Raw genomic sequence first — 60,948 nt, forward strand, 5'->3', positions numbered from 1 at the left:
GATAGAAACCAAGCCAAAGTAGTCAAAGCTATTCTATTCTATCAACAAAAATCTATTTCGACATCTGGAAGATGTCTGGAGACTATTGTGTATTACAAAAAAATCTAGATTTTACTATAGACCGAACGCCGGAGGCTTAACTTGTGCTTAGGAGTGTATTTAGTCGTTTATTTTGTTATGTGGAACATAAGCTCTAGTGCACAGAGGCACGAAGAACTTCTATGATGTAAATAAATATTTTTATGGCATTTAGGATTTAATGTATCTTTTATGCATTATTTAAAAAAAAAATTAGCATTGTGCACTTCTTCTCTATATTCTCTATAAGTGTGGAAATTTTCATACTCCTCCGTCCGCGCAATTTTCGTAAAAAGGAATACAAAGTTTTTGCTTCACGTATTAATATATAAATACAACGGATATAAGAACGACATAGATGTGGACTACTATAGAAACTTAGTCAATTTCTTATAAACCAATTAAATAAAGTCAAAAACGTTTGAAACATCTGCAAAATCATCTCAATATAACACTTAATCACCAGCACAGCGGCAATAATAAATCCTCAGAGTGTAGTGCACGTTGTGAAGGCAACTTTATACGCGACTGTACTACAATGAGTTGTGTCGGCGAGGGTCCGAGGGGGCTGCTGCAGCCCGTTGCCATGACAACCGCCCCCGCCTAATCAATTGCAGAAATATGTACGCGCGCACACCAAGAACAGATGACCTACCTCATCCCCTTTCATCAATTGTGTTACACAAAACGACGGTAGAGGAAACGCGAGGGCAGAGCTCTCAACTATTTGGTACTTGCGAAGGAGAGTTTCGCGACACGGGTGGAGAGATACGCGGACCATTGATAGATGTACTTATTTCTTTCTTTAAAGTGTTTTGGTATGTGACATCTTATAGCCAACATTATTTTATTTGATTACAAATGTTTGAGTCGCGTCACAGTAATTGTCATAAATATTTCTGCCGATAAGTAATCACATGTTCACAGTGTTCATAGTTCAGAGAGTAACATAAGAGACGTTGGTCCGATCAAATTGGCACCTAGACCTAACATTTACTTACACCAATTAGGCCGGGGCCTCATCTAAAAATATTTATGAAATCAATAATTTCATTTTAATTATTTCATAGACTTCACTGATAAATTAAACGAGTCTAAACAAAAACCTATTTATAAATAAATATTTAATCAATTTTATTATTTACCTTTAAATGTAGCAAGAAAAGGATCCACGTTAGACCTGCTGACACAGCACATCGGCAGACTTGTTCTTCGCGAGACCTGAAATCATTGCACATAAGACTCATGAGTTCAGTACTGTAAAGTCATTCTGATTTCAAAGCGATGTTAATTGTTGTTGAATATATTCAATACTTGTGTATGGACGAGCCATCGAAGTGAAATCTAATCCTGTGCTCTCAAAATATGCTTTATCATCAGTAAGTAAAATACTGCCGAGAGGCAGTCATGCGACCTAACACCAGTTCACTCTATTTCGTGACAAAAGTCGTTTAAGCTTCAATATTGCATACAATAACACTCGCCGTTATGAACATGGAATGCATATGACATGGGGAGAATGGGGTTTGTATAATTACAGACTCCCGACCACCCCCTCCCCATCCCTAAGGCCTACATCTATAATGCCGATGTTAGGAAATTTTCGCCACCAAATATCTGACTACACAATTACACAAGCAATATTTATTGATTGAATCTTTTTAGTGATGATTCGAAGAAACGAAGATCTAAATATGAATGCCACCACTTACATTGAGATATGAGGTCGATGGTAGAACGGTTGCCCCACCCTTGAAACCGGAGCACTTGATAGTCCTGCAGTACCGGTGCGGGTTACCGATTAAAATACTGGATACACAAAACATTCAAAAGTCTGAAATTTTAAAGTTAAATATTATTTTTTATGGCTTAGATAGGTGGACGAGTTCGCAGCCCACCTGGTGCTAAATGGTTACCGGAGCCCATAGACATCTACAACGTAAATGCGCCACCCACCTTGAGATATAAGTTCTAAGTTCTCAAGTATAATTACAACGGCTGCCCTATCCTTCAAACTGAAACGCATTACTGCTTCACGGCAGAAATAGGCAGAGTGGTGGTACCTACCCGCACGGACTCACAAGAAGTCCTACCACCAGTAATTACGTTAATTATAATTTTGCGGGTTTGATTTTTATTACATGATGTTATTCCTACGCCGTGGAAGTCAATCGTGAACATTTGTTGAGTACGTATTTCATTACAAAAACTGGTACCTGCCTGCGGGATTCGAACACCGGTGCATCGCTCAACACCAATGCACCGGACGTCTTATCCTTTAGGTGACGACGACTTCTATTAAAATAAAAGATAGTTAGCACATGTACAATATCTTAACCATTTACACATCGGTTCTCGGGTAAGTAGGTCCGGGTAGGTACAATCAGTCTGACGCGACCGCACGTTCTGATACGAAACGTGATCTATTATCCAATAGAACTAAAATTTAAACCTTTTGTCTCCTGTCATATCCAGCTCCAATCTATATCTATACTAATATTATAAAGAGGAAAGATTTGTTTGTTTGTTTGTTTCGAATAGGCTCCGAAACTACTGGACCGATTTGAAAAATTCTTTCACTGTTTGGAAGCTACACTATTCCCGAGTGACATAGGCAAAAACCTTTTTTGAAAAAAGTAGGGATCCTTATTAAAACTCCAATAATGTAACCCAAGGTGTAAAAAAATTACCTAAAATATTCTTTACATCGCGTGCCCTGCGAAAACTATTTATGATAGAATAAAATAATGTACTACGACTTTGTAGAACACATTATTATTTACAAAAAGTGTCGCGACAGCATCTGTCTAACTACTATAGCTATGCCGCAATCAGTGTTCTTTAACTTAAAATAAGAAAACAACGTCAAATATCGTTGAAATTTTTGTTAAAAACCCGAGCGGAGCCGGAGCGGGTCGCTTGTAAGCAATAATTATAAACATATTTAAATAGTAAAATTCTCCGAAACCTTCGAGAATGCTCTAAAAGAAAGTATGTAATAACCTTATCAAATAGTTGTTAATCATATAGAAGCAACCTGAATCTGAAAGGACAGATTAACATCCCAAACTATTAATCGTTAGTTTAATCCGTGACCAGCGGACCGCGCAAGTTAATTACTGAGCCGAGACCGCTTGTTATTTATGCTCGTACAAATCAACACCAGATGCTTCAACTGAAAACTAAACGGAAAATTGTAGGTTTTTACATCCCTCAGACAAATAAGCAAATCGTTACTTCAGCAAGTAACAATTTCACTCTGTTAATTTTTCTATAAAACTATCTTTCTCTTTGTATTATAGACAATTTATTTTCAGTGAATCTGAAAACAAAGCACCCTTTGTATAAATCTGTTTGAATTCATTCATTGAAACAATGAATTTATGTTACTTTTTCGCATGCCTGTGTATCAATAACACCACCCCAATCCTACTAAAAAATATTCAAAATAACAAAACGATGTTATTTAAACACGAAAAGCACTCAACATTTCAACGCGAGCTTTCCATTCAAAAGCCCGAGGGGGAACTTAAACTGACTGTAAAAAAGCTACGTACACTCTATTACATTCAAAAATCATATTCAAAATCCGTAATAAAGGGCGAAACGGGATTCAGCGCCACGACCCTCGGGGTAAATTCCATCAGAGCGCAATAATAATAAAAAAATGTAGGAAAGTTGTCGCGTGGAAAAGACGTGCGGTCACCCCACAGCCGCCCATCGACCCTCGAATATAATATGCATTATGCGAAATCGGTTAGTTTGCTACGGGGAGCTGCCAACAAGCTACTATCGCTTTTATTGACCGATAATAAGGCTCCGTTTAGGTTGATGGTGACATCAGGCGTGGTCGAGAAGTATTCTTGAGTTAGGCAAGGCCTGCACTCGTAAGATAAGGCCGGTATTAATCATAGTATTATCGGACGGTAGCGTCTCTGTTATGACACCGCGTTATTGCAGTTTTTTTCTCTCTACCCTCCACGCGATAAACGAGAAGAGAGTGAATTTTCCGCGACAGATGTTTTAGTAATGTCGCTAAGATATCGAGCGATCAAACGTTCAGTGTTATTGTCAGTTTTTGGGGGTCATGAAAATTATTGAGATGTAAATGCGGGGTTTTATATTTCACGGCCCAACTCAATGAACGGGGATCAAAGGTTATAGTTGACATGTACTTCAACATATTTTTCTTTTAAACTGTCTTTGAAGGCAAATCTGGGCTTGATTAAATTAATAACAATTTACCTTAAACTAAAGTTGAACTAAGATACTTAACTAGCAGGTATTTAATGAATTCGAATACCCTGCATGTATGTACCCTGCATGTACTTTCCATTAAAAATTTTCGGCATCATATTATTTTAATAAAACCTCTACTATACGCAGATACTATGATCCTCGAATAAGTCTGCCTTACCTCTGTCCGCCGACCAGTCCTAGTAAAGACATATAATTAAAATTACAAAAACATTTTGTATGATAATCTCAATGCTTTAACACAATAACCATGGAATATATGCTCAGTAATTTTGAAACAGCTTATTAATCAAAGTCATGTTGCCAAATGCCACGCTAACTTACTCCAGGTTTGAAATTGGCTTAGTTTCAGTTCTTTGACCGATTCAGAAGCGCATTATAAACAAATGTTGATAAGACAAGTGCATTAAAATTACAATAATTAAGTCACAAATAAGTAGGCCACCGAAAACCAAGAAGTCGCTTTTCTATTCCATCATATCTTCAACCCTCGCGGCACGATGACTGGCTCGACTCGAGCATACAGAGCTGACGCGAAACTCAACAAATTTTCATGATTGATGGAGTTCACGTCTCGGGGGACCGATACAAAAGTTTCATCTAAAACGGTTCAGGGCATGCCCTGATTTATGGAGCGATGCAGTGATTTATTGTACAACACAGACTACATTTTGTTAGCATATGCTGTCGGGAATTAAATAGAGGGACATAAAATGAACGCATAAAACAGAAAGTTATACTTCTTGTATTAAATAACTAAAGACTACAAACAGAACGCCTAACAACTTAAAGTCTTGAACCAGTTAGATATTCAATGGAAAGCAATATTTACGATTTTTTTGCGACAAACATTGTTAATAGGTTCTATAGTGCTTTGTAGGGCTCTAGTGCCTAGAGCAGTGATTTTTGTAAACACAAAGAGGCAGTTCAAGGTCCTTATAACTCGGTTAAATCGACTACATAAGTTAGATAAAAACAAATATATTTTAAAACGAAATTATTGTGGATGTGGATATTGTGGATAATGGTGGCTTGTTTAAGTACAGTAAACGGGCCACAAAAAGGCTTGAAGTAATAATTAAACTAAAACCAACATTGGCTGTAAGCGTTTGATGTTCATTAATATAAAGTACTTATAAATTTTATATGTGTTTTATATGTATGTCATATTGTGTTTTAACGTCAGAAAATGATATTGCAGTATTAAAAAGTTTAAAATGTTATTTACGACTCGTGAAAACCTAAGAATACACAGGACTAAGAATATTTAAAGAACAGGTAACATGAAGCCTCCCCCGTCATCTCACGTCGACACTAACTTCACAATACTATCTCACTCGCGCACACACACATCACGTCGTTGTGGGACGCGTTAATATGAAGGAAAGCGGCTCTGTCTCCACGGTTACGATACGAGAAATTCACGCTTCACTGGTATGAGTGAAGCTCATTGGAAAATAAAAAAAACTGACACCACAAATATGGATAGAAACTGAAGCCATTTAATATTTATCATTTTCATTTGCCTACATTAGTACCAAAAAATATTTGTGTAGTCACTCATTGTCGAAGTCATTCGTGAAGTTATTTTAAGTATTTTTATTTGAAAAATTGATACCTGCCTGCGGGATTCGAGTATCGCTATGATCTTGATAGTCTTGATATAGTGAGTACCGGCCTCTTAGTGACTTCAGCTGACAGATATAAATATTCGCTCCTCTTCTTAGCCGGACACTCTTGTCATAGTGGTCGTTATTACGCTGCCGATGCACATGCAGAAACATTCATTAGGTTGCCCATGTTCCAGAGGATTTTCTTTCTGGCGATGCACTTGGCGAATGATCACTCACCCCCACCCTAATTCCTGCCTAATTACTAATATATTAGACCGTTGGGATCCTGCATGGATTTATACGAAAATCATGCCTATTTTTGTTGCAAAGCAATTGTCGGTTCCAGGTTGAAGGGGAGTTTTTTTCCCAGCGCAATACACACTTCAAACTCTTGTATCATACTGAACATATAATATTCACTTTAGGAACAATGCGAACGCGCAACCGTGCACGTGTGTGAGTGCTGAGATCATTTTTCACGTTTCATGAAGCGTTCTGGCGCGGAGCACTGGATTAAAATACATTTGGCTGGTCACCGGTGATAGATGAGTTGCCGGGGAAAAGGGTTGGCTGCACCCCTCCAGGAGGGACCCTCGCAGGAGATAAGAGAATGGGGCAAATTGTGTCGAGGATGTAACTTTAGTATCTATATATCTTACTTTATTCAAATAGGCTTCCGTATTCTTACATATTAAAGGTCATTTTGGCAATAACAGATCAAGTCTATAAAATATATGTTAATACAATTTTAAATTGCGAAATTGATTGACATGCGAATGTTGCGATGGATGTGTGGAGTAACGTGAATGGATAGAATACGGAATGAATATGTTAGAGGAAGTCTAAAAGTGGCATCTGTGACAGAGAAGCTGAGAAGTGCGCGTTTGGAATGGTATGGACATGTGTTGAGACGAAATGAAAATGAGGTTGGTAAGAGAGTGTTAACTATGAATGTGGAAGGATATAGAGGAAGAGGTAGACCTAAGAAGAAATGGATAGATTGCGTGAAAGACGATATGTCTAAGAGGGGAGTGAGTGAAGAAATGGTATATGATAGAGAAGTATGGAAGGAGAAAACATGGGCATGAGAATGATGATGTAGATGACGACAATTTTAAATTACAAATAAAGCTGTAATGTAAAAGAATCTCCGAAATTACTAAGACATAATAGTATATATTTCTGCCTCCAAGCAATCACGCACTCCGTTTTAAGATAGAACGGCAACATAGTTTAATGTTAAGGAACTATAGGTGTAATTCAAGTGAAACTGATTCGATGACTCCGTGTCCCGTAGTGAGCGTCGGTGCGCACGCGGGCTTCGACACACTAACGGGCCCCGTAACACTATACCAATGTTATCCTAAGCAAATAAACAATTCTGAAATCGTTATTTTTCACTCGTATTACAAAAAAGAAAATGTCCACTTTCCGTAACCGAATCTCTGAAAACATTTCAGCGATCGCTAAGTGAAAGTAAATATCGCAGAAAAAAACCGTTTAACGCTGTGTTTGCCTTGTACTGTTCGCGCCGGAAAAAACGAACGCGCTGACGTTTCCCGAGATTATTTGATTTCGTAACGCACTGGACTCATTAGCCGCTGCGTTTATAGAGAGCTATAGTAATGAGAGCCTCCGCGTACAACTGCGTACATCTTCCAATAATATAATGAAGATGAAAACTATCTACAGCATATCTAATCAGCGAGGCATAGTAAAAATAATTATGATTTTGTTAATTCAGTTGAATATTTGCACCAAAACGATTCTGCCCGTTATATCTATTGTTAACATCTACATCTTCAATTAATAGTTAGTAAGTTATTGAGAGTTATGAGATAAACCTTAAAAATATCCCTTGCGTTGACAAAATTGTGATTATGTGTACTGTGTAGTGTTTTTTTGCTTAGATGAGTGGAGGAGCTCACAGGTCCCTGGTGTTTAGTGGTTACCTGAGCCCATTGACGTCTACAACATACACGGTGATGGTATCTGTCCGTACGAGTTCACAAGACGTACTACCACTATATGTAAAGGCCAATGGTTTTTATGGTCGAAACATTCAAAGCGAAGTGCTTGTTAATAGCTTTTTCAATGTGTCTCAACGTTAAAAACAAGTCTTGCTTGGTTACCTTTGCAGCTGAAGAGACTGTGGAGAGACAGGGTACTGTGGAACTTTGATCAATAACCCTTTTACTATCTTTTCACCGGATATTTCTAATTTCATAGAGAGCTTCGTTAGATTTGTAAACAGAACTTACAATTCCATCACATGTGTTTGTACTCCAAAATTAATTTCAGGTTCCAAGATTCCATATTAGTTCCTGATAGTTCTGAGTATTTGTTGCAAATTTGAATGATTCTTGAAATCGTAACAACTAATTTCAAATTTAATTATGTATGCATATTTTTCCCACTCAACCTTCAAGCTTTTTTCATTATCAGCTATTTGTAAGATCTGGTCTGATCGTCGATCTGTAAATAAAACAAACTAATAAACATAAACAAGAAAGAAAATGATTTTAATAATAACACAAGTATATTACATCAAGGACATCAAGAGAACGCTGCGAAGGCGGGTACCTTGAGAGATGAAGCCAAAGACTCAGTTATAGTATGCAGCGGCAGTGCCACCCTCCCTACTATGTGATAACTACACATGAAATCTTTCAATAAGCCCTACTCATACCAGTACCCATCAGTAAATTCTCTGCCGCAATTAAGCTAGTAAGCAGCGGGCACACTGCGCTATAATCATTGAGGTTTGAAGTAACACAGCCATCCCCGATCCTGTGGACAGAATGGAATGCTATCGACGTCGCCCACAACACGTCATTTCGGATCCTCCCGATTCTCTAACGGTGCTTTTAGATATCTCAAGCACCGGTCATCGTTCTCGTCGAACCCATCGCGTGCGACGAAGGGCTGGACGAGTAAATTAACCCACAGACACAGCCCGCTGAGTTTCTCGCCGGATCTTCTCAGTGGGTCGCATGTCTGATCCAGTGGTAGATTCTGCGAAGCACGGCTCTTGCTAGGGTTCGTGTTAGCAACGTTACAAAGGTTACGTGAAATAGTCTCTCAAGGCTATCAGCTTAGGTAGGAAAAAAAAAAGGAACAAAGCTAGCGCTGCTCCTGCCGTGCATTCATGGTACTATACTAAAAAACTACTGACATGCCTACAAATTTATTGTTCATCTCAAAACCAATGCGTGATTTAGGGGCTCGAGAGATTTTTATTGGTATTTGACTCATGATTTCTCATTAATAGACACATTTACTGCCGTAGTTAGTAGCTGAACAACCTAGTGCGAAACGCAACTCAATTATACACATAAATAGACCGCTGTAGTCACAGAACAGATTGTAGATGTAACACCGGATATTACATTTCCTACATCAAACACATTTATTTGTAATTTATATTATATTAGTTATTATATTAGTATTAACCATCTTTATCCTGCTAATTGTGGCCGACGCAATACTCCCAATGCCGCAAAAGTCGTTATGGTCTAAATGACAAAATGCGCGGCGTCCACCGATGCTACTATGCCGATGAATGAATCCTGAAGGCAGGTAATTTGAAGAAATATTTACTAGAGCTTTTCCAGACGACTTTCATAACGCATAATTTTTTTTTTTTGCTTAGATGGATGGACGAGCTCACAGCCCACCTGGTGTTAATTGGTTATTGGAGCCCATTAACATTTACAACGTAAATGCGCCACCCACCTTGAGATGTAAGTTCTAAGATCTCAGTATAGTTACAACGGCTGCACTACCCTTCAGACCGAAACGCGTTACTGCTTCACGGCAGAAATAGGCAGGGCGGTGGTATCTACCCGCGCGGACTCACAAGAGGTCCTAACACCAATAAAATATAAACTATAAATAAAATAGGCTTAGATATTTATCATTATTTTGCATTTTTTTAATTTTAATTTACAATTTTTGAGCAAATTTAGACGCATGGAGGACAACACGATCTGTCCCACAGCTGGGCTCCTGCTACAGACAATACCAAGCAAACGGCATCCCCGACTTTCATTTCCACTTGGATAAAGGCTTAAGCTCGGACTCTGAATAGAATTGATAGCGGCTCGTGTGCTCTAGTCACAAAGCTGTGCGCTCAGTTCACACTCTACGACAAGAAGTAATTATTTGTAATCAATTTGTTCAGTATCACTTACATATCGAAATAAAGGCGGGTGTACACCGAGGGCGCGGCGTCGTCGGGTGCGACTCGCAAACAGGCGACACTATGTGACAACAATCAACTAATGTGTGTATTCCTAACAAATATGTACAAATGGAACATAGGGTCCTACTACCTGAAGACAGGTTTTAAGCCGCGTCAAAAGAATAATATGTCATAGCGTAACGGAAATACTCTCTGATGGCTCATCCCAAAGCCGGGTGGCGCGAGATAAAAATGAAAGTGGTAAAATAATATAAGAAGATCAATTTGAACATATCCAATAGAACTCCACGTGTCCCATCCCGATTATGCTGCACTAACCACTTAAAGTCGCGCGGCTCTGTTTTTGAGCCATCGTTAAATATTTTCAAAGGCTTTGTGTTCAAAATCCCATTTCGAATTGTTACACTTGTCGAGTTGCTTTATAAATATAGAGGCTGTGAGGAAATTAAGCATGAAGATACACACACAGACATACTCTGCTAAAATCCTAAATCCTTTTTCAGCTTTATCGTAGCTAAATTTCTAATGATAAACAACATAATAAAAAACATTACCTCAATTCAAACATAATGTACCTCGCTCAATTTTATCACCAAATTTATACACAATAGGCTTTTTTTCACACTCAACCAGGTGGCAACCACCACCTAAACAATGGTAACCGTCGCGTGTCACCAACTAGAAGAGACTAAAAAACATCTGCGCCACCAAAAAAAGGGTTGTGTACCCTTTCCCCTGGCGAGTGGCGCGTGGCAACCCTTTATGCAAAGCGCCAATAAAAAACTGCGTCCCGTGCATGCGCGTTATGATTTTAAAGTAATTTGAATATACATTTACATACGAAGGCGAGGCCTAGCGGGATTGGCTGAAGGCAGCCCTGCGCAGAACAGGGAAAGTTTTTATATCAAAGCGACACCCTGATTGTGAGTGGGATTGAACTTTGAGTTTTTTTTTTATTATTTAAACAAGTAAACAGACAACATTGAGATGTAGTATTTCAATGTGTTTATAATATTTATAATTCGTGTCAGACATAATTATTAACATTAAAAAGAAAATCGATGTGTCGGAAATTGTTAAGTGTGAAGACAAACGGATACAACAATAAAGGCTATTGATATTTTTGAATGGACACGCAACAAAGCCCAGAGACGCGAGGATCTCTGTCAGCCTAGAAACAAAACATCGAAATATCGATGGTATTGAACAGGCTATATAAGATTTTCCAAACCGTAAGAACATCGGGATCGCCGATACCACATGTTAATTCTATAAATTCAGTTATAAACTGGTATAATGTATGCTAACTAAATGTACGCGTGTTTCCAAAACTATTAGATCTCAAAAAAAAACAATCCGAGTCACTATCAGATACAGAACATAGAACATCCGTGTAAAATAAATACATTTGCCTCAAAAAAATGTCAAATAACAAAAGGTACATGTGATTCATTAAAGTTCAAAGCAAACATTCAGCCGAAGGCAAACATTAGTGAAAAGTTCTTTGATTTCTTCGGAAATTGAAGAAAGGCCTCATTAGAGGACTGTTCTCCCTCCGGCATGGGGCGAGAGGAAATTGTTTAGAGTAATGAGGGGGGACCGAGAAAATAAAAAACTTTCGAATCAACGATTTTATTGAATGGCGGAATTTAAGGCTTTGTTTCATTTATTTAGCAAAATTAGCGAATGTAGTTCAAATTCCCATTAGTTTAAGAAATTTGTTATTTATAAATGACACCTGTTACTTACACAAACAAACCAACAAAATAAAACAAAGCAGCTTAAATGTTATCATTATATTTACTGTACTGTAAATTTTTAAGCATAATTAGCTAATATAGCAGTCGTCGTGGCCTAAAAGATAAGACGTCCGGTGCATTCGTATCTAGGGATGCACCGGTGTTTGAATCCCGCTGGCGGGTACCAATTTTCCTTATGAAATACGTACTCAACAAATGTTCACAATTGATTTCCACGGTGAAGGAATAACATCGTGTAATAAAAATGAAACCCGCAAAATTATAATTTGCGTAATTACTGGTGGTAGGACCTCTTGTGAGTCCGCGCGGGTAGGTACCACCACCCTGTCTATTTCTAACGTGAAGCAGTAATGCGTTTCGGTTTGAAAGGTGGGGCAGCCGTCGTAACTCTACTGAGACCTTAGAACTTATATCTCAAGGTGGGTGGCGCATTTACGTCGTAGATTTCTATGGGCTCCAGTAACCACTTAACACCAGGTGGGCTATGAGCTCGTCTACCCATCAAAGTAATTAAAAAAAAACAACAAAAAAAACTATCTATTGCATCAGTGACATCTATGTACTTACGTGTACACCTACGTGTTTACACTATTCGGGGATCGCAAAAACCGCTCCATTTGATAATTAAATTGTGCCTCGCGGCCGCAGGGGGCGTTGGGGGTGACAAGGGGGTTGGGAGGGGGCAGAACAAATATCTTCGACAAATGTTAACAACATATCAAGAACTTACAAGTATGTTTGTTACATGAGACTTTTAAAAGCATATTTTGTGTTGTTCATTTTTATTGTCGGCTTTTCTATTGCTTGCATCCGATGCGAATAGTCTCAGAGAGTCCGCCGATATACAAACATGAGGTAGCAGTGTCAATCGTATTCAAATAGTGGCTAGCCTGCTCTTCAAATAAAAACGCATACTTTATTCAAATTCTGAAGATATTACAAGACGAATTTCTTTAAATCAATACGTACAACACGTACTCAACAATAACTTTAACGATGAAAAAATAACTACGTACAAAAAACCGTATTTATAGTGTTTTATTATTATTATTATTATTTTATTACCCTTGTAGACAGACGAGCATACGGCCCACCTGATGGTGAGTGGTTACCGTCGCCCATGGACTTCAGCAATGCCAGGGGCAGAACCAAGCCGCTGCCTACCGTATTAAAATCAGTTTAGTGGTTTTTATGTGTAGGCATTCGAAAAGTTTGCTATAAATAAATTCACCGGACAGATATACTTATGTTTGTAGTTTTATTGTAGTATATTTTTTACTTTAGTTATTCTACAAATAAACTAGTTGTATTTTTACGAACAGTTAAAGCTTAGCACTAAACTAGTGCGACCAACAATACTATTCAATAAACTGCTATCGATACTGCTAAATATTTAAGTGTTTACGTTAATTATAGTCTTCAGAACAGCTGTTCCGTTATTTTTTAAAACACGAAGAGGAATTAATTGTGTGGAACGTATTAATTAGTCGCACAAGATACTAGCTAAGTTTAATCGATCGATGTTGATGGCATTTCTTCGTCCTTGGCATTCATAAAGGCGCTCACTTCGGTGAGGGTGTTAACAATTTTATTTTTCATAACAATTCAGTTAAATGTCAACTTATGAGTGACGTTAATTATTTTTTAGAATTTTCGCTTATACATATACTGAATGATTTAGGGCGGCTAGGGAATATTAATGTTATTCGTTTTAAGGTAACTTTTGAGTAACAACAACCCACTAACGAAAACATTAGTTAATACATATTTACTATCTTTAATACAGAATAACACCCGTAACATTCTTTGAATATTGCTGTAATCGGATTAAGTCAGAAGAAGAAACATTATTTATCACCGCGGTCTGTCCAGGTATGCGAGTTCGACGTGCGAACTAGCCCAAGAGACGAACCACTGAGTTTCTCGTCAGATCTTCTCAGTGGGTCGCGATTCCGATCCGATAGTAGATTCAGCTCTTGCTAGGGTTAGTTTTAGCAAATTCTCTCAGGTTGAGCCCGTGAGCTCACCTACCGATCAGCTCGTAGCTGGAATAGCACCTTAGACTACCAAAGATTAGGGGAAAAATTAAAAATTAAAATAATAGGTATATTATTAACAATAGGTATAATATTACTGGTAGGACCCCTTGTGAGTCCGCATGGGTAAGTACCACCACCCTGCCTATTTTCTGCCGTGAAACAGTAATGCGTTTCGGTTTGAAGGGTAGGGCAGCCGTTGTAATTATACTGAGACCTTAGAACTTATATCTCAAGGTGGGTGGCGCATTTACGTTGTAGATGTCTATGGGCTTCGGTACCCGCTTAACATGCAGGTGGGCCGTGAGCTCGCCCACCTAAGAAAGAAATAAATAAATAAAAAGGTATGTTAACTCCATCCACCCTCTACCTCATGTCGCAAAGTGAGTGACAACATTACGCTTGTGGTACAGTGGCAATCTAACCTCAAACAGCCCAGAATGGCATCGCATCTACCCTGATTTAAACGGTTAATATTAATAACAACAATTCAAGATAATAGTGCAGAAATTAATCATATCTTCGCAGCGCCGACAAGTACTTCTTAAAACAAGGTGTGAATTCGCTATGTCCTCTCTAACGGATTAATTATATTCGTGGTATTAACAAAAACGACCGACAGCGATGAGCTAATGAACAGGTGCAAAGTATTAAAAAGAAATGATAATTGTTAATTACTTAATTAGGTACAGTTAGTGCTTTTTTTATTAACAATGTTTAAGGTCAAAAAACGATGTAAGAAACTTTAACGAGACTTCACAAAATAACAACTTTTTGTTGACATTTTTGGGCAACGTAAACGATTTTACTGTCGAAATTACTGAGCAGCTTTCAGATGGGTCAGCATGCTGCCAATGGAAGCAGTGCGTCTGATCGCTGCCCCTGCTTGTTTCTTTGGACGAGATGTGTTTGCAAATGTTCATGTTTGTCAGATTTTTCATTTGCAAACTTCTGATTTTTCACCAGTTTCTTACTAAACAAGACATACTATCATCGAGCCAAAAGTGTACGACGACTTTGAGTCCAAATATTTTTGTTCACCATTTGCAGTAATTTTTCTAATTAACTAGATTCAACATTGTGTTATTATTGAACATACATAGGTATAAATCCTTCTCTTCTGTATTTTTCTAGTCGGAACACGGAAGATTTTAAAACAGTTCTTAACAATAGAAGGCATCTTGGATCTTATTTTTCTTGCCTTATCGCACTATGCAGGGAGACTTTTTCGCATATTCTCTTTCACACAATACTTTTAGGACGTCCCCTCCTCACATTCCCGTCTACTTTCGTACTCACTGTCTTCTTGGCATCTTGGATATGGGCATGATATTACAGATCTCGAGCGAGAGTAACAACTATTCTGACTAATGAAATAAAAGCAGAAATTTGAGATAAATTCAAATTTTGCTATAAACGTTTTTACACGAAATATGTGTCTAGTTTTCCTTCGACAAAGACTCTCTGCAATGATTTTTATCTTCAACGTTGTCAGCTTTTAGTCCTGGTACTCGAGACTCATAAAATTAACGAGTGCACTATGTGTAGTTAATTACTTTTTATATTGATAATAAAACGTAGAAAATGTCCGTTTGTGGTGTCTACAGTCACCAGTATCCATTTATAACGTGGATCTTGAGCTCGCCTATCAGTTTGCAAAAATAAAACTAATTTAAAAAAAAAGGTACAAGTCCTGTAATTATCTTATCAGCTCTCAAAAGATTATAAATTGATCTTTAAATACTTTCCATTAATCATACATACGTTGGTTACCTTAAGAACCATTTACCACTTAGGCACATATACCAGGTATCTATATCTGCCCTTTACGTGCGAAATTCTTGCCCTTTTAACGTTCAATTCGATACACTTTCACTGATTAAAAACAATAAAACGGTAACTTTTTACATTTCTTTGTATTGCGATTTTATTTTTATTTTAAAATGCTACACAGTGAGCGTAAGGTGACTCGTTCGAGCCATTTCAACACCACAATACTTAAAACTGCCTATTATGTAGTATACGAAAAATTGGATTAAAAATTAAAAAAATTAATCTTAATACAAAATGTACCTAGCTAAAACATCATACAAGCTGTTTTGGTAAAGACTGGTGTGTTTGCGATTCAATCGAATGCTTGAACCACTTATATAATTACCTAAATCATTCATTATCTGATCAGTATAGTAATATATCTGACATTTCAAATTCTTTAAACTTTTTCTTTATTACTTTATTTAACTTTTATATACAATATTACTTTTACTTTATTATAGTTTGCGTAATTACTGGTGGTAGGACCTCTTGTGAGTCCGCACGGGTATGTATCACCATCCTGCCTATTTCTGCCGTGAAGCAGTAATGCGCTTCGGCTTGAAGGGTGGAGCAGCCGTTGTAACTATACTTGAGACCTTAGAACTTATATCTCAAGGTGTGTCGCATATTTACGTTGTAGATGTCTATGGGTTCCAGTAACCATTTAACCCCAGGTGGGCTGTGAGCTCATCCACCGATATAAGCAAAAAAAAAAACTTTTGCAGACCACAAACGAACTAAATAATTTTATTTCAAAACAAAATATTTGTCCAATAAAATTAACTAAGTAAATTAAACACGTTATTAAAGTTTACCTATTTCCTGTTCCCTGCACATCTACAATAAGTCGAACTGTTAAATTAGAAAATATAGATGTATGGTTATTCAACGTTATTATCAAAGTATATTTAATTTTATTAACATATAGTTTCGGCAAACTGTAACCTCTTTTCACATATTCTGTTCTGTACCCTTTTCATAAAATACCTTAATTATAATACTTTTTTCCAACAATGTCAAGGCCGGTCTCGTTACACCGATTCAATTGTCATAATAATTCGATGTAATTATAATAAATTATAGTGATCACGATTTCGTTTGTCATGAAATGACAATTACAATAGCGAAGAGCTGTTCATATTTTTGTGTTCCTTTGATGACTTTCATACGACGCCAGATACTATATTTTTATACTATATTTTAAATTACGCACTTTATACTATATTTTGAATTTATTTACTGAGAAACAAACGACGGTACGAAAATTGTGGCAAAATTATCACACTTTTATTTAGAATGACATTGATCATAAATTTTGACGCACTAGTGGTCCCTCAGTAGTCGAAATTAAACTATAATTCATTGAAATTATAAGTTTGAACATTATTATAGTTCGTTCGTCAAAGACTATATGTACTTCTATAATCACAGATTTCGCCAAGGCGACTATAGACAAATAATATAAAAAACAAACAATATTATTCTATTCTCAATTTGACCACGGAATTTAAACAATATAACTAAATACAAAGAGTTTAAAATAATATATGTGTTGTGTCAAATACATGGTAGTGTGCGTATTGTTTTTATATTGATTTAGTGTATTATATGCATAATTTAAAAAAAAATTAACATTCTGCACTCCTTCTCCACATTCTCTATAAGTGAGATTTTTCATACTCCTCCGTCCGCGCAATTTTCGTAAAAAGGGGTACAAAGTTTTTGCTTCACGTATTAATTATATAGATTAACTAATTTCAATTAACGTTTCACACAAAACATTACTCGCAGAATGCGATGATTCTCGGAACGCATGACTGCTTCGCTGTAAAGCTGGGTTGGACGGTGGTACCTACCCATGCGGACTGGCAAACACACCCAACCACTACTCATTATTCAACTGTTTGCTACTTAATTTTCTATCTTTGACAGGAAAAACACCCTAGTTTTCAAACGCAGTTCCGCTAAATATGGAAGACAGTATGAACGGTTTGTGGGTACTACAATGAAGGTTCACCTTAAACTTACTATTGAGGTACAAGCTCCAGCTATAAATCCTGTTCTATGACGAAAATAAAAACATTGAAGAATTCCCCAGAGTCTGCGATTTGCATAATGTGAACACTAGGAAGAAACATAGGCTTGCGTTGCCGGCGGCTCGAATTAAGAAAATAAGCAACTCTTTTAGGGGGCTGGGTGTACAACTTTACAACAAGATCCCACTAAACGTTCAATTACTACCTGTTCATAGATTTAAGAAAACTGTCAAGGAACGTTTGTGCAACAAGGCATATTATAAAGTTAAGGATTATTTACTAGATGGCACTACGTGGGAATGAGGCGTTCGCTCCTGGCCTTTTCATTTTAATTTTTCATTATTATAATTTTTTTTATTGTATTTTTGACTTGTTTTTTCGTTTACTGTAAATATATTTATTTACTTACTAAAAAAAAATTTGAGGAAAAACAAAAAAACCCCCTGAGTTTGTTTCGCCGGTTCTTCTCAGGACTGTGGCTCTTTTTGGAACCGGTGGTAGAGTTAACATTTTTATCTATATTTTGACATTCAACAAGTGTGTTATGCTGACATCTAAGTTGAAATAAATGATTTTGAATTTGAATTTGAATTGAATTTGAATTAATAGTTATCGGAAGTTTTTCGTCGCTCTATACTATTTAACTTTGAGTAAATTAAAATTAGTGAAGCATTACGATTCTTCTCTAATCTAATTCTTAATTAAAATTAAATCTAAAGCTTAATTAAATCATGAATGTATTCATGGGTCAATTAATTAGTTCAATTAAACATTAATTAAGCAAAGTTCCACCTAATTTCTCAAAGATCGTTAGCGTAATTAAATGAATACTGATTATTTTCCAGTGTAGTGTCGAGGTTGTGTCGCTGGAAGAAAAACAATTTATCTCGTCACGATACCAATATTTTCATAAGATCATAGCGCCTCACCAGCTATTGGTCTGTGATGACATCTATCTACAACAACAAAATAAACTAGCTAATAGCTACTACAATTATATTAAATCTAGGTTTTTTCTTGTTATTTTTCGATGCTATGCGCGCTGTAGACTAACAAAAAAACGTTGTCCGTTTTTGAATCTGAAATACTCTTAATGGCTAGTTCATAATTCTCCTACATACTAAATTCACATCAAAATTAATTTCAGATGAATTAGAATTCTACTCTAGTTGAAGTTAGATTTAGATTGACTTGCAAGCGGTCTTTTCTTTGATATCGACAGAAGAAACCAAATTTAGCGCTTCCTAATGTATGCTAGCTCGTGCAAATGAGGCAAACTCGCCGGCCTTCGACTGTGCCACAAATTTTTTTCAAGGTATTTTATTGTGTGGATGCGTAGACGAGTTGTTAGGTTCTATATATTATTATATCAACGTGAATTCCATCACCCACCCGCTTCCTTATATGTATAAAAATGTATCGACAGCGCCCATCGAGAGTTATTTCTTTAATTAGAATTAAATAAATAAATATTCACTAACAATCCCACCACGTTAACTGGTCCCGTGCTAAGTTCGAAAAAAACATGTATTACAGGTAACAGATAACGGAAATAAATGTAAGATTTTTATTATACACGTACATATATATATTTAATATACGTCCATAACCCTGGAAAAGACATTTTATATTTATCATACAAACATAATCCCTTGGCGGGATACGAACCCGCGACCCCCTTGTGTAGTGACCATGTCACTTACCATTCACCAGTCGGCCGTCAATTGCCTTGATCGCCCGAAATTAATTATCAACATCAGGTCTTCAACATTTAGTAAGCTCAAATAAACCCGAAGCATAGCATTCAGAATTTAAATTCAATACTACTTCATAGAATTAATAAACTAGCAGCTTTTTACGACAATAATTTGTTCGTGAATTATAAAGTCTAAAAAGTCTAAAGTCTAAAGTCCCGTCTCTAAAGCTCCGACCGTTATCAAAACATGCCGATGCCCAATGGTTTTTGTGACAACTCCGCGCGCTGACCTCAAGATCGACACGGAGACGTTTTGTTGCATTCCGCTCAATGTTTACCGTTAAATTTGAATTCGTTTAACGTAATGTCCTGCTAACACTAGTAGATCTGATAGTCGCGCGATTTTTTGCGGTTAAAAAAAACTTTTGCGTTAAGTAAAAGGAGGGCCACCAGTTGGCCTTTTTCTGCTGCTGAAATGTCATACTCTTCGTTTTCAAGGCTACCACAACCAGATTGCTGAAGATTCAATGTCCTCCTCACTCTTATGCAATAACGGTTGTCGATTCCCATCAACGTGTCACATTATGAAAGGCTATAAACACAAACATCTTAACGATACTGTCCAATACTGCTTAAAACCATACTAACCATGACCTCATCAGCTGGGAATGAAATATTTACATTACAGACGACATCTCAAAATTGAAATCTCTACATGTAAATCGCGCGTTATTTGCATGTCGAAGGACTCTCGCGGGCACGTCACAATGGCATGCACATGCAACTTGTCCCAGACTGATGGATGACAGCTGACAGCGGCGAATCAAAGGACTCGATACAGCCTAGGGACGGAATTCAGCATTGCCTCTAATTACCGCTTCAAAGAACTACCGTTTAATGAGCGAACGATGCTTTTATAGTCCTGTAATGTTCATGCATGTGAATTACGAGTACATCAAACGCATTGACCTGTGTCAAAGTTAATTGTGAAATGTCTAAAACGTTTTTAGATGTATTCTGTATTTTTATGTGTTTTTAAATAAAGCGGTTGAAGCAAAGGAAGTTCTGGTTGAGAAAACAATAATGACAAAAATATAAGAAATAATAATATATAACTCGTATGTAAGAGTTTTGAAATTGCATACCTAGCAATAATTATTTTAACTTTATCATTATTTGGTTTTTTTTCTGGGCCTTTGACTTTATTTCGCTAAAATAAAATTAGAAAGAAGAACCATGTACTATATGACAAGTATTAAATATAGATTGAGTCGGTTGAAGATATTCTGCAGTTAATCATAACTCAGATATGTTAATTTTTCCACCACGACTAATTCTAGATTATATTTAAAAATCAGTTAATGGAAGTAATTAAATTTAAAAATGTACATCTCAAAGCTCATTGTTGTTGTAGTATTTTATTCGGTTTTTGTGAGTCAATAGCTTTGTTGTGTAATCCTTTGACTTTGTCTCGGTTGGTTCAGATTATACTTTCTTTTTAGGTTTTTTATTATAAATTTAAGTGTCGTTAAATATTTGTGACCTGTTGGAAAACAACAAAAACCTTGTTCCTAACACTACTCTTCTTGATGTCGGATAATCTTGAGAAGAACTGAAAATTACCCCTAAAATAAACATAAATAGGTAAATAACTATATTTCTTTTCTAATGCTTAAAGCTCTCTGTACTTTTAATGTAAACATGAAGACAACAGATGAAGTTTTTGGTTCTTTGTATCGTACTGTCAGACTTACTTTTTACAATGAGACACGGTCAGCAAACGATCACTTGACTTTCACCCGAAATAACAAAAGAATAAATAAAATTTGCGTGAACCGGGAAATCCGTACAATATATTTTTTTAATTTATTTTGCCATCCACTCCCTCCAAACTACCCGAATGCATCGATGGAACTGATGCAGCTTGGATTAATTATACTCACAAAAGTTAATACGAAATGCCCTGCTTCTGTGTCTAAACATTTGGGCAGTTCTTCCATTGCTTATTATTAGTTCATAAAGAAAAAGCATTGAGACCTAGTTGTAGTTCATATTGGATGATATAAAAATATTTGCTTTACTGAAATGGTACTTTAATGGCTCTCCCCTGGCATTACTGACGTCCGTGAGCGATGGTGACCACTTACCATCAGGTGGGTCGTATGCTCGTATGTCTACAAAGGAAATAGATTTTTTTTTATCCCGAGAGCAAACACAGGAACATATTTGATCTAAACACAATCCTTTCGGTTGCATTGGCGCTCACTTCTGCTGCCCACATCAATGAAAATTTTAAACCAAATAATCAAAACTTTATTTAAGTCCGTAAGTGCCGAGTGGCGTAGTAGCAGTAGTCACGCCAGACGTGCCGTGCTCGGAGCTGGTCCCGAGAAGCTCATGCGTGACATTGATCGTAAATCGCACGCAACAATTTGGATACTAATGGATATAGAAAGTTAATTACAACAGGTCGTATTCTTATATTCGTAGGTAATTCATTCCACGAGAATTTCTCAATATTGCCATCCGATGGACAATGCTAATAGAACACTGTATTGGCCCAGATGAAGAAGCAAACTCAATTTTTTTTAAATTTTTTATACGATCGAGAAGTTAAAAAACTCGCATTAAGCACATTGACTATAATCGATTGATTTAAGCTTTGTAGTATTCTAAAGAACATTAATCCATGGATCATTCAAATCCCTTGAATTCATCAATTATGGTATCTCGTTCCAGATTTGGCAAGCACCTCTACTTTTTCAGTTTTACTTTAGAATGGGCGTTCACAAGAGCATACAGTTCGAAACATGTCGACCTTCTTTATTGGCATCACTACATAGTATAAAACAAAGTCTCTTTCTCTGGCCCTATATTCCTATATATGCTTAAATATTTAAACCTACGCCACGGATTTTGATGCGGTTTTTTTTAATAGATAGAGTGATTGAAGAGGAAGGTTTATATGCATAATAACATCCATTAAATAGTGGAGAAATCAATAATAAATTACAGTTTCCGAAGCGAAGCGAGGGCGGGTCGCTAGTATTAAATAATGTACATTACGGTTGTACTTAAAACAATCGCTTATTGTGATTAATAATATAATTTAGCCATGAACGATTACGTTTTATGTCCACGAGCATGAGCAGAGTTTAATTACATTTATAAGTAAGTGAAGTAATAGTCGTTACGAGCCGCGTCGCTGACAGGCCGGGCACGATCCCGCCGACACACTGCTAACTCTTTGCTTTTGAATACAACTCATTGATCGATTTATTGCCCTCAGTAGGTTATTCAGTTATTTTTTACTAAACGAGAGGTCCCCCACTAGTCGACTATAATGAATTGAAATTATAGGTTTGAACATTATTAAGGATCTATTGTCAAAGACTATCGTAGACCTCTATATACGCCACACTATAGATAAATAATATTAGACAAACAATATTTAATCTATTCTGAATTTGGCCACAGAAATTAAACAATAAACAAAACAGTATATATGTGTCAAAAACATGGTAGTGTGTGTAATGTTTTATTTATTTATTTATTTAATGTATGTATTTTTTATGGATAATTTTTAAGAAATTACACACTTCTCTGTCCGCGCAATTTTCTTAAAAAAGGGTACAAAGTTTTTTCTTCACGTATTAATATATAGATAAGTAATTTTTACTTGGTTTTAAGGTAATATGCGTGGTATTTTAGAACGTGGTATATTCGATTTTTATTTATTTTGAGAACCTGCAGTTATGTGCACTGCTACAGTGTCCATTTCTGTAGCAAAGCAATTTCATTCCTATTTGGAGAGTACGAAAACCGTTTTTCTACAATATAAACTTTGATGATCACGGCCCACTCTATGTTAAGCGTTTGCCGGCTTAAAATAAGGAATAACACGTGTTGTGAACTCATATAAACTGAGGCGACTGTACTGGATTTCAAGTACTGAAGGCAAGTACTTTATGACATGTCCTTCTTCAAATGAGGCTTGTGGAGAGTACTTAACGGTAGGTACCGGCATAGCTCCACCTCTGGCATTGCTAACATCCATGAGCAACGGTAACCACTAACCATCAGGTGGGCCATATGCTCGTCTGCCTACACGTGCAAATTAAAAAAATAAAAAAGGTAGATGCTCACGACGAACCGCGAACAACCTCCTCGATGAAGGGATAAATAACATCGTGCAATAAACATTAAAACCGCAATGTTTATAAATTGCTGTGTATCTCTAATAAATATATTTTATTTCTTAATAATACGAATATAAAAGTTTCATTGAAACGAAAAATCTCTTTAGATATTTAAAATTAACCCTCAAACCGGCACCCGGTTTATGGCACTTGTCTTTATCATCGACCTCAAGCTGTGAGACAAATAAAGTGGGGTGTTGAAAGTAAAATATCCCCCCGTTTTTACTAGAGTATTATTAGCATATTGGTCGACTGCGGGGGATCGGTTTTCCACCCTTGCTTGATAAATTCATCTCTAAATAAATAGGTTGGACTTGAAAAGGTTTTCTACATTCTCTTTTTACTGGTGGCATGCTATGGCTTTACTGGCTTGGGTCAACAGGTCTACTAAATCCGTAGACTGCTTCAAAGCAGAAACAGATACTTGATGGTAGCGTCTACCAGTACATCCTACCACAATAATGAACCTACTTGAAAATTTTTCAGGATTTCTTACTACGCAAAGTTATTTGTTCATAATGGAAAATTGTGATATGTTAATATGTATTAAAAAACAATTAGTACCTGCCCACGGAAATCGAACACCGTTATAGAACATTGTTTGTTACGAGCATACATTTATATATTTGATTTAAAGTTAATATTAATTTCAACTTGAACCAAAATACTCTATAAAAATCGTCTAGGCGTATGACAGTACAAGAATAAAAACACTTCTTCAACAAAATAAACCAAAATTTTCGTTATTTTAAATTAAACATCGATAATAAACATACAGAATAAAAACATCTGAATGTTGCCACTACTAAATTTTCTTCCATAACAATACACTAAATTTAGCAGAAAAAAATGCGTAAACTCTTAACAAGAGCGTTTAAGATTTTCGAGAGCTGAATAAAAATTACGTTATTCATGCGTGCGTTTCGCATGTGGACCCCTCGCTGACCTCTGTCCGAGGGTGAGCAGCCCTCATCTTGCATTCCAACTTCAATCCGAGCTTCGGAGGGGGACGCGCTACGATGCTATTGAGAATCGAACTGATGAAAGATTGTAGTATATGTACTCCTACATTAGCATGAGCGTCATATATCCTCCCCGATACCTGTAGTCAAGAAACGAAGCTGCTGGAAGCCCAGATTGTAAAGCTATTAGTACAATACGATACTTAAGTAGTCGTCGTGGCCTAAAGGATAAGGCGTCCGGTGCATTCGTATCTATGCACCGGTGTTCTAATACCGCACGTGGGGTACCAATTTTTCTAATAAAATACGGACTTGTTAATGATTGACTTCCACGGTGAAGGAATAACATCGTGTAATAAAAATCAAACCCGCAAAATTATAATTTGCGTAATTACTGGTAGTAGGACCTCATATGAGTCCGCACGGGTAGGTACCACCACCCTAAAGTAATGCGTTTCGGTTTGAAAGGTGGTGCAGCCGTTGTAACTATACTAAGACCTTAAAACTCATATCTCAAGGTGGGTGGCGGCATTTACGTTTTAGATGTTCATGGGCTCCGATAACCACTTAACACCAGGTGGGCCGTGAGCTCTTCTACCCATCTATGCAATAATAAAAAAATAAAAACTTAAACTGGTGGTTTCGAACTAACTGAAACTAATTCGGACCCTATGATGATTTGGAAAACATAGCTAATGTCGTTTCCCATAACGTAGAGAAGAACTTCCACCGAGCGAATGTGTTCATTCAGAGATTTTCTACGTATTCAAAATACATATAATGTAATTATTGTTAACGCGATTCAAGGCTTTTTTACAGATGTTTCTATTCAAAAATACCGCTACAAGAGTAAAATTATTAGTCTTCCAACTACTACAGAGTAAGCGTATTAAATAGTAGAAAGGAAATCTATTATTCATTTGGTAGTTAGAGATGCGGTACATGCATGTTTTGCCTCGCGATAAATAACATAAAAGCAGACTACTAATTCAGAATTGAAGTAAAATGTGTAAAGGATTGATTAGAGTTCACTTCATTAAAACATAAATAACCTCATCTGATACTTATATATGTACATCATATATTACTGATATTGTGGTCAGTTACCCAGACGTGTTTTTTTCGTCTGTCTTACCTCACTATCTTACAGTCGATCCCCTCTCTTCCTGCTCACTCATTCACTCACTCACTCACTCACATTCTATTCCCACATATAATATTCAACACATATGAGTAGGTTTATGGCTTCGATCCTTTGTTACTTCGTAATTACTCCCTCTCCTTTTCTCGGTCCTGTTGTGAACTCCGGCGCCTCGCTACTACCATCTGGCCTATTTTTGCCGAGGATCAATATTTCGGTTTGAAGTGGAGCTTAAAGTAGTCTTCATGTTGCAAGTTGAGTGTTTCTGGTGACCACGGAAAACATTCACGGTGAATGATGGGTGGTTTCTATGCGCTTAGGTAACCGTTTAACAGCAAGCTGGTCCTAAGCAAGTGGACCTATCTACGATAGTGATAAGACAAAAATAATAACTTCAACGCGCAAACCTTAGAAAATACTTATATCCTCAACACATTTTCAAAGTAACGTTTTATTACAAGATAACGCTTCGCGCTGGTCTCGCGGCGTACCTCTGTAATGAACGCAGTTTAATGTCACCCAGCTTTATGTGCATCCAGCCATTAACTCTGATATTGCAACTCCAATCTTGGCCGTGAGCATGTTATACTTTTACCGTTAAAATTGTTAGCTCTGATCAAGATGATGATCTTATAAAACTATTTTTCATGACGACTACACGGAGCTGCCCTGAGTACATAGCTCTGGAATAAACTCCACGGTGATTCTCAGCGTCCCGTAGGTCACATAACACTGAAGCTCAGCTGAGCTGTCAGCACGTCTGCTCTCAAACATTCGACCAACGCGACGATGAGTTCGACGATCGAACTAATCCTTATACCTTTTATTTTATAAAATTTTATAAATAGTGCATATTTCGGAAGGTTCATCAACTTCGGTGTTCTTTTAAATAATGCAGTTAATTATAGTGTAAATAAAAAAAAAGTGGTCACTATACACACTGCTAAGTTCCGAAATCAACGTAAGCCTTATCCTCCTCTGCCGTCCTAATTATCCAATTAGAAAATACACCCAGATATCAAATTTTGCTTTTAGTAAAGAAATATACTTTCATTAATTTTAGTTTTATCACGGACCCCATTTAAAATTACACATCAAAAAAACCTAATTCATAATTTCATCTTAGGTTGAAAACACAAGATAAATTGCTTCAATTTTTTTCGGGTCCAAATCCCTCGCCGACGTCTCGGACCGCGGTAAGTTATTCCGAAGATTATGGCTCGCATAATAAACCGAATCCGTGCGGACTTATGAATAAAAAGATTGATAAAACTTTAGATGTTGGATTCTAGCGGTTTTAGGGGCTTAAGAGGAAAAACTCAGGGAATGCGAGAAAAAGAGGGAGTATTTTTTGTTTTCGAATTTGTGGACTTTTTTTTGTAATTGTGATAGGTATGTAGGTAGGTTTAACATAAATTTGAAAGAAATCGAATAAAATTACACGTTTGCCATTGTAATAACCCTGGCTGACGAACAATTGGAGAAAATAGACCCACCGTTGACATTGGCAATACGTAATTACCCAGATGAAATATGGGATCGTGTAAGTAACGTACTACATTACTAGTACATTGGCCAACAATTACAGTTACACATTATTATGTACTACTTTTTATTCACATGAAAATTCATATTCGTAAACCTAGTCTGACCATAAACACTGTTACACAAAAACTTATCTTTTTTTTCAACTTTTTAATTATTTTGAATTTGGAACAAATATATTATTTTAAAAACTTATTTCGATTTTGCGCCATTTCACATATTTTTTCGTGTTCACTATCAAATTACAATATGGAATGGAGTGTTAAAGAAAATAATATTGCAGTGATCGCCTTGCACAAAGTGGGTATGGAGCCGTCGGTCATATTCCAGACACTTCAAAAGATCGCTATCAGCCGTATGTTCGTATATCGTACTATCAACAGATACAACAACACTTCGTCTGTCGAAGATCAGAAAAGATCGGGGCGGCCGTGTGCTGTTAGAACTACAAAGGCCTTTAATGCTGTTCAAGCCAGAATTCGTCGAAAACCCGTTGGAAAGCAAAAAATCTTATCGCGAGAAACGAACATTCCTGCTAGGACTCTGTCGCGTATTATAAAACAAGACCTGAAGCTCGGTGCTTATCGTCGATATACAGGACATGCCCTAAATCAATCTTTACAATTAAAGAGGGTGAATCGATCAAAACGCCTTCTGTCGCGATACGCAAGTGAAAGACACAGAAATGTCCTCTTTACCAATGAGAAAAATTTCAATTCAAGAACACTACAATAAGCAAAATGATAAAGTGTACGCTCATAGTTCTAAAGAAGCTGCTCAAGTGGTCGGAAAGGTATAACGTGCTCATCACCCTACGTCAGGAATGGTTTGGTGGGGCGTGTTTTATCAAGAAGTCACAAAACTACATTTTTGTGAAAAAGGAGTGAAAACTTCAATATACAGTCTTGGGTCATGTTGTGAAACCTCTCAGCAACACACTTTTAAAATATACAAGCCACGAACTACCTAAGCCTCAAGTCCGGAAAAGTCCGGAACGTTGGTTTCAAACCAGCGCTAGTTTTCAGCTCTTATCTTTATAAGAGCTGAAAATTGGTCCTCATCTAGCCCAGACCCTAACCCTTTTAGACTTCAAATTATGATCAATTTTAGAGGCCATGGCCTATATTTACATCCATCATATATTTATAAAGACAAGAGTGATTATAAGTTTCATTGAACAATCATTTGCCGTTTGAAAGAGGTTAGGTATATATTTTAATAACTATGAACACAAATTTCCACATACAGAAATTGCTAAATTGGACTTTGTCTTTTGGTTTGTCTTCTCAGCTTTTAAGTTGGTATCAAAATTTTGTCCGGGTAAACTAACTCTACCGTCACATAAATACGAAAGTCATAAGCAAACAGTATCCGCTCGCGCTAATGGCCGTATCAAGTCTCCGTATATCAATTCCATCGATCATTCACAGCTAATGCACTGACAACCCTTTAACAGCCATTGGATGTGCCCATCGCTCAATCGTCATTAAAACTCCGCAAACTTCAAGTAACGTCATCTTTATCAATTACTGGAAACATTGACGGTGATGGAAAAGTATAAGTACAGTATTTTCCGAGATTGTTACCAGCCGTCGCGTGAAACTGCTCAGTACTATCTAAGAAACATGTGCTCACACTCGACTGTTTTTTTCTCTATTTATTCGCTGGTAGCCTAAAAGGCTATTCTAGCTACGCCTGGACCGGGTAGATGAGCTCACAGGCCTCAACCTAAAAGAATTCGCTAACTTTAGCGAGGGCTAGCAAGAGCAGATGTTCGAAAAATCTACCACTGGATCGGAACCGCAACTCGCTGAGAAGATCCACCGAGAAACTCAGTGGCCTGTGTCTGTGGGTTAGTTCGGTCGTCAAATTCTTCGTTGTAATCGACGAGTTCGACGAGGATGGATGACTTTATGGTATGTGAACGTCTTTTATATACATCGGAAATGGTGATGACGTAACTAAGCTGCCGCCTACTGCTAAGGAAAACCACAGTTAACCACAGTTAAAATGTTTACCCTGCTAAGGTGGTGACTACTTCCTCGTGTCCTCGCGATCACGATAAAGTACCATATTGACAGATCGTAAATTCCGAATTGAAATAGTCTGACCGAGATGGGGTGCCGAGTACCTTCTTTAAAATTCCTGATATGTATTAAAGAATTTTAAAATGTAACCGACTGAATAAAACTTACTGATAATAATAGTTTAATTATGCTAAATAATGGACATACATTGATTAAGCCTCCCTCTATCCTTGGGTACTGATTGTAGAGGGTGCGGTAGAAGAGATTTCCTATAGATCTCATCCGAGATATTTCTATCGCTTGGTAATTGTGTCTTTCGACAGACAAAAGGAAGCTTTGGTCCTACTTCTAACAAAATCTGAAAATACTCTTTAAATGTTGGGAGCTGGTTGGCTATGTCCATGCACACGAATGACGATGATTTTCCGCAAATCATAACTAAAATCATTCTTCATAACTATTTATGGCATACCTCTATAGACTTATTCACTTCCATTTTTTACAAGCCGATCGAATCCGAGCACTCACCCTGACGCGGCACAAAAACCAATCATTTGATTCCATTAACATAAAGCCGATATATGAAATTTCCCTGAAAGCGTTGTGATTAATATTTCAGCCGTGACTTGCGGCGTCTAACCGACTGGAACAGCGCCTATCTCTCGCACACCTTCAACTATGTGTTCGTATATGTTTACAGAACATTTTTACTCGGAAAATTTTATAATCTTTTTATACCCACATCTCCTGATTAATAGCCAGTCATAATACCATAAGTCATGGTATCATATGCTATAATGTTTTTTGAAGTAAGACTTCTTTAGAATCGTTATGATGTGATTTCAAACTTACACAGTTGATAGACGTGCTCGTATTTCTCTTGTTGAATCATACTTACCTGGCGTAGAGGTACCGTGATCATGCAGGCGGTTCCCCCAGGGTGAGGCTGCTCCATTACACTGCGGAGTGGTTGGTGGTTGACCCTTGCGATTATTTTTATTTTTTATAAATTTCACTTCTACCGTGTGTGACTTGCGTCTTGTACTCTTTCACACACACACACACATTTTTTTTGTCCTGCAAACAACAGTCATGGTTGTGGAGTGCTTATAAAATCCCAAATATAGATATTATTAGACATAATCTCACTCAAACATATAACCTATAATTTGTCACACTTAATTCCAAAATTTATTCCAGGTCTGCTCCAATATTCGTTGTACAATTGGCTACAAGTGGCGCGTCAGTAAGCTTATGCCAACAAAATTTTGATTGAGGAATTAATTAACTCGTAATTTGTCGTGGATTTATATATTTTATTTCGACAAGCCGCGGTCCATAGCGTCTTTCAGGTTGCCAACCTCCAGACACGAGATCAAAGTCTTCTATTTGTATTTACTCAACGGACGGTTTTTATATAAATACAACTGCGCGAGAATGGAACCCCGATGGAAGACAGATGATTCTTGTCCGAAAAAATCTGTTCAAAAAAACCCATAATACTGCTGATCTCATTTAACATACATATTTGTATGAAAAACGATTAAAGAATTTGCTCACTAGCTCATTTGCAACCTCGATGAAGTCATTGACCTCAATTTCTGTAGCTTTACATTGCTGCTTAGCCAGGAAACGTTTTACTAAACAAAAGTTATAAAGAAATATATATCTTTTTTTTTATTGCTTAGATGGGTCATGAGCTTCACAGCCCACCTGATTTTAAGGGGTTACTGGAGCCTATAGGCATCTAAAGCGTAAATGCGCCACCCACCTTGAGATATAAGTTCTAAGATCTCAGTATAGTTACAATGGCGGCCCCACCCTTCAAACCGAAACGCATTACTGCTTCACGGCAGAAATAAGCAGGCTGGTGGTACCTATCCGTGCGGACTCACCAGAGGTCCTACCACCAGTAAATTGTAATAATTATTGGATCTAGTAGCTTTTTTCAATAATATTGTGACTCATATCCTTTTGGTTTTTGAGAGAACATCAAATTGTAATTGTATCAAAAGTATAAAGTAGAGACGATATGTAGATTCAAGCTATATCGTATCCGCAGCGCACAGCTACGGGACAATAAGCAAAACGACAATAACAAGACGAAGCACAATAAAAGAATTTAACGTCTCACCGTGGACACGGCAATCATTCCCGAGTAATGTCCGTGCAATAACAACCTTTACGATTTATATGTATCTGTTTTATTACCATAGGGCGGTGAAATTCCATAACGAATAGGCATATTTTACAACGTTCAAGGGAATTACGATTTTTTTTTTGTTTTCATGTCCTCCCCTTGATAGCCACGGGTTTGTGGCCCAGAAGATATAGTCATAATAAACATGCGTAAAATCCTGACGTGGGCGGTTGTGTGTTGTTTTGGACGTTGTATTGTTTTTAGTATTAATAGTGATTGTTAAAATATAATCTTTGCGCACAGAGAAGTAACTTTTCTATGATTTCGAAAAAACAAACAAAGCGGTGTCTTGGTGGTAAATTTAAAAATGTAGCACATTACTGCATGCCTGGAAATGGTAGCAGGTATATTACGGCGATATTTCAACTTTGTTATAAAATCAGTTCTATTATTTTCTTGTTTAGATATCTGAACTAGCTCACGGCCCAGCTGGTGATAAGTGTTAACCGAAGCTCATAGACATCACTACGTGAACGCCACCACATAAGATGTAGGTCGCAATTGTATATTGTTACGGCTTCGTGACAGAAATGCCTGTGGTATCTACCCGGACGAACTGACAAGACGTCCTACCACCTCTTCTATGTACATTCTTATTTTGAAAATCAAATAACCAGATGTTTTGAACACTTTACAGGGGTCATCATCACGGGACGACTTGTACAAAAGTTACAAAAACTACATCATTTCTTAACCCTGTTTCAATAACTACATCTCTAAAACCGAAATCTCCGACATCACTTTTATTGAATTCCCCAGCCTCAACATTTCGCGGGAAATAATAAGTTTAACAGTAATATTCCGTATTACGACTAGTTTATGCGAGAAGAGAATGTACTCGTTATAGTGAAATGATGTTAATAACACGTTAAAAATGACATAACTTCTGTTTGTAGCCAAGATGGCGGACTGTTATAACATGTGATAAGATATAGCACTAACGAGTAACGGAAAGAAGATATAATGTCAGATTAAAATATATGAAGCTATATGTTTTTTTTTTTTTTTTTTTTATTGCCCTTATTGTTTGGAATCACTAGAATTAATAAAGCATATCGACACCAGTATTCATCGTAGCACTACGGGAGATATTCATCGTAGAACAATATAAAAGTGAGCATGTCTTTCGGCCACGGGTAGACCGATTGGTAAACCGTCGACGTCGCCCAAAGCACGTCATCACGGATCCTCCTGATCCATTAACGGTGCTTTTAGGCAATACAAGCACCGGTCACCGTCCTCGTCGAACCCGTCGCTTGCGACGAAGGGCTCGACGAGCGAATTAACCCACAGACACAGCCCACTGAGTTTCTCGCCGGATCTTCTCAGTGGGTCGCGCTTCCGATCCGGTGGTAGATTCTGCGAAGCACTGCTCTTGCTAGGGCGGTGTGAGCAATTCTCCGGTTTGAACCCCGTGAGCTCACCTACACAAGCTAGGGTAAGCTGAAATAGCCTCTCAAGGCTATCAGCATAGGTAGGAAAACAATAAAAAAGCCCAGATTTATAAATTTCCCGCGTCTGTAGAGACGACAGTATTCAATATCGCTCTACAATTCTTCTCAAAAGTGGATAAAAATTAAATAGGAGTACTTTTGAAGTACCTATTAAATATTTCTGCTGTGAAGCAGTAGCGTTTCGTAACTATACTGAGACCTTAGAACTTATATCTCAAGGTGGGTGACGCATTTACGTTGTAGATGTCGATGGGCTCCAGTAACCACTTAACACCAGGTGGGCTGTGAGCTCGTCTAACCATCTAAGCAATAAAGAAAAAAAGAAAATATCCTATTAAATTTTCATATTGATACATTGTGTGATGGTACAATTTGATCGAGTTCTTCATATCGTACCGTTTTTTAGACGAAATGTTGAAGTTTTATCTTTAAAAGGTAGACATAAATTTTTTAAATTCTCAAAATTAACCAAATCAAATTGATCGATTAAAAGTTTGACTAAAGCAAATTGGTGTCTCTTTTATTTCTTTAGTTATATATAAAAATATAGGTAAGTAACGAAATATAACCTAATTTTAAATTTTATTAATATAAAAAATCCGCATAATATTATTATGATTATGATGAAACAAAGTTCACGTATTCCGTAACTATGAAATGAAAGAACAATTTAAACTGCAAAATCCACACCCAAAGCATGCGACTATTACCTAAAAACTTTAATAAATTTGTAAGAAAATAAAAGCGAGCATTGTGTATTAGTCAACACAAATGGAACGTAATCCGATACGATTTTAAACAAGTACAATATTATCGTTATTGTGCCCCCTCGCTGATGTTCGAATTGAACCACGCCACTTGTGAAGGGCGGAGATGATGTGAAAATTTAAAATAAATCCCCATTCAAAATGGACGCCGCGCCGGCAGTATTCTATTAAAATCGTCAGATTTGTTTAAAAAAAACTTTTATTCTCCTTAATGGAAGTGATTATGCGTCAACAAAGCCTAAAATATACTATTACATATTAACTAAACTACAATTAAATTAATTAAAAAGACTATTGAGGTTTTAAATTTAAAAAAAATAACAGTTCATCTCGTAATCTATGGTTAGAGAAAAACTTTTTAAAAGTAAAAACTTTGATCGTTTTTAGAGTTTCCCATAGCCTTAGACTTTCATGATCTAGGATGAATCCGGATGTTACACCCACTGCTGCGACTTGAAAAAGACAAAAAAATAAAGGGATTCAGGTCACTGAGGCTTAATTTCAGAAACATCACGCCATAAAACATACTATAATTATAATGGTTATGGAATAGTCTTTTAGTTATAATTAACAAAAGCGGAATAGACCCAAAGCACAAACATACTCGTAGTAAAAACAAACCAAACAAAAGGAAAAAATAGATAAAAATCTAATCATAAATAATAAGGTAATCATACGATCAACAAAACGCAATGTAAGGGTTATGGGTGTGTGAAATTGGCAAAACAAATATTAAATGTAAAGGCAATTTACACAAGATCTATAATTTGTTTCATATCCTCCTCAACCAGTCGTGTTCTACGGCCATCATTCCAATCAAACATAGTCTTTATCATTAAAGAGGTAAAATCTTTTGATATAATCGATGGATATATTATAGGCTACTTTTACATATATTTATGGCGATTTTTGTTGAATTAGACAACGTAACTATTTGTCTTTTAGAGTACATATTTTATTTATTTATTAACTCAACACTTGTGTATTAGTGAACACATAGTTCTTTAAATTTCCAAAAATCCAAAAGAACTAAAAAATGTTGAGGTTGGCCATAAGAAAGTTCGTATGACATTTTATCGCTGGCTCAAACTGGACGACACAGGACAACAGAAATCTGAAGGTACTTACATTAATGTCGTTAAATGCTATAAATAACAAAATGTTTACTTTATTAATATCGTCACTAGACAGATACATTTTCATTTCTTAATTTATGTGTATTAATGGGGATTAAAATTTATTTTCCATTCGATATAGTTTTTGGTAAACAACAACGGTTTAAGTACGTATGTTATTCCACTTTACGCATCAGAAACACGTAAATCTAACGAACAGAAGAGTACTCCCCTAGCAACGTCAATCCTTCGCGCACCTCCGCAAATCGTAATCCTCTTAGAAAACATTTCCAATTTAAAAAGAATTCCTCTTATCCCCGTGCGAGGAGGGCTCGCGTAAAAAATAAAAGGAAGGCCTGAACGACACGCGTCGAAACATACCTAAACTAAAATATAATACGAATGGACTCTGCCTTCCCTTAAAACCCAGTAACAGACATTTTTCTGAAAATAGTTTTTTGTCATGCAGCAGCCTCCGTCCGTCAGAATTACATTACTAACTGCAATTTCAATCAATGTTCCATACTATGTTAAATACTAAGTCATCCCAAAATCAAAATCGCGCGAGCGATCTGGATCCACAGAATATCCGATCGGTAGAGACTTTTTTGTTTTAGACAGAGAGCAACATTTTTTTGATAAATAATCCTTATTTTGTACCTAACAATTCATCGTACAAAGGCTGTATGTTGCCAAATTTCACCCCCTTTTTTACATATAAATCTTTGAATTAGTTTTGAAATCAGTTATCACACTTTTTCAAACTTACGACGATAATGGTTCGTGGTTTTGCGCTCGAGTACCTAATATTTAGTTTAAAGCACTTGCTGGGTTTTTAAGTGATACAACCGAACAGGTACAGCATTTCACAGAGTCCACTCGATTCCTTACAGGCCGCTACGTCGAAAAGGATCCATTGAAACTCCACTCAAACCGTGTTAGCTATCTATTTAGTATAAAAAGGGACGGGAATTTTCTGATCCTTTTTTATCCAGAGGTGGGTCCTTCCCCCCGGCCTCCCACTTGACGTTTACCTAAAGAATATATGTTCTGCGTACTACGGGCTCGCTCGTGTTTTGTTTGTGACGTGTGCGAATTTAAAACGAAATATTTCTGCAAACCACCAGTTTTTCATACCGTTAAAATGTTTGACTACATGAAAATACTGTTTATAATATTTTTGTGATACTCAGCTTACAAGTACTCGATTAATTAAATTTAAACCATTCAATTCCGAGTTACATACCACTTCATGGAACTCGAGTTTAATTAATAATATTTCAAGCTCAGCCAGTAGACAAAGAACACGATAACGTCATAAATTTTTACTAACTTTAAATTTTACTACCATAAATTTGAGATATTGTTAAATGTAGTACTGGCAAGCTATTGAATAAAAAAATACAATAGACTGAATTAAATCGCAGTTTCAGATAAACCAGTTCAAAATGAAGTTTAAAGGTACCTACTTCTATTACTACTACATGTGAAAACTCTTCGCATACCGGCCCTTCAATTACAGTCGGAAACTCTACATCAATTGGTGATTTGTGTATCTACATTAAGTCTGCCCGGGGCTCCTCCGACCCTCAAGCATCAGTTCAAATATTTAAAGGGCGATGGAATTAGATTTCTCTTTGAGCGGTCCGCCGCGCAATCGCATCACACACGCGGTTACAACCCGCTTCCCGGACCAACATTTCTCTAAAATCAACTTAGCAAAGACAAATTCGATTTCAGTCCCGGACAAACTTAAATTTGTATCGTTTTAGCCTTAATGTAGTGCCGTTATAGAAGCCGATATAAGCTTACAGAACGTAGCTACATTTCAAACTGTTTTGACGGTAATTAATTCCAACATTTAGTTATTTTTTTTTTAAACTAAGTGTTGGAAGGAATTAGAAAACTCTTGATACTTTTTCATAAAATTGCTAAGTATATTGAGATGAACGAACTTTTACGAACAAGTCGATGAAACAAAGTCCAAAACATTCACATCGCTGGGAGCTAGCTATACGCGGGCATAATCCAATAATTCATCCAATTTCAATTGGTTGTGTCCAGCACTATTTACCTCAAGGTATATTGGACACTGACGTCAATCCGGGGGCATTCGAAATATCGTACGTACATCCACATAAGTCGCCTGGGGATCGGTTAACCCACGTCCCAGGACGTCCCCGGCGGAGGAATCCGACTTTCCACAAAGAAAATAGCAATCAAAATTTGATTTACCGCCACCCGCGGCCATACATCAAACCGCTGTAATCCGAAGAAAGAGGAAAGCTTTAGACTCTTCCGAAGTGACGATACGATAGTGTATGGACAAACTTTAAAGAGTTTTGCCAATGTTAGCTGACATTGATTAGATTAATAGATTGATTGAAGTTTCTAAACGTTCGGCTCCGTTAGCAGTTAGCGGAAGTGACGTTGTGTAATTAAAATAAAACCCACAAGCATAATTTCCATAATTACTGGTGGTAAAGCAAGGTTAGTTAATGCACAATTTTACAATGTATGGTACTATCATTTAAAATGGTGTCCACAAGCTTCGTTTGAAGAATGACATGTCGTAGCGCTCGGGAAACACCATAGAGAGGAACTCATTCCAAAGCCGGATGATACGTGGCAAAAAATATTACTGAAAACACACTCTGTATGAACGCAGCGGTTCTAGGTAGTATAAATTTACTCTACTTCAGCAGCGAGATGATGAGAACATCTCAAACAATTCCTCAAAGCACTTAGAATTAACATATGCACAGAAAAAAACGGTATCAAGTAAATAATCGTATTTGTAAAGATCATTCGATTTCCGCACGTGTATGTCGGACCTTGTGCCCGATCCAAAGCTGAGGGGATTCGCGGCGCTGTCGAATTGAAAATCCTAGAGGTACGGACCTTTAATATTTATGACCGTGTAAAAAATACGAACACAGCACTGCTCTATGAATAAATATGTGATCAGCTGAAGTAGGGAGGGTGTGCGGAAATTGAGGAAGTGAATTTCAAGGAACACATTCCTAATAACTTTCGTTCGTTTGACGCGAGTGACGCCGTAAAAATGTATGTGATTTATTTGTGATAGGTATATCCTACGATTCAAAGCGAGGGAGGCAACGGGATATCGGATCAGACATGTCGTGTTCGTGAAATTCATAATGTATACATAATGTATGAATTGTCTTTTGTTTTCATAAATGCTTCTAGGTGTGTACCTACCTCCAATTAAATGATAATTTATTATATCAGCTCTGAACTACATTCTGAAAGGGTAACATGACTTGTGCGTGTGACGCACGGATAAAAAAACCAAAACAAAATTGTCATAAAATTATAAATACGCAAATGTCTAACTATCTTTCATTATATCGAAAAACGCTTATCCGAAAATATTTTAAACGTAATACCATTCAATGAAATGAAGACAAATTTTACGCTTAAACCCAATCAGCTGTCACGTATACAGAAATTAAATCAATTATCATTTTTATCACCGAATCATAGATCTAAATTTCAAGCGCTATACGCGCAAATTTCTGTAGTGACCACCTGCTGACCTTTACAAACCAGTCTTGGTAATGTAATAAAAAATATTGCAAACAACAGCTTCCCCAACTGTAGCAATTTTGCATCGAGATCGATCGAAGGGCCCCAGCAGAGGGATCGGTGAGCGACGTCGCGATAGGGATGTATTAGCAGGCAAGTACTTGGACGATCGACGGGGGTAGGTGATATGTATATATTTGATTTCCCTCATAGATGTTAACGGAATTGGTGTTAACTTCCAACTCAACGCTGTTTGTGCATCGGACTACCATTATTACACTCAATCAATCTGTTTTCCATAGCCTGATAGGTTAGACGACTTATTGTCTCGAGATATCTCGCATAGAAGTTGTATTGTGGTTATTTAATAACATTTAATACAACCACAAAGCTATCACTCACATGACTCGACTTATGGTATAACTTGATATAGTAAATTGTACTATGTTTTTACGGTTACGGTATAATTATTTATATTTTGACTTCACGTCGCAAGTTTGGGGTGGTAATTGCATTGTTTTAACTACGAGCGTTATTACGATAATGTCAATTCCAGGTGGACCATGATCCATCGGCCTATCTACAGCAACAGAATATAGTAGTTTAAATCCTGAACCCGAACAGGCTGGTTTCTGCGTCATACCTTCTTCAGTTCCGCAGCTGTTATGTTGTTAAATTTGAAAAGTACAAATAAAATTATACAACTTAAAATACCATAGTAATACATAGGCAGTTTGCTCTTAACACTTAAGATCAAATTAATTTTGAACCCCCATCTGAGGCGATAAAGTTATGATGATAATCAAGACTTAATATTGTGAATTATGTTAATGCAATGTTGAAATAGGCTGTTTATTTATACGTAGGTATATCAAATTGGAGTGGAGTGTTTTTATTGAGTCAGATCTCTCGTATTGGCGTACCCCGTCCGAGCGTAGTTGGAATAGCCCCTCAAGCTACCAGCAATTAGGTAGGGAAAAAACATTGGCGTACGTCAACCGTTGGCGGACAGCTGGACCATAGGTCGTCCATCCTCAAGGCCGCTAAGAAAGTGAGAAATAAGAGCTTAAAGTTACGTGTCGTAGATTCTAACCATATGTACCTACATATGCATAGTCGTTAATAATAAACGCACATATCGTCTTCTCGCATTAAAACTGTTTAATCTCAAAACTTACTAATTTTATAGGAGAGTCTTTTAAAGGTTTAACATGTGATATTTTTAATATTAATCATCTTTGCAACATTTATTTTTTATTTTTTACCAGTTACATTATCTGTCTTTTAAAGTAAGATAAAATTATGTATTACTTTTGTTAATAGTAGTCAAAACATAGGCAAACTAAACAAAAAAACACTAAAACTAAACAACGCTCTTTTAACGAAGACGCTCTTTTAATATTTTTGAACGAACGAATTTTTGACCGAATATTTTTGGAAATTGTACACTTTTAATGCCAATATAGGTAATGCCAATAAAAAGACCATATTTCTATTTCAACCGTTATTTATGCCTTCATCCTCATTCCAAGTACGGTCCAGTGTGTGAGCTATGTGGCGTTAGGGAGTTTGCATGGGGTCACCGTAAGCCGTTTCCGATAAGGCCCCCCGGCGGTCCCAACTTCGATATTCGCTTATCTGCGTGCCGCACTCGGCTGCAGCGCGCGTGACCGGAATAATGACCGTTCGCGTAAATTGAAATTATTCTTAGATTATGTCTTATTGGTTCGGGGCGATGATAAAGGTACTGTTACTGCGTATAGTTGTACATACCTAATGATCAAGTAGACAGTCAGGAAAAAAAGATAATGTGAATTTCAATATTTATAAATATATATGTATTTTTTATGTAATTGATTACTGTCTGTAGCGTGGGTTCAGTCTTCACTAGCTAGTCCCTAAGTTCTGTCTATTTAAGCTGCACCTCATTCGGATGTTGTTTGTAAAATGGCAGATACAATCTAATAGCAACGCATTAGAGAGTTTTAAGTCATAAGGTCATATAAGGTGGGCAGAGCCATGTGATTTGAATTTACAATGGGCTCCGATAATTGCTTAAAATAAGGTAAAAATGACCAGAAACAGCTGCATACAATTCTACGAGACATGGAAATTAAAAAACAAAACAATATTTCAATAAAATTATGCCCTATTAATATACTTTAGAATCTTATATGATAAGAAGATGGCACTCCGGTTCCTTCGAGCTGGGACTGCTCTCTCATATTAGACTGATCCCCTATAATGGCCAACTATCTAACTATAAGCCTGCTATCATAAAATACACAACATTAAAATGTTTCTTGGCGTTTTCGTGTAGCATACCTATTATGCATGATCAAAGGGTACAATAAAGTGTTGTGTACTGGAAACGCTGATAATTCTAAATATTTTTTAATATTTACAACGTACTACGCGTTTAGTTTTTCCCTGAAGCGCCAAAACATAAACGTCCACCACCCCAGTCGATTAGTGTTACCCGCAAAAAATCGGTACTACGGTAAACTCAAGATTGAGATCTCGCGAGCTCTCCACGGAGTCTCCACGTGACAAATGTCCGTTTCCCCACTTTTACGCTTTTTTACCCATCGAGGGTGTCACGCAAAAAAATGTACGAGGAAATTTACCTAATGGTCGTCATTCTTTATAGTCTGTCTCCATTGTCGCGCGGACAATGCGGTAATGGAGGGATTCCGTGAGCGGATTTCGACGGTTTCGCTTTTTTTATTTTTTTTCCTTTGAAATGTTCATATGGCACGTTTAGGTATAAAGACACGTTGGATCCATTATGACGATGTATCATCGACGAGTAGGCCAGTATAGAGGATTTCCCCATTCGTAATGTGCACCTGTAGTGCTCTCATAGAAGATTAAATAATATTGTAGGTATGTACCTGATTTTAATATGAATAATAAACTGCCCGTGTTGGTGATTTGTCGAATACAATAAATAATAAATAAATAAATATTTACTAACAATCACGCCACGTTAACTGGCCCCGTGGTAAGTTCGTAAAGAACTTGTGTTACAGGTACCAGATAAAGGATATAAATGTAAGATTTTTATTATACACATACATATATTTAATATACATCCATAACCCTGGAAAAGACATTTATATTTATCATACAAATATCTTCCCTTGGCGGGATTCGAACCCGCGACCCCCTTGTGTAGTGACCATGTCACTTACCACTACACCAGACGGCCGTTACAGTAGTAGGTAGTAACACAACATAAAACTGCAGGTACCTAACCCTCCTACAACACGGCAGATACGTTCCTTATTCCAATGTCCAAGGTTCCGTGTTGTGCGAAACTGTGTTATATAAGACTAGAAGTCAGTATACAAAGAAGAGTATTTTTTCCGAATGAAACATCTCGATTGTGCCATTATGTATTGTTTTACGAATATAAATAAAAAATAAACAGTAAAATGACAGTTATTTCGATACACCTATTGTGTGTTCATAGAGGTTAACGTGATCGTTATCGTGTTGTAGAAGTACCGTGTTATAAGAGGGTTTTGGGGAGTTTTTCTTTTCGTGTTCGAGTTGAATCGTGTTGTAAAATACCATGATACCAGGTTACCTGTATCTCTTTTCGGCTTCAAAATGTTGAATCCTACATAGATTTTTTAATTTATATTTTCATTGTTCAAACTACTGGTAATAATTATAGAAATTTTGTCAAAGTTTTTTTGTGCAGATAGATTACTATTTGCATAAAGATTTACATTGTTTCGCTGTTCTTTTCAAAAGTTAAGACAAGCGCACGCCCCGCCCGCGCGCCCCCGAGTATTTTTTTTTATCCTACCTAAGCTGATAGCCTCGAGAGGCTATTTCAGCGTAAAGCTAGTAGGTGATCTCACGGGGCTCAAACCTGACGACGTTGCTAACTCGAACCCTAGCAAGAGCAGTGCTTCGCAGAATCTACCACCGGATCGGAAACGCGACCCACTGAGAAGATCCGGCGAGAAACTCAGTGGCCTGTGTCTATGAGAGCGTTACTTAACTACTGTTTAATCAGCCCTTCGTATAACAAACCCTCAGCAAATACCAGTAATTACAAGGTAACGACAAAAATTCTAAAAACATAATTATGTCAAAGTGAATTTCAATCTTTCACTTTAATTACTTTGAATATTTTATTTAAATTTTAGGAATCAGGGCATGAGTCAGTAAGTCTAGGTACCATCTCATCCATTTTTAACCGCGAGGCATTCATGTCTTTTAGTTTCAATACTACACAATCGAGACATCAACCTTAAGCCTTAAGGCAAAAAAAAAAAAGCGGCTACACCTTAACTTGAGTTACGCAACTTATTAATGTTTTTAGTGTTCACTTAAATTTATAATAAACATTTTAAATATGTACATACGTTGTGTGTAGCGTGTGAGACCTAAAATAATAGTTTATAAGCAAAGCACAATACTACGTAAACGTAGCGAGATGAATATTCAATCTCTAGACATATAGGAAACATTTGCTCTTACGAAGTCAAAGGATCCTACAGTGAAAATAGTGTTAGGCTATTCATCAGAGATAAGCCATGATGACCCCAATTAGGTGGTACCTCCAAGTGCATTCCCTTATTTCACCTGCACTAGCAGCATGGTCTTTTAACTACTTTTGTGGTAACACCACATTGGTCGTAGCGCATACTTTCACACCTGTACGCGCTGGTACCATCGTCCTATTTCTGCAGTGAACCATTCTAGATTTTTCTGTCTGGTTCTCATTTCTCAAGGTATAAGGCTTACACCTTGTGATATTTATGGATTCCGATAACTATTTAGGACCAGATCGACGGAGCGCTCGTCGGCACACCTATTGCAGCTTAAAAAGTATATTATAGTTATTAAAAATATTAATTTGCTCGCAAATACTCGCTCGCGTTCTATGCGTACATGATGTAACAGTACATCCATTGTTTTTATGATTGAGTTGAAACTTTGCAATTATTGTTAGCACTTATTATAGAATACTAGCTATTAGACTAATACAACAGGCGACGAGCTGCAACAAATAATTACATTTCGGGATGTTATGCAATATTTAAATTTGAGCATTATTCCACTGTTACAAAAATAAGTATAATATAGAGTTAAGTATAATTTATTTAAAAGGACAAGTTCACAAACAAGGTACTTATTGAGGTGCATGGGACACCATTTTTTTATTTTTTTATTGTGTTTATATTTTAGGTATCTATTAAAATAAGACGTTTTTATTGCACTATCACACAAAAGAACTGCTAGATTAATTTTGATGAATCTTTTTGCCATAGTAAATTGTTTATCTCAGTGTATGATGGTGAGGTCATATTTCATATTAAATGATTATTTTAAATACTCATTATCATGCAGGAAACAGCGCAGGACAATTTCTTAGTTTTTTATGTAATTTCAAGTTTTCGGAAAATTTAGCTAATATCTGTTGATAGTGAACCTTGCCACTCAGCACAGTAGATAATGTAGTATTAGCAAACAGTTTTCATGAAAAATTTTATAGTTCAGAGCTCTATACTCAATATATTACCAATACAATATTACAAGATTGGAGTATTTAAACTATTTTAGAAGGTACTTTATTTTTCATCCAATAGAATTTATCACCTACATAAATACAAATGTGCATGTAAAGTTTTGTCATAAATAAGTACTTGAGACAAAATTTTGTCTTTTAATATTTTTCTACCTAATATAAAAACTACTATACTTACTTTGTCAGAAGCAATCCAATTTCAAATTGATTTTTTTTAAACTTATAAACACTGTTCACAAAAAAAAAAAAATCTCAGAATAATTTATTTATTTCAACTATAATCAATATATAAGTATCGTATTTCATTAATAGAGCTCAGAAATAATAAGCACAGGTTGTGTCAAAGATTTCCCAGAGAGTACTGAGGGCTCCTGTATCCGGAGAACCCACCGATATTCACCCGGAGAATTCCACCGGCACATTCAAATCTTCAAAACACAGCCTTGTCATTGGACGTTGTAACCCTTGCTCTTTTGCGCCTGTGCTAAAATATAAAGGGTTAAAAAGTTACCCCTGGGTAAAAAAAACAACCCCTTGCTTTTTTATCCCTTTCTGTAAAGATATGCCATTCGTTTTAAAATAATTTTCGATGAAATATTTTTGTGAAATAAAGGGTAATTTTAACAGTATTCTGACAGTTTTATTGGTATAAATAACCTTTTTTTTATATAAAACTATAAGATTTATTGTAGCTGTTTACAACATTTTAAAATGATTTCGATGTAACATAATTACTTATTAAGCAAGCTCATCAGCACTACAGTTCGGTTAAAAAATATTCAATTATTATTTAGATATTTTTAAAATTCATTTCACTCTTACCTTCACAAGTATTAAGGTTGAAAAAAGTCCTTTTTACTACATACTACTGTTAGCAATAAATTGTAATAATTTTACATCACTAATAGGCTGAAATAAAATTTTCAAAAGTTCAAACCTTAAATAATTAGATTGTAAAAATAACAAATATATGTAGGTACTTATGTAACATTTTAAGCCAAATAAATAAATTTTAGCGACAAGCGTCCGGAAACTTCAAGTGACATTAACAAAGTTTGTGTTTCATTAATTGATTGACCTTTGGCAATTTCAGGATCCTAATATTTTAAAGTAAATAAAACACAGACAGACAAATAACATAGCACTGAGCTTGTTTTATAAAATAATTCTTTAGGATATTTTTGTTTCACGTGTTATATTTCTGAACGTACGGACTTAGTTTTATCCACTAAAATTAAAATTAAATAAGTACTTCCTATTCTCTAACTTTATCATCATACTCTCACCTCAAAACTATAAACCAGTAAATAATATCAAGAAACGAATCATTTTCTTCTTTTTTGACTTCAATACAAAAGTAAAAGTAAATGAACTCTCAAATCCAGTTTTTTTCAAGGGATTTTATAACCTGGTAACTAAAACCTTTAGGTCAAGTCTTATTTTTATTTTTATGAAAAATGATAATATGGTATGAAATGAGATGATTTCATACCATATGAAATATAATCTCAGTAAAATGGTGGTCATTTACTGAGATTTTTTCAATGGAATTTTTGGAGGATCCCGAGAAGCTACGTTCAGCAGCTTTATTTCATTTTCCCACATTTGTGCACTTTCACAGACACTAAACAGTTAATAAACCACCGTTATTACACACATTTAAACCTGAAGAAACACTAAATAGACAAATTAAAACAAATCACACAACTTCACTCCTCGCGTTCCCGCCAAAAAGTTCTCAAATCGTTTTTTTTATGGAATTTTATGACCTGGTAACTAAGACCTTTAAGTCATGTCTTATTTTAATTTATATTCTTATTTTTATAAAAAATGATAATATGGAGATAAATGAAATTAATTGAAGATGATTAATTTGAGACATTAATCAACTGGGATGATATTAAATGAAATGAGATGATATGGGACGAAATTAAATCTCAGTAAAATGATGGTCATTTACTGAGATTATTTCAGTGGACTTTTGGAGGATCCCGAGAAGCTACGTCCAGTGGCATTGTTTCATTTTCCCATATTGTGCATTTCATTTCACTTCATATTTCCATAAAAATAGAGTTTATATTAAAATAACTCTTGACTTAAAAGTTTTCGTAACCAGGTCATAAAATCCCTTTAAATTTTTTTATTTTATCTGATGAGGTTAAACATAGACAATACGCTAGGTTATAAGTTTATAGCAAAATTTATTCAGTAAAATTAGTTTAATTTTTAAGTAGACATTTAAATAAAGTACAAAATGACCCTATATCACTTCGGGAATTGCTTAGCCTTAATATATGCACCTTATCATATGGCTTACAAATATTCTGGGATGTGAGTAGTCATTTGTTTAACTTTCATGTAAACTCGGTAAACTGATCATTTATTTCTTGATTTTCGTGTATTACAGCTCGGAATATGCTTCGTTTTCTAAGTGCGTGTATGCTGGAGGATTATATATTTTCACTCAACTTTGCAAAATGCTACTGTTAGCAACATTTTTTCCGGACTCTGATAGTAGTCCCGTTGAAGGTGAATATAATGTGATTTTGGTGAGTTACTTAGAAAAATTATGACGATATCTCAAAGAAAACTCAAGTATCTACGATTATAAAGAAATAAAAAGGTCAAAAATATATCATACCCTTATTTAAAGGTAGTATTCAAGATGTTTAGATAGTGTACGTAAGTAACCCAGTTTCAATAAGATTTTTTCTGACCATCCTAAAAATACTGGTGGTGTGACCTCTTGTGAGTCCGCGCGGGTAGGTACCACCGCCCTGCTGATTTTTGACGTGAAGCAGTAATGCGTTTCGGTTTGAAGGGTGGGGCAGCTGTTGTAACTATACTTGAGAACTTAGAACTTATATCTCAAGGTGAGTGGCGCATTTACGTTGTAGATGTCTATGGGCTCCGGTAACCACTTAACACCAGGTGGCCTATGAGCTCGTCCACCCATTTAAGCAATAAAAAAAATAAAAAATGTAAATAAGAATTTTTTAATAATAATTTTCAGATATCTGTTTCACTCCACCTTAAAAAGTATTGTTCTACAAAAAAATTTAACAGTATTGGTACTTGGAGCTGATGAATGATTAGACTACTTTTAACAATAGCTGCTCTATGATGAATTTACAATCAAAATTATTAATTCTTGGAGCTTTAAGTGTATGAGGTTTAGGTACAATTCCAGCATTTCTTTTCCGTTTGGGTCAGCAGAGCTGATATACCACAGTGTTTTTTTTTTGTGTGTGTAGCATATCCAATAAATGTTCATACACAGCTTTCCCGATGAAGAAAAACATTGTAATTAATATCTAAGTAATTCTTCTAAGCCCAAGTGAGTAGAGAGACAACACTAATTTGTCTGTTTTTACAGAAAAGCAATCATGAGTTCTGGTTTGATGAATTCAATACTATAAGATTGAAGTCATCTCTAAAGTTGCGTAGACATTCAGTATGTGATGTCTAGGTACTCCCTTTTCAAACCCAATTAGACTTAAAACTTCTGTACCAAATTTTCTTAATTCTACTAGTTTTAAACAAGTAAGAATTTAAGAAAATTTACTATGATCTGTCTTTTTTGTCTTTTGACAACCTGAGTTTCATATATTTTACAGCACATTTTAATATACCCCTTGATCGGTTTTCAAGACTTTTTGGACTATTAAACAGCATTTCTATTGCCAATGCTTATTGACCAATATCCTATTAATAAAGTTTTTGATTTCGAATTCTTATAGACTAATATAGACCAATAGAGTATAATTTGACTTTTCACTAATTGCTTAAGCTATTGGAAAATTTCAACTAGTGGGATTGGCTGTATCCTAACTCCTCTATATCCTTATGTATTATAATTAAATTGTATGTGACTAACATGGTCCTTGCTGGGTTTCAACCTCGAATCAAGTGTGATCAAACATTAATCTAAACCAAATATAATAATATAAAACCAAACCAAACCAAACCAAATAACCAAACCAAACCAAATATAATAAAATATAAATCAATCCAATAGTAATATTAACAATATTAAAAATACTACCAATATAGGAAATATAACATATTTTTTTTGTTTCAGGAAATACTGAAGTCAACAGTAGATTTTGCTGATCTACTGGGCATATACTTTGCATTAAACTCTGTGCCTGGTAAAGGCCATGCTAAGATCCTTACATCAGCTATTGGATGGGCCAGTGCTGAAGTATGTATTTAATTCAGCAGATAATTAAAGTTAAAATGTAATTTATATGCCTGCATGAATTTGTTCTAGTTATTTTTATTATTGTTAAAAAATAATTGTAGAATATGAAAGTAAACTTTAAGAGCTCACTTCCATGCAATCGGGCTTGTAAGTTGGATGACTGTACTTGGTCCTCATGTCTAAATCTGCATCCATATAGCAATCTTGAATACAACATTTGTCACTTAAATAATAGCTCTAATATAACTTACATTGGGATATCAATAAGTCTTAAAACATACCAATTTATTACTTGTTTTTTCCAATGGAAAACACATTCATCTATGACTTCACAGTTAAGAAATTAAATTGTGTAATAAAACTTACTTTTGCAAAACTTAAGCTTCTAAGCCATGTAACCATGTAAGCTCATAGTTACTTCATAGTAGTCATGTATACCTATCTGACAACCATTATATGGCACAATTGAGTCATCAACCTCATCACTCAAGTTGACTGCCTGCATGTACATCGTAATGTATTTAATTCCAGTTACCACTTAACACCAGGTGGTCTGTGAGCTTTTTCACCCCATGCAAAAAGAATGTTTTATTTTTCCTGTTACATTCTGTAAATTATTATTTTTGGTTCACTATATCCCCAGGCAAGTAAAGGAAACATAGTTCAAACAGCTAAATCTAGTAATTATATTTAGATTATGAAATTATTATCCTTTACATGAACACACGCTCAATACCTATACAATATTAGTACTGAAGGGCTACGAAGCATTACATACAATGAGCCCTTACTTGCACCTGAAGCTCTACATGAGTTTTATTCCCAATTGTCTTTTTTTTAACTTTTCATTTTCTATTACAATAATCACTTTCATTGTGTATTTCAGTTGGTAGTAACACGTACTGTGTTACTCTGGGTGGGAGCAAGAGGCTCGGAATTTGACTGGCGCTATGTCCGTTCCTGTGCCGAATCTAACGTGGCACTGATACAGCACGCTGCCACTGCTACTCTAGTCTGGCTGTGGACAAGAAGTGACTTGCCCAAAAAGCATTCTCCTATTGTTGTCAGCTTGTTAGCTCTCACTCCTTATAGAGCACTAATCGAAGAAGCAATTGGAAGTATATTCCACTTAAGTGCATGGGCATTGGTAGCTGTACGAGCTATCCACGCTTCAGCAGTTGGCCTTTCTGCTCTAGCTACTTATGCAATTTTGGCTCAACAGATAGGAATATAATTTATGGTAGTACATATAAATTTATAGTTGAATATATTGGTTGTAGTTATTGTCAATAAAGTGTTATATATGGAAGAACAATTCAATTTGTAGTTTTGATTTATTAAATTAATGTACATTTATATGGAAATGTTATATTTGATAATATTGTTTTAAAAAAATACTAAGCAAAAAAGTCTTATAAACAATAAATCAGTGTTAAAACAGATAAAATTATGAAATTGAAAACAAAATAATTTTGAATACCATGCGTTGACGAAGTGGATGAGGAGAGCTGAAGACTGGGCTCAGTGTGGGAGAGGCTTATGTCCAGCAGTGAGCTGATCATGATGATGCGTTGAACTAGTGGGAACACCATAATCACACAAGCAGTACACAGATTTTATAAATATTAAGAGATATCTGTAAATGGGTGGTAAATGGTAATGTTTGCGTTGATGTTATTTCTGTTATATAATTACTATATTTAATTACCAATTTATGAACTATAAAGTTTGGTAAACGAGCTCCCAGCCTACCTAGCGTTAAGTGAAATTTATCTATGGAATCTATAGACATTACAATGTCAACGCTTCCATCTAACTTGAGACAAGGTCTAAATTTCAAATGTATAATATAGTGGTTAAAAGACTGTCCCGCCCTCCAAACCGCAACCCGTGACCCATGACGCGGCAGGAATAATACCATAGTAATAATACTTTCAGAGGTAAGTTCATGAACCTCTAATTTAGAAGCCATGAGCTATGCTCATCCACGCCAATAAAAAAACACATGTAGCACATTTTTTTTTATTTTTTTCCCCTGCCTATGCTTATAGCCTTGTGAGGCTATTTCAAACTGGAGTGTTGCTAACACTGGCCCTAGCTAGGGCAGTACTTCACAGAATCTACCACCGGATCGGAAACATGACCCACTGAGAAGATCCGGCGAGAAACTCAGTGGGCTGTATGTGTGTGGGTTAATTCGCTCGTCGAGCCCTTCGTCGCAAGCGACGGATTCAAATACTCGTAATAATGATTGTATACTTGATAAAAAGTGCAAAAGTGTAGGAAATTGTAACAAAATCTTAATCATAACAATTTTTAAAACAGTTTACCGCTATTTTACTGTGAAAATATTTCAATGAATTACACCTCATAGTCAGTTTTACATAAATCGTGTTTCATTTAATTCGCTCCATTCCAATTTTTGGTAAAGATTTAACTGAAAGTCTTGATACCATCGCTTTTTGTGTTTAAAAAAATGAAACTACAACTATGCTACGTCAAAGTCAAAATGGCGAAAATAAAATATATTTTCCTTTCAGAAAAAAACACAAGCGAAGACGTGTGAGCTTTTGTGTCACTTATAAAATATGCTTGTAATATAAATTTAAATTGTTAATATGAAAGCAAAGTGATTAAAAATATCCGAAACGTGCGTATATGGCAGTACTTGGAAAGCAAAAAAAAAATGTTGATGTTTGTTATAAATTTATGTTTTATATAAGTAACTTTCGCAAGAAGTCGCGATGTTGACTACCGTGATAATGTTATTCTTGGCAAAAACGTCGCTAGCTTACGAAATGCGATGCAGCGATCAAAAAAATGAAAGTGTTAGTTTTATGCCGTCGAACGACGGTGTCATGGGTCGGTACGTAGTGGAGGTATGCATGAAGTCCATTCCAAATCCTAAGGAATGGGCTCTCGATCTCATGGTCGAAGAGCGCGCTCGCACGTACTCAAAGACCCTTTATGCTAGGAAACCTGGAGAAACGCATTCAATGTTCAAAGCCTACTATACAGATGAAAATTTCAAAGAATTGAATTGTACACACGTAAGTACTGCCTTAGCCTCGATATTTTCAATTATTTACGAGGGATTTTTAGACATGCTCACACATATAAGTTCATCTTGACTTATTACTGTTAATGATAAATTATAACAGTGGTAAATGTTTTACAAAAATTTTAGTTGTTGCTATTAAAATTGTCCAGCTTCCTAAGGTAATGAGGTTTAGATTCTTCTCGTGTCTGAGGTAGACAACAGCAAACATGTCTCTTGTCTGTTTATAAGTTACTTATAGATAATAATTATCGATAATATTTCGAGTTGACTACCATTAAGTGGTCTTGTTTTTTTATATTTAATAATGGTATTATACCAAAACAAATACTTCAAGTAAAAATCACTTACAATTTGAAGTAATCAGGGCCTAAAGGATAAATGTATTGAGTGATGTAAATGAAACAAAGCCACGGATTGACATTAACATTTTTAAAGTGATAGTATTCGGTCAAGAGACCTAGGCTAGCTTTTATTGAGACATGCTATCTTTTATCCTAAAAAAAACATCATACCTATAAGAAATTGTTTCATTATCTTTAGAAAAATGTGTCAATTAACACATTTTGTTGGCCAAGCAAGCAAAGCCACAGTTAATATTTCAGTAATAATTATCAAACCTAGAATTTTTTAAATTTACTTCAACAATCAAATCAACAAATTTATTAGCCGTACAGGTAAATTTATTAGCCATCACGATAGGAACCACTACAGCTGACCCTACTTATTTCTACCATCAATTAGTGAATTTCACCTAAAACTAAATGCATGATGATAATAACCTAATGGTACCCATGATATGATGTCTATGGGTTCTGGTAACTTTTTAGCACAAAGTGGGCTGAGTTATCTACTTATCTATGTGAACAAAAAAGTAACAATGTTGCTATTATAACTGTAATATAATATTAATTTGGTTGTCGACGTTGCCCAAAATACATCATCACGGACCATCCTGATCCACTAACGGTGCTTATAGGTACCCCAAGTACTGGTCATCATTCTCGTCGAACCCATCGCTTGCGACGAAGGGCTCGGTGAGTAAATTAACCCACAGACGCTGCCCACTGAGTTTTTATCTGGATCGTCTCAGTGGGTCGCATTTCCAATCTGATGGTAGATTCTGCAAAGCATGACTCTTGCTAGGGTTCGTGTTAGCAACATTGTCAGGTTTGAGCCCCATGAGCTCACCTAGTAGCCCGGCAACACTGACATGGTCTCTCAAGACCACCAGCTTAGGTAGGAAAAGAAAAACTTTGGTTGCAGGTGTGCTTGACCCTTAACTTTGAGATGATATTTAGCAGCTGTTACTTATTGGTGTCTGTTTTAACTGGAGATTATACTGGCACACCATATCTTACATATCACAACATTACAAATAACTACACAAGAAATAACTTTAGTGGAGAGCCCATAGTCAGCTACTATGGGCATGAGTAAGTATTTTGCAGTTAGCATTTTTTCCCTGCATTATTGTAAAAGCCTTGAGAAGTGTGATTTCATTGAAAAATTGATATTCATTACCCTGAATTAAAAAGTTTTTGTATTTACAAATAATAAAAAGAATAATTGAGTATAGGTATCAGGGCAACATCTATCACTATGCCTGAGAGCAGTACATAAGGTAAATTTAGCTCTGCATATAGCTCCTAAACAACTGTCTTGTTTTTCAACTTCTTATCACGATTGTTAATCTGTGTTAATAACAAAACAGTTTAGATTGGGACTTTTTGTCACAAAGGGTCAGTAACATTTATACTGCAATATGGATACTGGTAGTCATATTATAATACTAAATTGGACTAATGTACTCTATATCAATTGCAATAAAAATATAATTTTTTAATTACAGAAAATTTGCAAGCATCGATTTCTATACAGCAGCTCCACCAGATCTTTACAACATATTCCTCTGTCCGAAATCAAATTTGCATGCGGTAAGATATTACAATATTTCTCAGTTTTTATCAAAAAGTTCATAAGAGTATAAAAAAAAAAAAATATTTCCAAGCCTAATGCACTCTTCATGAAAATAGATAAATTCTTAGGGATTGGCTGGTATACTGATGATCCATCAGAGGAATAGCACTACTGGGTGGTTTATAACAATGGTGAAGTAGAAGATGATCAACCAAATATTGTGATTGTAAGAAAATCCCAGTGTTTCAAATTTTTTTTGTAGTTAAGCTGTAGCTGGCCACAAATTATGATTGCAACTTCTCATTTTTGGGTCCAGAGTTGATGATTTTGAGTCCAAAAAGTTGACCTTATGTGACCATAGCCGACCATAGCTACTGGATGATTCAGTCGACTCTCAAGCTTAAATAAATATTGATTATTTTTTTGTAGTGCTAACTAGAATTGCAGTAGAATACACTTTATTGTAACTTTTAACTGATTGTGATCCTTTTAAATGTTTATTGGACCTGTGTTAGTGCTAGTATTTAATTTAGTTAGTATATTAGTAGTTAGTTAGTATATTAGTGCCTACTAGAATGTATAGACATCCAAAATAGTAGTTTTTTTTCAATTTAGTGTGAACATAAAATTTTAGTTAAATAACTTCTTACATTTGCTTAAGAAACTGTTTGTTTACGCCCATTACTTATTTAAAAAATTATTGAATGTTTATTATTATGTATTATGTTTAAGATTATCAATATAAGTGAAAATCTTGAATTCGCTTTTTACTCCTATTATTTTTAATTAAAAGTTTTGTTGTGTGGTGATGAGGTTTTCTAATATTGTTTTGTTAAATCTCAGCCATTCTTTTTTTCCAACAGAACTGCTTGAATATGATGAACAATTGCACCATAACTTTCTCCCCGGCGAAGGTCCACTGTTCTCTCAGTGAGGCTGGTTGCCACATCTTGGAACTGAGCGTGAATGAGGCACCTTGGAAACATGGGATGTTCAAGAACCAATCCAACACTATCTATGAGTTTTGTAAGTTTATAGCTGTAAGGTATAATTAGTAACTTCGCATTTCTTCATGCTATTTGTCATCGCCAGATATTCATCCACAATAATAAGACCAGCGGTTGGTTTCGTTTTGTTTCCCGCGGGTGCCATGACTCACAATGATAAAAATAATGAAACGTCAAAATACAATGAACCATGACGGGCCCCTGACATCGCTGCTGTCAATTGGCGGCAGCTATCACGTTGCATCAGGTGAGCCACAAGCTGGAGTGGCACAGTGTGATGATGCGTAGCGTGCGTGCAGGCTGGCGGCCGGGCTCGGCGCCCACGGTGAGCGGCTGGGGAGGCGGCGCGGCGTGGCTGGCGGGCGCTGTGCTGGCGGCCGCGGCGCTGCTGCTGCTGGGCTGCCGGCTCCGCGCCTCGGCCCACTTCCGGAAGCGCGTGCTCTACTACTGGACCAGGAGGTGATATTATAGTTGCGCTCGCACTCTAATTGACTTCACCAAATCTTATCAATATTTTTGAGTGAAATACAAGGGTTTCAAAACAATGAAGGCCCTCTTTAGACTAAAATTAAACTGTGATATAGTTGGTATACGGCACGGCAATGTTTGTAATTACTAGTATTTAACCACATGTGCTATGCCAGCTGAATTGTCACCATCGAGCACGTCAAATCCAAAAACAATCCGTTAACCCCATACAAACAGTCGACATTGTGTATGAGACGATCAGGGCCGCGCGTCACGTTGCAGGAGCGAGACGGCGGCCCCGCCCCCGCCCCCGCCCCGCGGCGCCCCCGTGCTGCTGCTGTACGCGCGCGAGGGCGCCGCCGGACAGCGCGTCGTCAACTCGCTGCGGGACCTGCTGCAGGGGACTTGCGGGGTCAAGGTAAGGCTGGGCCGTGACGGAGGGACGAGCGCGGGCGGCTGCGGTCCGCGCTCACGTCGTCGCACGTGTGTGTCGCAGGTGCAGGACGTGTACAGCGCGGAGTGGCAGCGCGCGTGCGGCGCCGACCCCGCCGGAGCCCTGCGCGCCGCCCTGGAGCCGCGGGGCTGCGTGCGGCTGGTGCTGCTGCAGACGCCGGCGCTGGGCGCGCTGCACGCCGCCCCCGCCGCGCCGGACGCGGGCCCGCTGCTGGGCGAGCGCGTGCTGTACCGCGCGCCGCACTTCGCCGACACGCTGCTGCCCTACGCGCTGCGCCTGCTGGCCGGCACGGCGCACCTGCGCGCGCCCTACCGCCGCCTCTACCTGGCCACGCTCACCGAGCTGGACACGGACGTGTTCCCGCAGCTCGTCCCCTACGTGCGCTACCGCCTGCCCGACGCGCTGCCCGCCCTGCTGCGCGACCTGGGCGCGGGCGCGGGGGCGGAGGGGGCCGCGGGGGACGCGCACGACCAGCTGGCGGCCGCCATCCAGGAGTTCGTGGTCCACGTGAGGAACAACCCCGACTACCTCACGGAGGAGCTCGTGCTGGTGTCGTGACCCGCGCCGCGCTCACCAGGGCTCGTGTCCGCGAAGCTTTGGCCGGTGTTGTGCGCGTGAACTTAACTTAAAGGCATATTACTGTTATAAAATCAAGTAAGTACAAATAAGTTTTTGGTTTGATTTGTGTAAACTTAAAAAATAGGATCTCATGTATTTACAATTTAAACAAATATTTATAGAAAGAGCCGCGCGACACGCCACGTGCGCGCTGTACAGTGAGTGCCAAAGTTACAGTCTGCATCCGGGTGGGAGGCAATAATATTCACTTGGCATTTCTATTTTGTTACGAAGTTTATACACTTTTAGATAAGTAATGGCCAAATGGGGTGATTCGGGACAAATTCCAACTTAATGAACAATTTTAAGATAGTTCTTGATGTTTAAAATGCTATATCAGGATCAAAATGATTGAGTCTTGGGGCTATCTTTGTTATCCAATTTAAAGCTATGCAATTAGCATTCCAGTTTAAGCCAAAAAAGCAAAAATAGGTGCTATCCCTATTTAGCCAGAAATTGCTGTTATAGGGGACAAAATTAGTGTTAATAGGGAAATTTGCTAAGGCTGGCACTCCTTGGTTTTAATTAATTTATTTATTTAGTTGCACCAACAAAGTGATCATCAATAAAAAACATTGAAAAACTGACAAATGACAAAAGTACATGGCAGATGGCATGAATTATAGGTGCAATCGACAGTGCATTGACAACAAAAATAAAAATATATAACTAAAACTTGATTACATTTAATTACTTATGATTAATTTATATTTACTTGGGAATTTACCCGCGACAGATTTTTCTTGTAAGTTGTGAGACAATTAGAAAAAAACATCTATTTCATCACTTAAAATTAGTTCAACGCAATCGGACAACTCCGAATGAAAATTGACGGAGACCGCGCTATCGTGGAGATTATTGTAGTCCCAAAGGATTCTGTTTAAGGGAGAGTAAGCACCTAAATTCGAACGAGCGAGCTTTCTTGTAAGCGGTTTATATTTCTTTGTTCTTAGTAAGTACTTAGGGGCTGATATTTTTATCTGGGTTAAGAGATTAGGTTTGTCCGTTGTTCCATGAATTAATCAGGTGGATACCCCCACTCTGAACAAATATTAATATATTTTATTATGTATTACTAACACATTTTTGTCCACCTTGAGGTTTCATCGTTCTTGTTACATGTCTGTGCAAAACCGACTTACTTATGGTAAATTGCTTAGGTATTTCAACTAAAGACTTATTCCTAATTTCATAGGCTTCTATTACTGTTTTTAATATTAAGGGATCATATCTCTTATAAGGATTTGCACTCTTTGATACGTACACGCGAGACACATCTAAAAATAGAAAACAACATGTAACTGATAATATAAATATTTGCCAAACAATAAAATAACACTGCATTGATAATTTTGAATAAAAGTTCTAGACGAAAACATCATGAATAAACCAGATTCTTACCAACAAATTTAAAAAATATTGTTATAACTACATAGACAACCCTACAAACCTGTACCTATTTATACTTAGTTTGTTTCCATTTTACTTATTCTCATCCCAATTGACCCCTTTTTCGTTGTTATTTGTACCTGAGACGTCCCCAATATCCCCAAAAACAACAGATTTTTACATGTATTTTTATTTTATCAAAAACATTAAAACCAATAACAACTGAGATTTACCTTTAATATATATGATGGTTCAAACACTAAATAACGTTTATAAATCACAGTCCTCTTCTATTATTATTAGATAAATAAAAGAAATCAAAGTTTCTTAGACTAAAATAATTACCACCGCAAGAAGTTAATTTGAAACGCGATTTTTTATAAGTTAGCAGCAATTATCATGCATATTCAGAGTTGTTTTGTGAACTTTCAACATTCTACTATTACACTACAAAAAATAGAAGATTTTGAAACGATTAAAAAACTAATATTAAGCGAAAGATTTTCCTGGTTTTTTCCCCATTCCTCAATCCCTAACCGCCCCTTTTTACGGTACTGTTTGTTAAATTCAGTCATTTTAATAGGTAACATTTGCCGTCTGTCAGCTTTATCTTCATAGTGAAGTGACCTGCTTAAAAACATCGATCAAAGTGAATGAATCGATACGAACTTGAAACATATGTGAATTTTAAAAATCATCAGGCGAATCCCTGTCCCATTATTATTTTTTCTGTCGTAAATTTAAAGAGCAAAATAAGACAAGTACGTAATTCAACAAAAATGCTGCATTTATTCAGTTGAACTATCAGAACTGTTATTAATATTGTTATATTCATCGCTGCTGTCAGCATTGAGATATTATTAATTCATTTGTCCAGTCTTCTGCAGTGACTTCTGCACACTGCTTATAAAAGTCGTCGTGGCCTAAAGGATAAAACGTCCGGTGCACTCGTATATAGCGATGCAACGGTGTTCGAATCCCGCAGGCGGGTACCAATTTTTCTAATGAAATACGTACTTAACAATTGTTCACGATTGACTTCCACGGTGAAGGAATAACATCGTGTAATAAAAATCAAACCCGCAAAATTATAATTTGCGTAATTACTGGTGGTAGGACCTCTTGTGAGTCCGCACGGGTAGGTACCACCGCCTCGCCTATGTCTGCTGTGAAGCAGTAATGCGTTTCGGTTTAAAAGGTGGGGCAGCCGTTGTAACTATACTGAGACCTTAGAACTTATATCTCAAGGTGTGTGGCGCATTTACGTTGTAGGTGTCTATGGGTTCCAGTAACCACTTAACACCAGGTGGGCTGTGAGATCGTCCACACATCTAGGCAATAAAAAAAAACATCAGATTCATCATTTTGGCAGTACTGAAGGGTGGTTCAGTATTGTTTATATTCCAATTTATAGCCAGGTAAACATAGTCAGTAAAATCAGTCCAATAAAAAGTCGGGTCAGAAGAAAATAGCAGAGAGCACACCAAAAACAGTCACTTCGCACAACGACAGAAGGCTGCGTCATGCAATGGCGTCATCGATAGGCACTGGTGTTGCCAACAACATCCCACCTACATTGTACCTAACATCAATTATTTTTCTATTTGTTTTTTGTATTTATATAGTTAGTTAAAAGAATAATAAATATAATTGTGTTTTATTATAATCACAACGTGGTTATTGATCACAAGTAATCATTGCATTCGATTTTACTTATCAGCTTTCGATTTTTAGAGTAACATCCCTAGTGTTTAAAAAGAAAAAGTGTTAACTGACGAAACATTGTAACAACGTTCAGTTCTTTAGATCAGAAATTGTTTATTATTGTTAGAATGGTTTATTAGTGAAAGCAAATCGTAAAATTACTCGTATCGATCATTATTACAATAAATATGTAATCATAATTGAAAAAAGTGTGCAGTTGTAACAAAACGAAAAAATATATTATTTTGCCCGCCGTTACAAGGCTACGTTGTAGAATTTTGATGAATTGTCAAATGTTACCTATTAAAATGACCTATGTGTAGAGATTGTAATTTTTACATATTTTTAGGTATAATTGTATATTTATAGGTATAATTGTATTTTTATAAATAAATATTGTTGTATAGTTATAAGGTGCATTTTTGTAACGACCTAAGAATGTAAAAAAAAATTAAAGATATGTAAAGTCAAGTTATTAAGTCGTGGATTGTATTTACTGTAGTAAATTAATATAAAGCTTTTAAAACAAGTCCACACACAAAGCTGGTAAGTTTCGTCCGGGCGCCCGCAATGACACTCGCCGATATAAGTTCGAATAAAAGCAGTTGAAGTCGTCGCAGGCTGCGGGGCGAAGCGCCCGACGCGCTCGGACCGGACGCGGCGCCCGGGGCTCGAATCCCGCCGGTGGGGACCGATTTTGCTGATGAATATCCATACTTGATACTAACGATTGACTCCCACGGTGAAGGAATAACATTGTGTAGTAAAAATCAAACCCGCAAAATTATAATTTGCGTAATTACTGGTGGTAGGACGTGTTGTGAGTCCGCACGGGTAGGTACCACCGTTCTGTCTATTTCTGCCGTGAAGCAATAATAATACTTTTCGGTTTGAAGGGTGGGGCAGCCGTTGTAACTACTGAGACCTTAGAACTTATATCTTGGGTGGCGCATTTACGTTGTAGATGTCTATGAGCTCCGGTGACCACTAAACCCCAGGTGGGCCGTGAGCCTGTCCACACATCTAAATAATAAAAATAAAAAACAAATTTGAGGTACACATGTTTGTGTCTAAGTGTACACGCCTGTGCTTCCGAGTGAGCTCTCTGTTCGATGTTGTCCAATAAAATTAAACAATCAAATATGACTTTTATTTATTAATTATTAAGAGAATACAAATGATTTGTAAAACACTTAATTTAGTTGGAATAATAAACTCGCGCTCTAAACAACGCATTATAAATTACAAAAATAGTGCAGTGAACCTTAATGTTATGTTACCAGACGACCTTATTTGTATCTTCGAAAATAAACTAAACGTCCATGTAAAATGTAACAGCATGTGAAAAGTCATACAATATAACTGTTGTACTATCTGCGTGATGCGATGGTCAGAAGTGTTTACGGCGCTCCTCATGTTATCCGGCTACCGAACCACAAATACGCCCGAACCACAAATAACCAATAAATATAATAATACAAATAATAAATCATATAGTGTAGAGACACCTCGGAACCTTGCTCCCGCGAGGATGGTAACCGTCCAGGCTGTTCACACACACTCTAGTACTAGGTTGCGACGGTCACGTCCCGGTATATATCGAAGTATATCAGAGAAAGTGTGAAAGTAGCCCCGGTAATTAACAAATTAAAAAGCGGACGGTTAGCGTGGTATGGATATGTGATGCTTAGAAAGAAGATGCGTGTGACTAGGTGTATGGAAATGGTAGTGTAAGGTAGAGGGAGAAGAGGTCGTCCGAAGATGACATGGATGGAGTGTGTGAATGACGATATGAGAGAAAGAGGAGTGAGCGTTGAGATGCCTGCTGATAGAATATAATGAAATAGAAAAATTCGCTGTGCCGACCTAGTGGGATAAGGTGGAGAAAAAGAAGAAGAAGAGACGTCCTGATGTAGTGTACTATCTATTGATGATCCACTAGGTGATAACGATTACGGACTGACGACAGTACGTACTATCCGGAGCTCGAAGGAGCCAAACTTGTTTACACGTAAGCTCGGGCGTTTTCTTAGTAAAATCCTCATTCAATTCGTTGAATACAATTTTTACTTTTATTTGTTCAGTTACTTTAGAAGTCGATCATGGTTTATTCAAAAATACAGA

At 36.6% G+C, this 60,948-nt stretch overlaps 2 protein-coding genes and 2 long non-coding RNA genes across 6 annotated transcripts in view; 2 read left to right on the forward strand and 2 right to left on the reverse strand.

Annotated features, from left to right (window-relative positions):
* Positions 1 to 1,912, reverse strand: part of LOC149501710 (uncharacterized) — an 18,447-nt gene extending 16,535 nt beyond the window's left edge. Inside the window, exons 1-2 of the long non-coding RNA XR_016323951.1 lie at positions 1,791 to 1,912; positions 1,224 to 1,299 (exon numbers count right to left, since the gene is read on the reverse strand). This is a non-coding gene — a long non-coding RNA (uncharacterized LOC149501710). The remainder of the gene's footprint in view (positions 1 to 1,223; positions 1,300 to 1,790) is intronic.
* Positions 1,913 to 8,215: 6,303 nt separating this feature from the next.
* LOC149501711 (uncharacterized) lies at positions 8,216 to 45,652 on the reverse strand. Of its 3 annotated transcripts, XR_016323962.1 has the most exons (4): positions 45,289 to 45,652; positions 44,825 to 44,911; positions 44,181 to 44,486; positions 8,216 to 8,423 (listed from the first exon to the last, which is right to left on the reverse strand). It is a non-coding gene; the product is annotated as an uncharacterized LOC149501711 (long non-coding RNA). The 3 variants fall into 3 exon arrangements; XR_016323960.1 differs by lacking the exon at positions 45,289 to 45,652 and having other exon boundaries at positions 44,825 to 45,039; XR_016323961.1 differs by lacking the exons at positions 8,216 to 8,423; positions 45,289 to 45,652 and having other exon boundaries at positions 44,255 to 44,486; positions 44,825 to 45,074.
* A 492-nt stretch (positions 45,653 to 46,144) lies between these two features.
* LOC114245220 (BOS complex subunit TMEM147) lies at positions 46,145 to 49,526 on the forward strand. The gene is made up of 4 exons (XM_028177304.2): positions 46,145 to 46,333; positions 46,410 to 46,551; positions 48,084 to 48,206; positions 49,093 to 49,526. Exons 1-4 carry the CDS (start codon positions 46,257 to 46,259, stop codon positions 49,438 to 49,440), a joined length of 690 nt encoding a protein of 229 aa, XP_028033105.1. The 5' UTR covers positions 46,145 to 46,256; the 3' UTR covers positions 49,441 to 49,526.
* A 1,161-nt stretch (positions 49,527 to 50,687) lies between these two features.
* Positions 50,688 to 59,965, forward strand: LOC114245219 (uncharacterized). The gene is made up of 7 exons (XM_089731712.1): positions 50,688 to 51,256; positions 52,531 to 52,700; positions 53,117 to 53,201; positions 54,048 to 54,210; positions 54,491 to 54,650; positions 54,942 to 55,077; positions 55,156 to 59,965. Exons 1-7 carry the CDS (start codon positions 50,951 to 50,953, stop codon positions 55,669 to 55,671), a joined length of 1,536 nt encoding a protein of 511 aa, XP_089587838.1. The 5' UTR covers positions 50,688 to 50,950; the 3' UTR covers positions 55,672 to 59,965.
* Positions 59,966 to 60,948: the final 983 nt, after the last annotated feature.

The sequence above is a fragment of the Bombyx mandarina genome, chromosome 12 (genome assembly GCF_030267445.1).
Source record: "Bombyx mandarina strain Sakado chromosome 12, ASM3026744v2".
NCBI classification, from domain to species: Eukaryota; Metazoa; Arthropoda; class Insecta; order Lepidoptera; family Bombycidae; genus Bombyx; species Bombyx mandarina.

Bases quoted from the DNA above. Each gene is read 5' to 3' on its own strand.
- LOC114245219 (XM_089731712.1), top strand. From the start codon at position 50,951: ATGTTGACTACCGTGATAATGTTATTCTTGGCAAAAACGTCGCTAGCT. The intron at 53,202-54,047 runs GTAAGATATTAC...TTTTTCCAACAG, and splicing joins CGAAATCAAATTTGCATGCG to AACTGCTTGAATATGATGAA. The intron at 54,211-54,490 runs GTAAGTTTATAG...GCGTGCGTGCAG, and splicing joins CAACACTATCTATGAGTTTT to GCTGGCGGCCGGGCTCGGCG.
- LOC114245220 (XM_028177304.2), top strand. From the start codon at position 46,257: ATGACCCTATATCACTTCGGGAATTGCTTAGCCTTAATATATGCACCT. The intron at 46,334-46,409 runs GTGAGTAGTCAT...CGTGTATTACAG, and splicing joins GCTTACAAATATTCTGGGAT to CTCGGAATATGCTTCGTTTT. The intron at 48,207-49,092 runs GTATGTATTTAA...TGTGTATTTCAG, and splicing joins TTGGATGGGCCAGTGCTGAA to TTGGTAGTAACACGTACTGT.